General features: G+C 36.4%; 2 protein-coding genes and 1 non-coding gene across 3 annotated transcripts; all 3 read right to left on the bottom strand.

Moving 5' to 3' along the window:
- Nucleotides 1-5,280: 5,280 nt before the first annotated feature.
- TRNAD-GUC (transfer RNA aspartic acid (anticodon GUC)) lies at nt 5,281-5,354 on the bottom strand. Its single transcript has one exon. It is a non-coding gene; the product is annotated as a tRNA-Asp (tRNA).
- A 7,894-nt stretch (nt 5,355-13,248) lies between these two features.
- LOC145954726 (uncharacterized) lies at nt 13,249-13,674 on the bottom strand. The gene has a single exon (XM_083069417.1). The coding sequence runs from the start codon at nt 13,672-13,674 to the stop codon at nt 13,249-13,251; it is 426 nt and encodes a 141-aa protein (XP_082925543.1).
- A 5,959-nt stretch (nt 13,675-19,633) lies between these two features.
- On the bottom strand, nt 19,634-21,997 carry LOC109791002 (glucan endo-1,3-beta-D-glucosidase). Its single transcript, XM_020350251.3, has one exon. It carries the CDS (start codon nt 21,980-21,982, stop codon nt 19,853-19,855), a length of 2,130 nt encoding a protein of 709 aa, XP_020205840.2. The 5' UTR covers nt 21,983-21,997; the 3' UTR covers nt 19,634-19,852.
- Nucleotides 21,998-72,089: the final 50,092 nt, after the last annotated feature.

A 72,089-nucleotide genomic window follows, 5' to 3' on the forward strand; every position in this document is an offset into this window, starting at 1 on the left:
TTCAAAAGAGCTTAAGCCCTTGTGCTGTGCCGGTTCTTTTAGTTCCAAAGAAAGATGGGACTTGGAGAATGTGCACGGATTGTAGAGCTATAAATAATATAACCATTAAGTATAGGCATCCAATCCCTAGGTTAGATGACATGCTAGATGAGTTGCATGGAGCACTCATATTTTCTAAAATTGATCTTAAGAGTGGTTATCATCAAATAAGGATCAAGGAAGGAGATGAATGGAAAACCGCTTTTAAAACCAAGTTTGGATTATATGAATGGTTAGTCATGCCTTTTGGTTTGACCAATGCTCCTAGCACCTTTATGAGGTTAATGAACCATATCTTAAGGGATTGTATAGGTAGATTTGTAGTTGTTTATTTTGATGATATCCTAATCTATAGTAAAAGCCTTAAAGAACACCTAGGACACCTTAGAAATGTCTTGCTTCTTCTTAGGGAAAACCATCTCTATGCTAACTTAGAAAAATGCATATTTTGCCAAGAAAGTGTGAATTTCTTAGGGTTTATAGTTAGCAAGGAGGGGGTTAAGGTGGACCCCGAGAAGGTTAGAGCCATCCAAGAGTGGCCTACCCCTAAGAATATGGGAGACATTAGGAGCTTCCATGGTTTAGCAAGCTTCTATAGGAGGTTTGTTAAAGACTTCTCCACCATAGCATCTCCTCTTAATGAGTTGGTCAAGAAGGATGTGCCTTTTGTATGGGGGGAGAAGCAAGAGAAGGCTTTTCATAACTTAAAAGACCTACTTACACATGCACCTATTCTAGCTCTTCCAAACTTTTCTCAAACTTTTGAGCTAGAATGTGATGCAAGTGGTTTAGGGATAGGTGCGGTCCTACTTCAAGGTGGCCACCCCATTGCTTATTTTAGTGAAAAACTTAGAGGTCCCACCTTGAATTATCCCACCTATGATAAAGAGCTCTATGCTCTTATAAGAGCCCTCAAAACTTGGGAGCATTACTTAGTGACTAAAGACTTCATCATTCATACCGATCATGAGTCACTAAAGTATTTGAGAGGGCAAGGTAAGTTAAACAAGAGACATGCTAAGTGGGTAGAATATTTAGAGCAATTTCCATATGTGATCAAGTACAAGAAGGGAAAAAGTAATGTGGTGGCCGATGCCCTTTCTAGAAGATACACATTACTTACTACCTTGAGTTCCCAAATTCTTGGATTTGACAACATTAGGGAATTGTATGAAAATGATCTAGATTTTCAGTCCACTTACAAGCAATGTCTTAAAAGGGCCTTTGATGGATTCTACATTAATGATGGGTACTTGTATAAAATGGGAAAGATTTGCATACCCAAAGGATCCATTCGAAAGCTCTTAGTAAAGGAAAGTCATGAAGGAGGTCTCATGGGCCATTTTGGAGTTGATAAAACTCTAAGTTTTGTAAAAGAAAAATTTTATTGGCCACACATGAGAATAGACGTCCAAAGGCATTGCTCAAAATGCATAGCTTGTTTACAAGCTAAATCAAAAGTTATGCCTCATGGACTCTATACACCTCTACCTATAGCTAGCACCCCTTGGGAAGACATTAGCATGGATTTTGTACTTGGTCTCCCAAGAACCCAAAGGGGTCATGATTCTATCTTTGTGGTAGTGGACCGATTTTCAAAGATGGCTCACTTTATTCCATGCCACAAGGTAGATGATGCTAGCCATATCTCAAGACTATTCTTTAAAGAAGTTGTGAGATTACATGGAATCCCTAAAACAATAGTCTCGGATAGGGATGTTAAGTTCCTTAGTCACTTTTAGAAAACACTTTGGGAAAGACTAGGAACTCAACTTCTATTTTCTACTACTTGTCACCCACAAACCGATGGGAAAACTGAAGTAGTAAATAGATCCTTATCTACTCTATTGAGGGTCATTTTAAAGAACAACAAGAAGTCTTGGGATGAACATCTTCCTCATATAGAGTTTGCATATAATAGGGTAGTCCACAAGACTACCAATCTTTCTCCTTTTGAGGTTGTTTATGGCTTTAACCCTCTCACACCTTTGGATATACTTCCTTTGCCTAGTACTTCTTCTTATGTTCACAAAGAAGGAGTTTCTAAGGCTGATTTTATAAGAAAACTCCATGGGAAGGTTAAAGACCACATAGAAAAACAAACTCAAAAATATATGGAATACAACAACAAAGGGAGAAAGCAAATTATTTTTGAGGAAGGAGACTTAGTTTGGCTTCATTTGCGAAAGGAAAGATTTCCTACTCAAAGGAAGTCTAAACTAAGTCCGAGAGGAGATGGTCCATTCAAAGTACTCCAAAGAATAAATGAAAATGCCTACAAAATAGATTTACCTTCTGATTATGGTGTTAGTAATACATTTAATGTTTGTGATCTTATGCCTTTTTCAGGGGATGCTAACATGGATGATGAAGAGGTAGATCTGAGGACAGATCCTTCCCAAGAAGGAGGGTATGATGGAGGACCATCCAAGGAAGAGAAATACATAAAGGCCATTGGACCTTTGACAAGGTCCATGGTAAGGAAGCTAGAAGAGACATCTAAGGAGGAGGTGCTTCTTAGACCCTTGCTCACCATGAGCATTGTGTACTTTTCTCCTTAGTAGTATCTTGAGTAGTCCCATTGTATATATTGTATATAGTAGACTTTGTATAGGATTGTTTTGCCTTTGTATTTTGGAGGCACCTTTTTTTCTTTTTAGAAGTAGGCATAGGAGTGGCATTAGTAGACTAAAGTGTGCTCCTAGCATTTTAGCCAAATGTGGTCTTAGGATAAAGGTTTTACATATTGGACTCATTTAACTCCTAATTTTTCATAGATTTGATTTAGCTAGGTTCCATTCACATTGAATGAACCTAACTAAACCAAATGAACCATTTTCAAACCGGGTGGAGTTAAATGAAACCAATCAAAACCGTCCACACCTTTGTGTTCACACCTTGTGTTCACATTGGTGCACACTTGGCCAAATGCTTGGACCTCCTTTCTCTCCTACACAAGGGCGGTTTAGGAAGGCTCAACCATGGTTCCTAGAGAACCATGGTCTAGCCTTTTCTTGCTCCCTAAGTTGGACCGACCCAACCATGGTTCCTAGTGAACCATGGTCTAGTCTAGCTTAACCCCTAGGTGGCCACGCCTATATAGCCTCAAATTTTCACTTGTATGACACCTTTGGCATTAATGAGAATTGAGTATTCAGATTAGAGATCAGATTTCTCTCCTCCCCAAAGGTCCTAAACCTCTTTGTGCAAAACCATTCTCTTATCACTTTTCCAAAGACAAGTGTGGCGGGTTGAAGAATGCTTATCCCTTCACCAAGAGTGGCGCATTCTTGAGAGGCTTCTTCACCATCTTAAGGTGGCCGTGAGGTTCCTCCCTCCATTGGAGCCTTACACAAGCATTGGAAGGATTCTAGGAGCCAAAGATCTAGGGAGAGACTTGAAGGAAGCTACATCAATCCGGCCTCCTCCAAAGTTCTTCCATCAGATCATTATTGAAGGGTGGCCCCTACACTGTTTGATTGGGTGGTCCCATTCCATTACTCGTAGACTATTCTATATTCTCGATGATGAGGAGGAAATTGGTACCACATGTATAGAGTTAGGAGCATGTATTACATGAGTATAAAATCATGACTATTATATTTTGTGATTGAATGACAATGAATGATGGATGGAGAATATCAATTGTTATTAAAATTATTTTAAGATTGATTGAAGGCTTGTGAAATATAATTGACATTATATTGTGTATGTCTACCTTTATGTCTTATATATGTTATTTATGGATGATATATATTCTCACTCCCTGTGTTTGTTTGTTTGGGTTGAACGTCACTTGTAGGATTAGAATAGATGCATGAAGATGTGTTTGATGAGGGAGATGCATAGATATGGGTTTTTCTATGATAGTGTGACATCGAGATGAAGTTTTAATATTAGTAGATATGACAATTGTCAAGTTCTTTTTTCATTACATTATCTTGTTGAATCTTTTTTAAATTAGGTAGATGTGCCTTCATTTATCTCAAATAATATTTTATATGTTTCTTTGTTAACAAAGTGATTGGTAAAACTTTGTGAACCTTTTTATTATGTTTAGATGAGAAAAGTTTTATTATTAATTTATTTTATTTTCTAGGATTTTTAAGTATATATTTATTTAAACATTTGGGATAAAATGGTGTCACATATTTATTATATTTAAAATTAGTATACATAATATTTTAAAACATAAATTATATTTTAGATTTATGATAAATAATTTGTATTATAATTATAACACCCAAGTTTTTTAAAACTATTAAAAGGATATTTTAATTAAACAAATAGGTTTTATAATCATATTAAAGATTTTTTTTAAATGATTATATGATTATTTTTGTTAATTAAAGAAAGACGTGTGAAATCCTTTGTTATTATTTATCTTGTGAAATCATTTGTTATTATTAGATATAATTATATTTTATTTAACATATTTTGATAAGATATTATGATCGACTATTTTAGAGGTTTTATAGATAAGAATGTTTTAAGATAAGAAAAATAAAGATTTCAAAGTTATATTATTCGAAGAAATGAAATCTATTTCTACTATCTGGATTACACTGATTGTAGTCCGATCATTTTTTTTAGACTAAGACCCTAAAATGAAAATCTTTTTCATTTTTTTTATTAAATCATTGATTATATTGATAAAAATTAGGGATTCATATTAATATTAAGAAGTAATATTTAATCGAAATTAGTCACTTTTACTTACCATTTTTACGTAAATTATAAGTAAAAAAGCAGTAGGAACTAGAATAAACAGTGCAGTAGCAATAAATGCGAGAATATTTACTTCCATAATCTCTATATATGTTTTATTTCTCTTCGATTTCCAATAATAAAAATTAGGGATTTAATCCCATAGAATATAGATGATAAATCTTTCATCGATAAATTCAACAATGGTATAAATTTGATTTCGATGATATGATATTAAATCGCACCAATATCACGAATAACAATATCTGAGCTATCAAATCGACTCATCGTCGAGAATTAAATAGTATAACATAGGAAGATCTTTTATCCATACTAAATAAAACCAAAAAAAACATTTCTTTTTGACGCAATTAAAATTTTCCTTTTCTTTTTTTTTTGTTGAAACCTTTACCTTACCTGAAAAAAGAAAAAAAGCAGAAGATATCCCTATTAGGAATAAGATTTTGTTTATTCTTTTGATTCCCTTTCACACAAAAAATGAATGGATGTCTTTTTGATTGGATTTGTATCCATCAGGATTGACGGGGCTCGAACCCGCAGCTTTCGCCTTGACAGGGCGGTGCTCTGACCAATTGAACTACAATCCCAGGAAAAAGGCTGTATAGCATACACATTTTTTTATGGTATCTTTCAAACCTTTTTTTCTATTTAGGATTCAAACCATTTTTTTGTAAATGAAAGAGGAGGATTTTTGTACATCTATCTATCTATATATATATATATATATATTGTTATCCACTTTAGTGAGATCAACCCAGATTACGTTTGTTATTGACAAATCTATTTTAAAAATTTAATCAATAAAAAAGTTTTTATTTTCCTTATATTTTCGATTTACAGATCTTGATATGAATCTAGATTATTAGAAATATTCAAATTTGTGGAAATATGAAATAAAGAAAAAAAAGAATAGCATTTAGGGATGTTTCAGATTTTGATTCTTTCGTATCAGAGCGCATCAATCATTTCCGGAGAACAATAAATGGGTTATACAATTTCATTGTGGATCGGCAAATTCTTGGTCCGAGCTGGATTTGAACCAGCGTAGACATATTGCCAACGAATTTACAGTCCGTCCCCATTAACCACTCGGGCATCGACCCAGGAATAAGAAGAATACATTTTCGTTTTTATTGAAAATTCATGATCAACTTCCTTTCGTAACACCCTACCCCCAGGGGAAGTCGAATCCCTACTGCCTCCTTGAAAGAGAGATGTCCTGAACCACTAGACGATGGGGGCATACTTGCCCGACCGCCATTATACTACGTTCATAATATGAACAGTTTTTTGAAATTGTCAATATAATAATATGATTCGATCAAAATTTTTTTTCCATCTTTCAGAATTCCATAGAAATTTTGGATTCATCATTTAGATTTCAAATTTGTTTATTTTTATTTCAATCGTTAATAATAATAAAATGAAAAAAAAATATAAGTAATGCAAAAGAAAGTCAAATAAACAAAAAATCCTTTGCAAGAATGATTGCTTTGTTGGAAAGTCAAATATCTTATGTATTTAAAGGAAAAATAAAGATTTCAAAGTTATTTATTTGAAAAGGTATTTTTATTTGTCGATGGGTCACATGTGTGTTAGGGTTAGCATCTTTATAAATGCAATAGTAGAGCTTAAGTTGCCTCACTTCACATTATCATTAATACATGTGTCTCGTGCTCTAAAGAGGAGGGAGAACCAAAGGTGGCCAAAGACGACCTTGAAGATTCACATATGGAGATTGGGGATTATAGAGAGTTTGGTGATCATTAAGGTAAGGGGGGAGTGAGTACGTAGTCTCGCTTTAGGCATCAGATGTATGTTGGTAGTGAAATTGATCCTCAATCCTGTCTCTATTGTATGTCTATGTATGAGGGGCTTTCTAATATGTCTGTTTTGTCTCTTTTTATTCTTAAACGTTCCTAATGACATGAATTATTTGAACGTATGATCAATTGTATGTTTTTAATTTTATTTGTATGATATGAGGTTCCTTTGGTAAATTGAATGAATTGAAATGGCAATTGCATGTTATAGAACACTTTTACTTATTAGTTTGAGAGAAGAAAGTTTAAATGTGAGTTGTGTCAGATTCTGAAAATTCTGGTATGAATATACCTTAGTATTTATCTGATTTCTCTACATGTGATTAATGTAATTGAGTTTCTATTATTGGGTTAGAAAGTAGTCACTTAGAGATACAATTTAGACTCAAGAATTACATAAAAATATTATGGAATAACCGAGTTATTTGAGTTAAAAGATGAATCTCATATTTTGTACATGAAATGTAACATGCGTATGTTATAAACCTTTCGAGTAGACTTAAATGATAGAATTAGGTTTTGTAATCTTCATAAAAGTTATAGTCCTAGATGTTATCTTTCAAATTCCAGTGAAATCACTTAATTAAAAAGAAGTCTAAAACTCAAGTTATGATTAAATAAGGTTGTTAGACTAGTTAAACTTATTGATTTGAATAGTTAGTGACTATGATCAAAGTGTTAACACATAATTAGACAATCTTATGGTGATTCTGTCTTGAGATGTATCGAATGATGTGTAATTATTATGATTAAACTACAAACATGTGTAAACATTATACTAATAATATTGATAACTAGTTGTGATATGTGAGTATACTAGTGCTATGATTGCGAGTTACGTATGAGTTGTAGTGACACATGATTCTTTATGCCATAATTGATTGCTAATTTTTAATTGATATAGTTGAATTGTTATTTGTTATATTGAGACTAGTTGACAGTGAAATGATGTGATAATGTGATATGATAAGATACGTGATATGTGAATTAGTAAGATCATATGAGTTGCCATATATAAAGCCTGCTTGACATGCATCATATGCATAAAAGTGTTTGTAAATGTACGATCGATATGGAATACATTACTAGGGAAGATCCCTTGTGTAAAAACTTGGGAACTAACCTTGGTGATAGTCCAGTTTGGAAGTCCTAGTCTTTCCCTCGTGAGCATGAGATGTAACTTGCACAAATTAACTATCCTGACCAAACCCTAGTTGTATATCCTCCTAGTAAAATTGCATTGAAGGTGTGATCTAACATGTATCCCTAGGCTACTCTACATGTATTGTTAGAGATAATGCACAAGTGTGATCTGTGATATTTTTACTAGTGCCACATGCATGCATGATAACATATAATATGTGTCTATTGCATAATGCATCTTAATGCTATGTGATATTTAGTTGTTACATTGTGAATGAATGGAATAGGTTATATGATTGATGCTTATATTATGTTGATATATGTCTTATTTGTGTTTGACATCTTATGTTACGAGTCAAAGTGAAATATTTCTCACTCCTTTTATATGTTGTTGCAAGTAATCTTTAGCATGATGTGGAAGATGTTGGTGACGAGGTGCAGTCCTCATAGAAGGGTTATGCACTAATAGAATGTGACATTAGGACTTAGTTAAAGATTATCTTCTTTTGTCATGTTTTATTGATATAATTATTAGTTTTCTTGTAATAGATTTCATTGTGATTTTAGTTAATGTTGTTTTGTTAAAAATGTGATACCTTTTATGTTGAACATGTTAGATTTTAATTATGAAAGACTTTCTTGATCAATTTTATTTATTCATGTATTATGATATGTAGGATAGAGGGTGTCATAGTAACAAAAAACTTATTGATAGTTATTGATAATTTATTTTAAAATATTAATATTTAATTGATAAATAATTATGATAAACAAAAATTAAATTAGATAAAAAAAAGTTAAAAAAATTCTTACAAGTTCTCTCATTGAAAAAAAAAGTGCCTAAAAACATTTTCATGCAAAATAAAATTTTGTCTTTAATATAAAAGAGTTGATTTACAAGAGTCAGAATTTAATCTTTAACCACTTAATTAAGTGTTGTAGATCCCTAACCACTCATGTCAATCTAAGTTAATAAAAGACTATAAATGACTCTTAAGTGAAAAAATAATTTATGACCGAAAATGTATTATAAAAATAAAATAATGTAGTAATATATGTTTTTGTAAATAAATGGACAAATACGTTAGCAAATTATTTCCTAGTAAAAAAATCTTTAATATAATTTTTTTATAGAAAATAAAAAAAATGACGGAAAGTGTGTTGTGTATATTTTTTCAATTAAAGAAGAAAATGGTATATTTTAATATAACAATAAAGAAAAGCGTAATATTTAATTGTCGATATATTTTAGTAATCAAATTATTTTTAACAAAATATCTAAAAATTAGAATAAATTGTAATATTAAATATATTTACGTAAGTCAAAAGAAGAATAATGTAATACTTGCTCCACTTCGAGAATAATAGATGTACCTATCTGAAGGGCACACTAGTAATCTTCTCGTATTCTGAGAGTCGAATGAGAGCTCCAATCGAATATTCCGGTGAGGGGGAGGTACCTGCAAAAGGCACTCCGACGCTCAAGTCAGGACAAAGCACAGATATCGATAGTAATTAATGAACAGTAACGTTACCTCGTGACATGAGCTATTTATACTGATGTTTATGGGCCCTGACCTCCCTGGGCCCTGTGACAAGATTACCATATTAGGTAATACACCTCTAATCGGCTTGCTGGTGTGATTAACCCTTAACTCTTGATTAAGGGTAATCCTTAATCCCTAACTAGCGGTGATCCGTATTTATAGAGCATTCGGTGGCCGATCAGCTGTCGGCTACCTGGTTCGGCCTTCTAGGTGCCGATCGTGTGTCGGTCACCTGGTGGCCGAATGACCTTACCAGTACACTTGCCCCCTAGCCTTGGGGAAGGGGAACCTTCTTCAAGGGTATAGAGGTGAAAGTTATGGGTATAGACGTGAAGTTAGGTTGTGTGGGGAGTCGAAAGGTTTGGTTAATCTCAACCATTGGATTTTAACGATCAGGCGGTTATAATTTTCAAAATTTTGAATTTTCCCGCCTTTTTTCTTGACTATATATAGGCATGTGTGGTAGGGCCTCTCACGCGTATCGCTCTCAGTCGAAGTGTGTTGTCCGAAGAAGTTCAGATCTAGCACGCCAAGTGAACGTTGTAGGATCTCATTCTTGGTAAGTTTGACTTTATGGCTACTTCTTCCGAAAGCTCTTCGGCTAGTGGGGCTCGGTCATCATCACCATCATCCGAGGGGTGGTCATCCAGGGCTTCGGGGCAGTTAGACTTGGAGATACTTGGGTCGAATGAGGACGAAAGGCCGAGCGAGAGTGGGGGTACCTCCGAAGAGACATCCACTAGTGGGAGTGAAGAGGTGCCGACTAGAGATAAACGTGTCTCCACTTGGCAACGATATGGACCGTCCGAAGAACCTGGTTATGAGTGGGTGAACGAGGAGGTGACTTCGTATTACTCCTATTACTGAGACACCACAATGATTACGAATTTGTTAGAATATACAAAGTGTTTGGATTTTGATGCCAGGGAGGAGCCATATCCGATTGGGGTTCGGGCTTGCCGAAATAATGCTTTTCCGAACCCTGACGTAGTTTGTTTGGACAAGAGTGCCGAGAAGATGGAATCCTTCTATATGTATGACTTCCTTTTATGAGATCTGAAAGTGAAGCTGCCGTTTGATGAGTTTACCATGGGAGTACTGAGAGCTTTGAATGTGGCTCCAACCCAGCTTCACCCGAATAGTTGGGCTCAACTGCAAGGGTTTAAGCATTTGTGCCGATGCCTAAGCATTCGGCCCTTGCCATTGTTATTTCTTTATTTTTATTCTTCTCGGCCATCGGATTTGGCGAAGTGGGTGTCACTTAACCGAGTGGGGACTCGGCAGCTTCTAGATAGCTTCACTTCATCATACAAGAACTTTAAGGCTGGATTCTTTCGTGTAACTATTCATCCGAATGGACGTCATTTTTTCTTTGGAGGCGACGATAGAAGTTTATTTCCATTGTATTAGACACGTGCCCCTCGGCCATATGATGAAGTGCTGGACGAGCTCCTCACGGCCGAAGAGCAGAAGGACCTGCAGTTTTTGCTTCGCCTCCCTCGGCGCTTGCCGACGAGGTCACTAATAAATGTAGTTGAATCTCCCCAATGGGAGAATGATTTGATAGGTACGTGATTTGTCCCATTTCGGCCTTAAGCTAAATTCATATTGATGTTCACTTGATTTGTGCAGGAATCATGGTGGCGAGCGGGGCCGATGAGTTCAACATCCGCGACCTACTGGCCGGCCGGGTGCAACAGGCTAAAGCTTTTGGGGTTGTGGGCAATTCGACTATTGCCCAAACTCCTCGCCCAGGGTAGGACAACCGAAACCCTCCTTCCATGAACTGCAAGCACCAAAGAGGGAAGAAAGGGAAGGAGGTTGCTCAGGAGGGCCAGAAATGAAAAAGCAACGAGGAGAGGCCGGAGAAGACAAAGAAACAAAAACACACCGTGTCTTCACCAGGTGGGACAGTGATTTGCGTGCCCCCCGTGCTGATGTCTCGGGCCTTCTTGAGTGAGGAAGTTTCTGCCGACTCGTTGGTTCAGCCGGATGCCATATCTGAACAGGGGCGTGAGTTTTTAGGCCAGTTGGACACCGTGTCAAAGTGGAAGTATTTTTGCGAGGTGCAGTTTCGGTCGCTGGCACTTGCACACCACATAGCTATGGAACCAATCAATGAGTTGGTGCAATTGAGACAAAGGGTTGAGGAGGCCGATAAGGCGACGGTCGAGGCCATGGCTACGGCCGAAGAAGCTCTGGCTAAGAACCGACAGCTTGCAGCCGAGCTAGACGTGGAGAGGCGCAATAATGACACCCTCCGGCTGGACCTTCAAAAGGCGTCAAACGAAGAGCAACACCGAGCGGAAGAGGCAAAGGCCGAGCTGGAGCGGCTTAAAGAGCAGGCTAAGGATCGCATAGTCGCTCAACATGAAGTCGGATTTCGCCATGCTCTTCGAAAAGCTAGGCACTTCGGCCGTTTTAGAGAAGACTTTGAGTTTGACATGACCAAGGAATTTTTTACCAGGGGTCCTTCATGTCATTCAGGGATATGCCCGAGGGGGCTGTCCCGGATAATGATGAGCCGAATGAGGTCCCCGAAGAGGAGGAGACTCAGGGTGTTTCGGATGACAAGGCTAAAAATGAGCAGGAAGGGCCGAACCGCGACCAAGAGGACGAGCCAGAAACGCAAGAGGACGCTGCCGCCAACCCCGATGAATGATTGTGTTTGAATCATAATTTTGTACTAAAGGCCGATAGAGCCTTCCCTCTACCTTTTTTTTTTTTTTGTATTAAAGGCTGATAGAGCCTTATTCTTATCAATGAAAAGTGACTTTTGCTAACCGGATTATGCTTGTGTATCGAAACACTTTTTTTTATCTGAATGGTGTAATCTGTTGAGTGGAGGGTTTGCCTAAACCCTTGGTTGAATTAGGTTTATTAATAGCGCATACTGACTAAGTTAATAATCAAATGGAGATGTTTTGGTAAGGGCCGAGTGGGATCGTTTCGGGATAGCCATTTTTATCGAGCAAAATCGAATTGGGTCATTCAGAAATGATTGTGAGGCCGAGTTGGGTCATTCGGAAATGTTGGCCTTTTGAGCAAGGCCGTGTGGATCCACTCGGGAATGCTTTCCATTTTGAGTAATGTCGAATGGGTTTACTCGGATTGCTTGCTTTTTTGAGCAATGCCGAGTGGGTTCACTCCGATTGCTTGCCTTTTTGAGCAATTTCGAGTGGGTTTACTCGGATTGCTTGCCTTTTTGAGCAATGCCGAGTGGGTTCACTTGAATTGCTTACCTTTCTGAGTAATGCCGAGTGGGTTCACTCGGATTGCTTGCCTTTCTGAGCAATGCCGAGTGGGTTCACTCGGATTGCTTGCTTTTCTGAGCAATGCCGAGTGGGTTCACTCGGATTGCTTGTGTTTTTTTTTTGGATGAATTTCGAAGGCACGTCCTTGGCTGAGTGGGGTCATTCGGGAAGCCTCTTTGCGTGACTTCCGAAGGCACATCCTTGGCCGAGTGGGATTACTCGGGAGGGAAGCCTGCTTGTACAAATTCTGAAGGCATGTCCTTGGCCGAGTGGGTTTACACGGGAGGGAAGCCTCTGCGCGATTTTTGAAGGCACATCCTTGGTCGAGTGGGGTCACTCGGGAGGGAAGCCTGCTTGTACGAATTCCGAAGGCACGTCCTTGGCCGAGTGGGGTCACTCGGGAGGGAAGCCTCTTTCCGTGATTTTCGAAGGCACTTCCTTGGCCGAGTGGGGTCACTTGGGAGGGAAGCCTGCTTGTACGAATTCCAAAGGCACGTCCTTGGCCGAGTGGGGTCACTCGGGAGGGAAACCTTTATGTATAATAATTCAGGTAAGAGTAAGAGTGAGAGGGAGGAATTGAGCTGCATTTCATTAATGGGTGCCTCGTTAAAAACCCTGTCGGCCAAAACCCCTTTTCACTTTTTTACAGGGGGAAAAAAGACCGATCAAGGAAAAGAGTGCACCATGCATGTACATTTGTATTTACATAAACTTTTAGCTAAAATATGTCTTCAAGTGGGTCGAATTCCAAGTCCAAGGGATGATTTTTCCCGACAGCTCTTCTAGCTTGTAGGCTCCGTTTGGGAGGTTGTGCCGAATTTTGAACGGGCCATCCCAGTTGGCCGCTAACTTTCCTTCACGAGAGTTTCTCCTAGCCGATCCCTGAACATGCCAAACTAGGTCTCCTTCCTGAAAACTTCGTTTGGTGAGTGTGGCGTTGAATCGCCTCGTCATCCGTTGTTTGCATGCTTCGGCTACGATGCGTGTTTTGCTACGAATTTCGTCGACAACATCGATTTCTGCCCGAAGAGATTGGTCGTTGCATGATTCATCGAAATGCAATTGAAAAAAAGAAGGTTCGCCGACCTCCACCGGAATCATTGCATCCGTTCCATATGTCAATCGGAAAGGAGTTTCCATGGTTGTGGATTGAGGCGTACATCTGTAGGCCCACAACACTTCTAACAGTTCCTCGGCCCAAGCCCCCTTGGAATCTCCCAAGCGCTTCTTTAGTTCGGTAAGGATTACCTTATTCGCCGCTTCGGCCTATCCGTTTGATTGTGGGTGTTCAACAGATATGAATCTGTGTGGGATACCCAACTCTAATGGCGTCTGGAATACCGAAACGTGTGATGATGTTTTTCCATAGGAATTTCTGGACCATGTTTGTAGTGATTGTTGCTAGGGGTTCGGCCTCAATCCATTTCGTAATGTAATCAATGGCCACCAACAAGAATTTGCATTGGCCTTTTGCGAGAGGGAATGGGCCGAGGATATCCATTCCCCATAATGCGAATGGCCAGGGGGCGCTAATGTTGTGCAACTCTTCAGCTGAGGCGTGGATGATATTACCATGTCACTGACATTGAATACATCGTTTAACAAATTCCGCACAATCGGTCCTAAGAGTCGGCCAGTAATAACCTGCTCTCAAGACTTTAGCCGCCATGGTTCTTCCTCCCAAATGGGAACCACAAATCCCGTCATGGATTTCTCTCAACACATACTCTGCCTGCGCCGAGTCAATACATTTCAGCAATGGTGTTGAGAAGCCTCTTCGGTATAGTTCCCCTCCTACAACCGAATATCGAGCTGCTTGTGTTTGCAGTTTTCTAGCAGCGGAAGGGTCTGTTGGCTGTTTTCCATAATCGATGTAATCTTTTATTTCTGACATCCAAGTTTGAGCAGAATCGGAGATCGGCATGTTTTCAACCGAGTTCACACTTGGGGCTGACAGGTCGAGATGAAGTGTGGTTTGTAGTTGCCGCGGTTTTGGACTACTGCTAGCCAACTGAGCCAACTGATCGGCTCTCTCATTGTGTTCTCTGGGGGTGTGTTTCACCTGGACCTCATCAAAAGTGTTGCGCATTCTCTGAAATAGATGGTAATATTTCAGTAGGATGGAGTCCTTCACTTGGAAGTTATCGTTCACCTATTCCGAGACGATTTTCGAATCTGTCCAGCATATTACTCGTCGAGCACCCACCTCTTGAGCAAGCCTTAAACCTGCCAGCAATGCTTCGTACTCGGCCTGGTTATTTGAAGCCTTGAACGCGAATCACAAAGATTGCTCGAATGACAGCCCGTTCGGTCCTTCAAGGATGATTCCAGCTCCAATGCCTTGGTTGTTAGAGGACCCGTCCACATGTATTGTCAACAAGTCATTTACAAAGTGGCCCTTCGGCTGTAATTCATTAACAAAGTCAGCTAAGCATTGAGACTTGATCGGGCCTCGTGGTTCAAAAGTTACGTCGAACTCCGAGAGCTCAATTGACCAGGCCATCATTTGCCCAGCCAACTCAGGTTTGCGCAAGACCTTGGCGACCGGGCAGTCAGTTCAGACTATGACACGGTGACTTTGAAAATACTGTCGGAGGCGACGAGCTGTGTGAACAAGTCCGAGTGCCACCTTTTCTAGGAGCTGATACCTCGTCTCTACTTTCTACAGCATTCGACTAATGAAGTACACTGGCCGTTGCACTTCTTTTTCTTGTACCAAAACGGCATTGATTGCTTCGTTTGATACGCACAAGTATACCACCATATCCTCTTGAGGCTCGGGCTTCGAAAGAATTGGGGGAGAGCCGAGGCGTTGCTCCAACGCCTGGAAAGCCTCTTCGCAACCGACAGACCATTCAAACTTTTTTACCTTCTTCAACAAACCAACGATGGGTTTTGCTATTTCAGCCAAACATGGAAGGAATCTCGATAGAGCTATGAGTCGTCCAGCTAACTTTTGAACTTCTTTGAGATTCTGGGGACTCCTCATACTGATGACCGCCTGACATTTTTCGGGATTGGCTTCGATGCCTCTCGCCGATAGCATGAAGCCGAGGAATTTCCTCCCGATACACCAAATACACTTTTTTCTGGATTGAGTTGCATGTCACATTTGCGTAGCTGATGGAAGACTTCCAAAAGGTCGGCCATATGTTGAGCAAGGTCTTCGGACTTGACAACCATATCGTTAACATAAACCTCCATATTCTTGCCGAGTTGGTGTCGAAAAACTTTATCCATCAACCTCTGGTAAGTTGCGCCTGCATTCTTCAAGCCAAAAGGTATCACCTGATAGCAATAATTGGCTGAATCGGTGATGAAGGCCGTCTTCTCTTCATCACGAGGATGCATGCGTATTTGATTATATCCAGAGTAAGCGTCCAGAAAGGTGAGGACTCGGTGCCCTGATGCACCGTCGACCAATCGGTCAATGTTTGGGAGTGTGTATGCATCCTTTGGGCACACCCTGTTGAGGTTAGTATAGTCAGTACACATTCTCCATTTGCCGTTCGGTTTCTTCACCATGACCACATTTGTCAACCATGTGGTGTACTGAACTTCCCGAATAAACTTAGCGTCGAGCAGTTTTGCAACTTCCGTTTTGACCGCCAGTTTTAAATTGGTTCCCATTTTCCTTTTGCGCTGAGCAACTGGCCGTGCTTCAGCACATATTCATAATCTGTGACACATGAAGTTTGGGTCTATGCTGGGCATGTCGGACGGTGTCCATGCAAAAAGGTCCTTGTTCTGAATGATTACCTGGCTTAGGGAAGCACTATCCTCTTCGGCGACGTCGGCGCCGATGTATATAACTTGAGATTAAAGCGATCCGATTTGCATTTGGATTTTTTCTTCAATTGGTTCTACGCGCTCCTCATCATTCATTCTCGGATCAAGATCCCAAACCGGTGACTCATCCGATGCCGAAGGGTTGACAGCATGAACCCTTTTGGATTTTGACTACCTTTCTTCTATGGGGGATATTCGCAAACTGGCGAAATAACATTCTCGAGCAGCCTTCTGATCGGCATGGATTGTCAGGATCTTCCCCTTGTCGGACGAAAACTTCATTGCTAGGTGCGGTGTCGAGACAATTGCCCCTAGCATGTTCAGTGATGGCTGACCGATCGATGTTATAGGATGTGTTGGCATGCACCACAATATACTTCACCTAAATTTCTCTACTTTCTTGTTCGTCAAAACAAAAACGAGTGAAGAGCTTAATATAGCCCTTAGTGCTTACCCGTTCTCCTGAAAAAATGACCATGGGATCATCATATGGGATTAGCTCCTTCTCGGAGATACCTAATTGTTTGAAGGTATTCCAGTACAAAATATCCGCCGAATTGCCCTGATCGACCAAAGTTTTCTTGACTGTGCAATTGTGAATTTCCTCGCTAATCACCATTGGATCGTCCTGTACAAGGTCAATGCCTTGAAAGTCGGCATCGGTGAAAGTTATGGTTGGTAACCTTCGGGTACGTTGCCTATCAACGGCGTGAACCGACCAAATGGCTCGTAAGTGTCTCTTTTGGGTTGAGGAAGTTGAGCCTCCACCCGCAAATCCACCTGCAATTGTATTAATGACCCTCCTATGTGAAGCTGTGGGGTCATCCTTCCTGTCTCGTGACCTGCTTCGTTCACGCCGAGGCCTCTCAGGGCGGTTCTGCCTATGCCGATCATGGTGTCGAGGTTGATATGAGGAGCGAGGCCGAGATGAATCTGACCGATCAACAAAATTATGGAGCTGTCCTTGCTTGATCAAGTCTTCTATTTTATCCTTTAGAGCAGCACATTCTTCGGTAGAATGTCCACGATTACAGTGATACCTGCAAGATTTGCTGGTATCGACGCATGGTGGAGTAGAAGCTCTTTTTGGAACTGCTAGCACTTCGGACGCGAGGGCTTATTCTAGCACCGCTGCCCTACTGACATTCAAAGGTGTGTAATGAGAGTATTTCGGCCCACGCATGGGTCGGTCTCGTAGTGTAATTTCCTTGCCTCTCACTCTGAATGGTTGTTTCGTTTGCTTTTCAGCTTTGCCCACTGGTTCATCTCGGGGCTTGATTACGGTATTCAGCCAGCTCTCCTTCGTAGGTCGTTCATGTCCGAAGGAGGTTTCTTGCAAATGCTATTGACGAACGGCCCCGGCTTTAAGGCTGTTGTGAGATGATGGAGTGCTATAGCTAGGTTGAGATCTCGGATTTCCAAGGCTGCCTTGTTGAACCGATCCATGAAAGATCGAAGGGACTCTTTCCTGTCCTGCCGAAGGCTGACCAGCGATAGAGAAGTCAAGTTGTGGGGACGACTCGTTGCAAACTGGATGGTGAACTGAGACGACAAAGTATTGAACGAGTCGATAGAGTTAGGAGGTAGCCGAGTAAACCAACTCAAGGCCCTTCCTTTGAGGGATGTCGGGAAAATCCGACATAAGGCAGCGTCATCCGTGGTGCTCAAGGTTACCTGCGTGAGAAAAACATCAAGATGTTCGTCAGGGTCCATTGTACCATCATATTTATCGATGGGTAATGATTTCCAGTTGTCAAGGAGAGGTAGTTGCATAATGGAGGGTGTGAAAAGGTGGCGATGTGATCCAACAGTTGCCACATCAGTAGGACATCCGACCGTGGGCAAGGCCGAAGGAAACTTTTCTGGTGCAACGGCCGAGCCGTGTAGAGCCGATGTGTGGACCTCATGAGATTGATAAGACCCTTGTGTTTGAGTGTTGGTGGGCTGAGTAGGTTTCCACGAAGGGTCTTGATTTTTTAATGCCTCATTTTATGCTCTTAAGGCCGAAAGTTCCTTCGCATCTTTCTCCTGTTGTTGTTTCATAGCCGCTATCTCTTGCTTCAATAGACGAACGGTCTCGGAGAGATCGGTTTGTCTACCACCTCCACATGTTCTTCTTCGGTCTGGTGGTCTTCCGTGTTCGTTCTCCTTGTCCTCGTCATTTCCTCACTTAGTTAGTCTTCACAATTGTTCTCAATTCAGCCCCACGGTGGGCGCCAAAATGTACCTGTCTGAAGGGCACACTAGTAATCTTCTTGTATTCTGAGGGTCGAATGAGAGCTCTAATCGAATATTCTGGCGAGGGGGAGGTACCTGCAAAAGGCACTCCGACGCTCAAGTCAGGACAAAACACATATATCGATAGTAATTAATGAACAGTGACGTTATCTCGTGACATGAGCTATTTATACTGACATTTATGGGCCCTGACCTCCCTGGGCCCTGTGACAGGATTACCATATTAGGTAATACGTCTCTAATCGGCTTACTAGTGTGATTAACCATTAACTCTTGATTAAGGGTAATCCTTAATTCCTGACTAGCGGTGATCCGTATTTATGGAGCATTCGGTGGCCGATCAGTTGTCGGCTACCTGGTTCGGCCTTCCAGGTGCCGATCGTGTGTCAGTCACCTGGTGGCCGAATGGCCTTACCAGTACAATAGAAAAATATATATTTGATATTATATATGTACGTTTTTAATGAAAATTAACAGAATTTTAACACAATTTAAAAATAAAATAAGGTTTCATATATATAATTTAAAAATGAGATAAAATATTTTTTTAGAGATTCAAGTATTATAATGCATGTCAATCATTTTTGAAAAGAAAAATATATACAATTTATTTTATTTATCTAAGCACTTTTTTATTTATAGTTTATTGTATTATGCTCTTATACATCATATCTATCATCGAATCAATGAGTTAGGTGGTCACTCAAGCTTTATTTATTTATTTATTTATTCATTATTATTATTATTATTATTATTATTATTATTATTATTGATAACTTTGATATTATTTTTTAATTATTTTAGTCGTTCCCCATAATCTCAATGATGTTTCCAAAATCGCACATAATGTCTAATTCTTAAGTTGTCATCATAATGTAATTAACGCATTTCCAATTATTGCATATCCATTTATCATCAACAGCCAAAAACAACATTAAAAAAAATTTGAAGGACAGCTACTTTGTATGAGCTTTACATGTTATGTTGCCCATGATGTCCTAGCGTCACAGTTCTCGCTGGTATGGCAACCAGCAATGAATAAAAATAATAATACAAAAGTCTTGTACCAAAATGAAAGCAACGTCTACAAATATTATTCATATAATTAAGGAATATATTGTAAGAAACACACGTCATATACCTATAATATATGAACTTCATCATAATTTTCTTCTTTGTTACATATCGAAATCATTGACTTTATTGGCGTAGTACGTAATAGTAATAATAATAGTAACATGACAATAAACAAACCATAGCAATGTTATAATGTTCAATGACCAAATCCTTACTATTCATCATCATTTGTGTCACCTCTACTATGAATCCACCACAAGAGATTACTCAAAGAGTTTCCATCATCATAACCCTTCAAGCTTCTTATCTTCTTCAATGCACCTTCATTATCATAAACCCCTTGTAGGGCATACACAAACCCCTTCCACCCTTCACCAACACCATCCCTCTCCAAAGCAGGCAAAGTCCACTCCACAAGATCCTTCACATACTCAACATTGCTGAAAACAGCTTCAGAAACAGGCACCAATGGCAAGAGCTGAATCCCAAGCCTACACTCTCTCCTCTCAGCAGGAGCAAACCATAGGCCAGTGTCCCTCTTGTTAGACCACAAAACACCCATTACCCTATTCTCCTTTGTAAACTCTTCCTCATACAATGTTCCTCCCTCTTCCACATGCCAAAATGTTTTAGTTCCAAGAATCTCCAATGATGTCAACGTTGACCCAAGTGCAACAAGACGAGGGTCACCATATGCAAGACCAATCAAAGAAGCAGAATAGTATGCACTCACAGCCTCACTTGTGCTCTCTTGGTTCCTTCCATCTGTGAACTCGGTTAACCCTCCAGCCCAAGAGTGCAACACATACAAGTCAAAACACCTCAAACGTGTGTAGTTGTAGTTTGATCTTGAGTCCAAGTTCATGAAATCTTCCACAAGGGAATAGGCTTGTGCCTTGTACTTCCTACCCCAGGATGGATCAAGCTTAGTAAGCACTGCAATTGCATAGAGGAAGTACCCCAAATGGTAGTGGTGGTCATTGTAGATACCAAATCCAAAATCAGCACTTGAATCAGTGGACCCTTGTTGGGTGATAATGCCACCCCATTTGTTATCATGTAGAAATCCATTCCCATGAAAAGTACCCTCCAACCACGGCTCAATGGTTTCCTTCAAAAACTTTCTTACCTTTGGAATCACATCAAGGTGGGACAACTCCTCAGCAATCAATGCCAACCTTGCAGCCCTTGCAATCAACTTGCCATAAAAGTAAGACGAAGTTTCTTTTATTGATGATGAGTTTAGGCCCTCAACATCTTTAGAAAGAGCTGAAATAATCTCATCACGAGATTCTTCTTTGACTCCATTGGTTGAATCCCATGATACAAACACCGGATCTGTTTCCAAAACCCATGAATCCCCAACAACACCAACAAGATCCCCGTCAATGCTTCTATACTTAAAGTCATCAAGAACGGTGACATCATCATCTGTATTAGACAGAAGCTGAACATGGAGAGGGTGAGCCAATAATAACAAATCCCCTGATCCTTTCTTCTCCCACTTGTATTCCAAAACAAAAGGTTCTCTGAACACAGCTTCACCTGACACGGGGTAGCAAGAACTAAACTTGTCAAGAACACCCTCGTGTTTCGAATCAGAATCCGGCAACAAAGCTATCCGGATTATGCCAGAAAATGCATTGGAAGTGATCTCAGAAAGGGTGTGACTCAACTTGATGGGGGAGGAAGCATAAAGGAGCCATGTTTGGCCATTGTTGAACTGAAAGGTGAACTTGGTGTTGGACTTATTTGAAGAGAATGAGAGAATAGCGTGGATTGTGGTGATGGAAAGAGGGGTTGGTCGGGTCACAGACACAGTCAAATAGGGGCTTCCCCTAACAAGTAAGAAGCTAAGATTTTTAGAAGGGATATCCAAGGTGACACTGAGATCACTGTAGGAGGAGATAACATGTTTCTCATTGGAACCTTGCTTGGATGAGATGGTGAGATCAGAGTTGAAGACTTGGTATATGACAGCAGAACTGACTTGGCGAGAAGGGTATGAGAGAGAGAGGGAGGAGTTGGAGGATTTGATGAGGTAAGGGTGAATGTATTCAGGTTGGTCACCATTTTTGAGGACAAAGTTTTGGAAGAAAGAGTTTGTGGGGAGTGAATTTGAGAGAAGGTTTTGGGAGAAGAAGTTGGAGGGGTCAGGGAGGACAGTGGATTGTGTCTGAGGGAAGATATAAGGAGGGATGCTTTGGTTTTTAGCCATTGTTGATGAAGGTGGTGAAAGTTGTGTTGTGTTTATGGTGATGAATGCTTGAATGGTGATTGTAGAGGTGGTGATGTATATATGGGTTTTGGGGGCATGTGGTGAAAGCACTCGTAACTTAGACATTAGTGTTTTTCATTATTGGCGGCTACTCTATGTACAACTTGGCTTGTTTTTAAATTGTTATGAGTAGGATAGTGGGGTTTGAGATTTTGGATTTTGGGGATGCTTGTTGGATGCTTGAACATAATTTATTGAGTTGGTGAACTCAATTTTAGCACAAGTTGAGGAGAGAGGTTTGTTTTATATCCTTCATGATATCGATATTAAATATTTATAGGTAAAAGTAGTGATTAGTCTTTTTTTGAAAAAAATAAATATATAATATGTATTTTTTTCAATATGATTTATTTTGTATATTTAAAGGTTAGAATTTGAATTCTAAATAATTTATTAAGAAATATAAATCGCTATTATTAATATTGATATAATGTGTTTATGATAATATATATTTGAGAGTAATGATTCAAATGAATTATGAAAGGGTGGGAGTAAAGAGGATTGAATGATTGATTAAAAGGAAGGGAAACTTGGCCAGAAAGGTGCATGCGTGAATGTGACCATGTCAAGAAACAAAACCGAAGTTTCTCAATGGGAACATACCAAAATCAGTACCCCACATAAAAACAATGTTATGTGTACACAATTGGAGAATTTGAACAAGGAAGATAAAGTGATAATAAACACAAGTCAGTCAACTCATACGAATCAGATTGGATGTGGAAGTTTTGCCAAAAAAAGCAAAAGCCCATGATTCGCTAAAGAAGCCTTCGTGGAATGTTCTACCAATTTCCACTATGTAATTAATTAATTATCTTAACTGGTACTAGGTAGAAATCTTGTATACTTTCAGAGTACTACACTACTCGAAGAAATTAACGCAACAGATAACTAATATATAATACTACTAGATTAAATTAAAATATATCGCTCGTTCTAAGAACTTTAATATATATATATATATAAGATTTCGCATAGTATCTTTGAGTATCATTGCTACAGATATTCATGTGCTCATTTTTTTTGTATAATTAAACTCATTGTAAGTTTTAAGTTAAACTAATCGGTTAATATTTATAGTTTTTCCAAGTTTTTAAGTTAAAAATACTAAAAATTTCACGTAATTTAAAAATCTTGTAACTAAATCTTTTACTCACTAATATTATTATGTTTGGTTAATGGAAGTCATATCCCGCAAATACAAATTAATTTTTAATTATCATTTTTAAAACATTGTATAAATAGCATGTTCATGAAAACAAATTCATTAATATTATTAAAATTCCAATAACTCATGCTAGATGCATATGTTAATTATTTTTAATGTAACACTGTAAGTGGTGAGTTAAATGGTTTAGAGTTTAGTTAACTCTAGAAAGAAGGGTATATAAGGTTTCCTTTAAGAATAGAGCCTTATACATGCAGGAAACTTTAGAAATAAATTTTAGAGAGAAGGACTTTGGATCAGTAAGCTCTATTCTCTCCTAAATTTCTCTTCTTAATTCCTTTCTTCCTCTAGAATATTAATCTCTTTTGTTCCTTCTTTGAATTCAGGCTAGGAAGCTTGATTTTGGTGGATTGAAGCCATCGGATCGACCGTAGGGAATTCTCTTCCTTCTTCCTCTTCTTGGTTGTTTTGAGAAATCTTCAAGTGAGGGAAGTTAGGATGTTATTGATTGGTTGCAAGTGGGTTTAGAAACTCAATTGATGCATGGCTTTGGGGATTGGATTGTTGATTTGAGGGATTTTTCCCATTTTCGGGGTTTCGGGCAAAATGGGCTAGGTTTTTTGATGATTCTAATGCATCAAGTGGGTGCATCTTGAGTTTGAGGTTGTTTTTGGATTCTATGGAGTCTGGTTGTTGATTTATATGGTTTGCATGTTATTGATTTGTCTGGAAGTGTAGGTTTTGTTTGAAATTTTTGAACTTGATATGCTAGCTTTTGAATTCGCACCGAGTGCACCTTTATGGCGTCGGAAGGGTATTCATTAGCACTACAAGAAAAAGTCAAATTTCCCACGAATCATTTCCCACGGATCAAAATCCGTCGGAAATTTCCCACGGATTTTTACATGAAGGAATTTCCGATGGAATTTTCGACGGATTTAAATCCGTCTAAAATTTTTGACGAAGTTTCCCACGGATTAAAATCCGTCTGAAATTTCTGACGGAGTTTCCCACGTCTAAAATTATTAAATAAAATTTAAGCCAATTATTTTTCAAATGCAACCAATCCTAATCGCATCAATACACACAACAATGCACTATATAATGTTTTCATTATTATATGGGTGTTTTCAAAATATAAATAAGATAAATAAAAATCAAAGTGTGTGAGGTATGACTTATATTACCTATATATAATTATATGTTTAGGTTATTATAAATTATAAACTAATTAGCGTAAATGTGTTTTTTGTTACTTATCTTGAAAAATACCAACACATGACGTTCAAATTTAAGAATAACACATCTTTTCTTTAATTTTTAAAAATCACTCATCTCTTTGAAAATAACGTTATTAATTAAATAAGGGGGAAAAAAGTTAAATTATGTTCTGCAAATCACATATATGTATCTATCATTTATTTCTAAATTACATCCAATATGTCATTTTGATGAAAACTTTCATTGATCTTCAATTTTGAAAATAAGATTTTTTTCAATTCATTTTTAAAATTATTACTTAAATTTAATATATTTTTTTAAATCACAGTGTGCATGATATTTAAAATAAATTTCAAAAAAGTTGAAATAATGAAATAAGAGATCAAATCTCATTTAATTATTGATATTTGTATTAATAAATTATTTTCTCTTAATAGTATATAAACAATATTATCTTATATAAGTAGTTGTATGTGCCTCTTAAATAAATAAATAAGAAAATTAATACTCACTTAAAAATTTGAGAAGAGATATATGTATGACGTTATTGAGAAAAACTTCAAGTAGGGGTTAATGAAATTTTTTCTAGATTAAATCTTCTTTATTTAAAACTTAAAAGATTAAAGTTAAAATAATTACACTAAATAATTATTTTTGTTCCTAATAACTGATTGATTTAAAAATCTCTTTAAGTTGTAGTAATTTCTTAAATTTACATTTTATTGATTTCTGAATTTTATATTTAAGTAAATCAGTAAAATACAAAGTAACGAGTATAAATATGAGTATTTAAAACTTCAATGAATCTATATATAGAAAGTAGAGATAAAGACAGAGAAAATGAATGGAAGAAAAATAGTTAAATATATAGTTGTTTGATTATCTATAGTAATAGATAAAGGGAAATATACGTCATCTTGTAACTGATTTTGTCTAATTTTATTTGTAATAATATGATTATATATTTAAATAGTTTAATTTTAATAATTTTTTAAGTATATTTTTGTCTTTTCACTTAAAATATTTGAATTTCTATATTTTAATTTGAATTATTTTTTAAGTATATTTTTGTCTTTTTGTCTTAAATTTTTGAATTTCTATATTTTAATTTTAATAATTTTATTTCTATTATTTATTAATTCTTTTCATTTTAAATATTTTATAACATTAATAAAATTTTATAATTTTAATCTCTCTAATTTTATCTTACTTTTTATTTTATAAATATAATTTAGATTATTCATTTTATAATGAAATTAAATTTTTTAATTATAAAATGAATAATCTAAATTATATTTATAAAATAAAAAGTAAGATAAAATTAGAGAGATTAAAATTATAAAATTTTAATAATGTTATAAAACATTAAAAAAGAAAAGAATTAATAAATAATAGAAATAAAAAATTATTTAAATTACAATATAGAAATTCAAAAATTTAAGACAAAAAGACAAAAATATACTTAAAAAATAATTAAAATTCAAATATGGAAATTCAAATATTTTAAGTGAAAAGACAAAAATATACTTAAAAAATTATTAAAATTAAATTATTTAAATATATAATCATATTATTACAAATAAAATTAGAATATATAAAATAAAAATCATTTAAGGGTATGATTATCTATTATTTTTTAGACAAAATCAGTTACAAGATGACGTATAACTTTATATTAAATGTGAATTTTGTAAATTCAACCGTTAAATTAAAAATATTTTACTCTTAAATCATATATACAAAATGTTATATTAATCGAAGATGATTTCTTATAAAAAAAAATTAAATATGTTGAAAATTTTATATTTTCGATGAGAAAATTTTTTGTAGGAAAAGCTATATTATTGATGAAATATTTCACACAAATTTATATTTGTCGAAAATGTAAGAACTGGTTTTAAATTTGATATGAAAATATTATGATATTATTATATAAGATTTTAAGTTAGTATTTTATTAATAGTTGATAATTAAAAAATAAAACAAGGATAAATAAATTTTTTGAATTTTATATGTTTGATTTAAGATAACATAACTCTTTGGTAAAGTTATTCCGCTCAGTAACTCATGGCGTGTGTTGAATTTTATCGATCTAATTAATTGTTAAATTAAAAGTTACTAAATTTTACTAATAATTAATATAAAAAATTAATTAGTTTTGGAATAAATTATTTGTGAATTAACAATATAATTGAAACATTAATTATTTTAAATTATTTAACTAAAATCTTATTGACAATTTACTATATGATCTTAATATTTTTGTATAATTAATATCTGGTTTTACTATATGATCTTAATATTTTTGTATAACTAATATCTGATTTTAAATTTGATATGAGAATATTATATATAATTAGATAAGATTTTAAGTTAGTATTTTATTAATAGTTGATAATTAGAAAAAAAAAACAAGGATAAATACATTTTTTGAATTTTATATGTTTGATTTAAGGTAAATAAATATATTAAATTAATTAATAATTTATTTAAAATATTAAAATTTAATTTATAAGTATGTATTAAATAAATATTTATAATTTTTTAAATTATATTATCATTATAAATTATAAAATTAAATAATTTAAATTATAATTTTAAATAAAAATAAGTAGACGTTAATTATAAAAGTAAGTACATATAAATAAATAATAATTAAATATATTATTATTATTAATTATTATTATTTGTAATATAAAATTATTATATATTATTATTATAGTACAAATATGAGATTGTATATTTGAGAATGACTTAAATGAATTAATTTGTACAAGTTATACTGACAACATACATATACATTTCGGTAGCTTATTCATAAGAACTTCACAGTTAAGCGTGCTTGACCTGGAGTAGTACAGGGATGGGTGACTTTCTGGGAAGTTTCCCAGAAATTGCACAAGTAAGGATAAAACACACTAAACAATGAAATATCGTGAAATAGAACCCTTGAGAGGCCAAATATGAGGGTTGTTACATTAATAAATTTATTAAAATTAAAAAAAATTATAATTTTCGGGTAATTTCCCACGGATTTTTCAGACGACCAATTTACCGACGGATTAGTGTCCGTCGGTAATCCGTCAGAAATGCCTCATTACCCACGAATTTTGGGCATTTCCCACGGATTTTTGCCGTCTGAAATACTGAATTTTCTTGTAGTGTAGATGTCCAAAATTCTCATTCATGTCGAGCGCAAGGTTAGTTGCACTGAGCATGAAGTGAAACTAGGGTCTCTAGATGAGTGGTGCCATGTGCAAAGGGTGTGGCATCGGTTGTGATATCAAAAATTGGCATAGGTTAGCATCTATTGATAAGGTGTCGGGTGCAAAGCTGGTTATGCCAAGTGTGGATGCATTGGGAGTCTTTGACTCGATAGCATTGGGCACGAGATAAGTTGCATTAAGCGTGATTACTTTGATTTGTTTTCTATGGGTCTTAGTTGCTGAGCATGACTCACGACGTTGGGCGAGAAATAGAGTCGTGCTCTCTGGTGGGTTTAGCATTAGGCGTAAGGATGATTGCATTAGGCGTGGTTAATAATATGAGTCACAGTTGAGTTGTGATGGTTTTGCATGTGTTGATGTTTGATGTTGGTTCATATATGTATGATATATGATGAAAAATGTTGATTGATTCATATATGTATGCATAGGAATGGTATATACGAATGTTTAATCATGATTGGATATGTATGTATGTTTATATGAGGATGAATTTGATCATGATGGTGGGTTAACCATGTATGATGTATGATGCATTGTTTGCATGAGATGTCTTATGGCATGTGTCTAGCCTAGGACTTGAGGAGAGGAAAAAATGTTTTCAAACTAAAAGAGCTCACATAGAATCTCTTGAGAGTGGTGCTTGGATAGATCACTAGTATAAATGAGAGTGGTGCTTGGATAGGCCACTAGTTTTGGGTGAGAGTGGTACTTGGATAGGCCACTAGTTTGGGTGAGTATCCTTGAAATATTTAGCTAGTGTTGGAGCGAGGTATGAGGTTGAGGGAAATTCCCTTAACCAAGTACTGGGGAAGGTTGCGTAGTTCCTTGCAGATAGTCGATAGGCAAATTCCACAAGTGACTTGGTAATGCATGTCAAGGTCGTGGTAAGCCTGTACCTAGCTATGTTATACCTGACGGTGGAGCCAGAATTCCAAGTGTATAAGTAACACTATCCAAGCAAACACTTGGGGGGAATTTGATATCTAGGTTTGCTATTGACCCAACAAGGCGCTTCGGGCGTAGAAACGATCAGGATAATTTTGGTAGGATGATATGTCACTTATACTTCTTTGTTGTTAAGGAGATCTCCTAGGTGAATGCGTGATGACGTATTAGATGATTGATATGTATGGATATCAATCATGAGTTGCATTTATGCATGATTGTGGTATGATATAGCGTATGGCATGACTCTTTGAGTATGATTATTGATTTGAAGATTAAGTAGCATAGAAGTTTATTCTTATGCTTGTATGATTGTTTATTGAACTCTAGCTCACCCTTCTGTTTCCATGTGGATGAATTGTAATGGTCATACTATGTATAGGAGTAGGTCAGGATTAGGTTGGAGTTGGATGTGATGACCACTACGGGTAGAGGAATTTTGTCCTAGTGGTAGAGTTACTGCTTGGGATAACTGTTTAGATGTGCTTGACCAACACTAGGAGAGTATTATTATTTGGATGATTTTATATACATAGTATTCCATTATGTACATAGTGGTGCGGTTTTACTATTACTTTTATATACATGTTTATATTGTTATCCATTTTAATAGCTTCTCATAGTTAACTAATGTAGTTATTGCGATTCCACTAAGTGTAGGGAATATGATGGGTCGTTACATTTAATATAGTAATATCATTTTAATTTCATTTATTTTAAATATTTTTAATTAAACTCGTAATCCTTTTTTGGACATATTTAAACTCCTAATCTGAATAAACTAATTACACTAAAATTTAGGTTTATTTTACATTCAAATTTTAAAAATATTTCAAACATCAAAGTCTTTCATATTGTTTAATTTATATTCATTCATAAAATTGAGAAAAAAATTTCTCAACAAAATTTAAATTTAATATTTTAATTTGTGCAATACAAAAAATATTGTCTATTTTATAATAAATAGACTTAAATATATTTTTAGTTCATGTAAAATGAGCTAGATTTGATTTTAGTCCGTATAAAAAAATCTCTTTGTTTTTCATCCTTCTAAAATTTGTAAATGCTATTTTTTATCTTTATAAAATGAGTAAATTTTGAATTCGATCCCTTTAAAATATTTTTGTAAGACCCGCAATGCATAATGCATTCTTCTTCTTCCCCTTTCCCTCAACATTCTCATTTTCTCCTCACTTTCTATTATCTTGTTCCAAATTGCTGAGCTCCCTTGTTCTGTTGTTGTTGTTAAAGGTGCTGATGGAGGACCATCCTTGAGATATCATATAGGCCTATCACAAGGTCCATGGCTAGGAGGGTAGAGAAAGATGAAGAACACACCACACCAAAAGCCACTACAAAAAATGTTCCATATAGTGACATACAAAAAGTGCCACTATAGATATAATATATGTAGGTATATACCTATTTGACATACATACAATTTTAGTGTTGATTTTGAATGAGATTTAACAACATATTTGTGTGTCACTATAGTCTATACCTATAATTTTTAATAATATACCAACATATATTATATTTATTGTGTGGGTAAAAGTAGTTTTTAGTGACACATATTGTGTCACTATAGGGTGTGTGTCACTATATGACAATTTTCTTGTAGTAGCTACGATCATCATGTGTGTGGATTTTGGGCCCTCTCCTTAGCTTGTTGCTTTCCTTTCCTATTTTGCCATTGTATTTTGGCGTACATTAGATATTAGGATTTTATTTTGTATTTTTATTTAGCTTTTGTATTATGGGGCAAAATTAGTCTTAGGATTTATTAGGGACTTAACCTTGACTTGTGAGGTCAAAAGTCCATTTCTTTAATTTTCTAGGACTAAGGGTACTTTAGACTTTTTGGAGAGATGAGAGCCATTTCATTTGGGCTGCATTTAGGGTTCATTTAGGCTACATCTAAGGTTTTGTTCATAACTAACATTTTGAACACCTTAGTTTACAGAGATAAAACTACAATATTATATTTTACATATGACTATAAGTGCTCATCTCTAGTCTCTCTGTTTCTTAGGCTTGATATCACTATTTCTTGATCAGGGAAAGCCAACCATTTAAGGTTTGAGGTAGTGATATATATAGACTTTTGTAAAATCTGCCCGTTGCATATGTCCGTTGAAGCAGATATAGTTGTTTATGACTAGTTTAATCTTCTCATTTAATGCTCTGATCCTTGCATTAAATGTTACTTCCCGTTTATAGACAATGCGTAAGTTTTCTTGCTCAGTTGGTAGTTATATCTGTGTGCAACAGAGTCCTAGGAAACTTCTGTCTTTTTTCTGATCCTATAGATGTGGAGCTTTTGTCCTTACTTGAAAAAGTGATGTACTTTTTCTAACATATGTATGATTTATCGTTTGAGCATACTCTTCTTCTTTCTTCTTTTCTTCTAATAATTCAAATGTCTTCGTGTGTTCTTCTGTGAGTGCAGACGATGTTCAGGATTTCTTTTTGAACCATGATTACTCAGATGATTGTGTGTCGTTCTTCGTCTGCATCTGATAGTCGACATGTAGTATAATGCCTTGACCTTCGTCTGATCATTGTTTTGACTTTTCTTCTGTCTTGGTCAACCTTGTATATGATCAGGCTTTCCATTGTCTTCTGTCTGAGTTTTTATGTGCTTGTGTTGCCTTTCCGTCTTGTACCATCCGATGCTTACGACTTGCTGTCATTTTACCTGTACTCACATCTTTCTGAAACACTAGCTTACTTGTTAGAGATAACAACACATTATATTTGTCTCACTCAAAACCTCTTTGGGAATGTCTTCTTCTGACTTAACAAAATGCATATGATGCATGTCACACATTCACAAACTCATGGACTCATCATTTTACTTGTCATGGAATTTCATGTCTTATCTCATTTCACCACATTTCACATTCTCATAGTCATAGTGCTCATAATAGCACGTCATTCACATCATGTCTCATGTCATTTTATCTCATACTATCATATCACAGATCATATGTTCACTTTTCACATTTTCTCGTCATATTCACATAGTCTCATACAAGAAACTTCTCATAGACATATATAAAATAACACATACCCATAAATTATCCAAAGCATGAATCCATCATCAATTTTACATATAATGCCTCAAAATTCATCCAAAGATCACATCCCTAGTTTTACTTCATAGGGTTTCCCACAAGAACCCACAAAGCACTTTAATTCATGTATAAACTTATTTATTTTCAAAATTAATCACATATTCATACATCACATCCAACAAGAAACACAGCAGAACAATCAGAAAGCAAAACAAAAAACTTTCATAAGGTGTTTGTTCCTATAGGCATACCTCAGGCACATGATTGAGGGTCAATCCTACTATGCAACAATTATTCTCACACTCCCGAGTGAGGTTTATCACTCATCCTTACATGGATAAGTAGAAGACGAGGCTAGAGCAGAATCTGGTTGATCTCCTTCTCTTGGTTCTCCTTGGTCTTTAGAGAGTGTGTCCAGTAGCAGTGCTAGAGTCTGCTATTTATAGATTTTAGAAGTGGCCAGAATGACCCATTTTGGATCCGGAACGACCCGTTCTGGATCCCTTCATCATGTGTTAAATTCGCATCTAGAACTGCCCGTTCTTAAACCAAAACGGCCCGTTCTGGAGTTGAGATCTAACTCATAACGACCATATTTGGAATGACTCATTCTCAACTAGGGTTTAAAGGCCTTTTTAGTAGTTTGGAACGGCCCATTCTAGTTTGGGAACGAACCGTTCTAGGCTACTAAATCACCCTTATTTGGGCTTTGAGCATTCATATAATTTGTGAAAATCGGGGTGTTACAAGAAGTTTTTGAAGTTGCTCATCCCATTTTGCGGATTGAGATAGTTGTGGTGCTCTGAGAGCCTAGTTTGTTGAAAAACCCTCCTTGGCAAGTTGTCCATTGGAGTGGATGATGTTTTTTTCTCCTCTAAGACTTAGTTGATCCCGTTTGTTGGCAAAGTCGAGGTACATGTGTATAAATTGACCATGGTATAGGGGCCAGGTCGAGCTATATCGATTACAAGCGACCAATTCGAGTAAAGTACGAAGTCGGGAACTTAGTTCCTAACCGAGTATCGGAAGGTTGTAGTATTTGGAAGATAGTAGGCTAATCTCATAGGTAACTTAGTTAAGCTAGCTAATGTCGTGGTAGGCCTAAACCTAATTGTCCTATGCTGACATAGTATTACTATACTTCCTTGTTTAAGTGGCAAAGTTTGAGAAACCGTTATCATGTTGTGGATTTTTATCCAAATTTTCTATTTACCTTGTAACACCCCAGTGTTCATACTTTTTTATTAAGGTTGATTTAATAATTTTCATAAAATTTATTAAGGGTGATTTAATAGCCCATAACGAGTCGTTCCAAACTACTAAAAAAGACCTATTTTTGCTAGCCCAGAACGGCCCGTTCTCAATCTGAAATGGGCCGTTCCAAACCACCAAAATAGCCTATAACCCTAGTTGGGAATGGGTCGTTGCAAATATGGACGTTGTGAGTTAAAACTCATCCGGAACGGGCCGTTCTGGTTTGAGAATGGGCCGTTCCAGATGTGAATTTTCCACATGATGAAAGGATCCATAAAGGGTCATTCCGGATCTGAAACTGGCCATTCTGGCTACTCCTGAAATCTATAAATAGAGCACTCTGGCTCTGCTTCTGGACACACTCTCTAAAGACCAAGGAGAACCAAGAGAAGGAGATCAACTGGATTTCGCTCTAGCTTCGTCTTTTGCTTATCCAGGTAAGGGGGAGTGAGAAACCTCGCTCGAGGGTGTGGGAATAATTGTTAGGTAGTAGGATTGGCCCCCAATCCTTTGCCTGATGCATGCTTCTAGGAACAAGCAAAATATGAATGTTTTCTATTTTGCTTTCTGAATGTCTCGTTGTGTTTGTTGTGTGATGTTGAGTGTAAAGATGTGTTTAATTTCAAAAATAGATAAGTTTTGATATGAATTAGAGTGCTCTATGGGTTCCTAAGAGAACCCTATGAGAAACAGGTAAAATGTGAATGTTTTCTATTTCGCTTTCTGATTCTTCTATTGTGTTCCTTGTTGAATGAGATGTATGAATATGTGATTAATTTTGAAAATAGACAAGTTTTGATATGAATTAGAGTGCTCTGTGGGTTCTTGTGGGAAACCCTATGAAGTAAAATTAGGAATATGATCTTTGGATGATTTTGAGGAAATATATGTAAAATTGATGATGGCTTCATGTTTTGGATAATTACTTGGTATGATTTATGTATATGACTACAAGAAGTTTCTTGCATGAGACTACGTGAACATGATGTAAGAATGTGAAAGGTGAACGTATGATCTGTGATATGATATTGTGAAATAATGTGACATGAGATATGATGAGACGTGATAAGTGAAATGTTGAGTCAATGAAATAGTGGATGTGTGACATGCATCATGTGCATCTATGATCTATTCTAGGTGTGCTGCTTAGGTCGCATACCGGTGATGTAACAAGCTAACAAGGTGTACCTTAGGGTCATCGGTGATGTAACAAGCTAAAAAGGTGTACCTTAGGGTCACTGGTGATGTAACAAGCTAACAAGGTGTACCTTAGGGTCATCGGTGATGTAACAAGCTAACAAGGTGTACCTTAGGATCACTGGTGATGTAATAAGCTAACAAGGTGTACCTTAGGGTCACCGGAGATGAAATGATGAGAAATGTGATTATGAGACACGTGACTGGCGCCACATGCATTTATGAGTCGAGCCCATCATTGCATGATAAATGAATGTACATGTAATACTGATTATGTATGTGTATTGTTTATGTGTGATTGGTGCTTGTAACTTGTAACATGTTTGTTGTGTGTGTGTGCTATCTAACCTTTATTTATGAACCTAAACCTGAGTGAGATGTTTCTCACTCCCTTGTCCTTTGTATGTGTTTAATATGTGCTGCAGGTGATTATCAGCATGAGGATGTTGGTGATGAGGCTTAGGCTTCAGTTGGGCATGCTTTGATAGGATATGTGACATCGGGGCTTAGCTAGGTTTAGCATTGGAGTTTCATTACTGTTATTGTGTTTTGGAAAGAATGATGTTTTATTTTGTCATCATTTCTGCATTAGACTACGATTTGCGAAATATGAATGTGAACTCTCTATCTATGTATTTTGAAACCTTATTTTTAAGAAAGTTTTATTTACTCAGGAATGTACTTTATATTTATTGTGTATTATGTATGTGGGGTAGAGTGTGTCACATACCTAGTAAGTTTCGGTTCGGTAGGACCTAGCCACTTAGACTGCTTACCTATGTTGTAGGAGATCTTCGAGTTGTAATGTGTGACGACGCATAAGTTGTTTATGAGTTGATTTTGTGTTGATGTAAGTTGTACATATGTTGTTGTGTTATGAAGCTATGGTTGAGTTGTGTGTTGTTATGTGTTTTATGTTGAATCCGTGGAGGATGATGATAGTGTTGTTTTGCTGTAAGTTGCTTATATATATATGTTGATTCTTTTCACTAACTTACCCTTACATGTTTCCATGTAGTGTGGACTACGATGATTATACTATGTATGGGAGCAAGACATGGATAGGTAGTTGTGAGCTGTTTGGAGGCTACTTGATAGTAGGAGCTGGAGTAGATGATCCTTTTTGTGTAGGCTACCTTGGAGTAGCATTTTGTCAATATTGTATATATTTATTTGTCCTGTTGAGCCATTATGGTTGGATTGATGTATATATTTTCTTTTATATATATATATATATATATATATATACCAGATGTCCCGGAAGTGGATCTAGGGAATACGGGAAAGGAGGAATATGCAGATGAGCATGCAACAATTAAAACCAGATTTACGCGGCGGTAGTCCGCACAATACTGGGTATCAAGGGCACACCTGACGAGTCAGGCTTACGAATCCTAGGTTTTCACAAATTTTTATGATAAAAGAAGAAGAAAGAGTAATACAAAATTGTTGTATTGATTGAACAAGAAGATACAAAGGCAAGAGAGAAGGAGGAGGTTCTCACTCTAGACTCTCTTCCCGTTTTTCAGTCTGCCTCTATTGTGGGCAGGATACAAATTTATAGAAAACTTAAAGATACTATTACAACAGTGATTACAATTACAACAGTAAAATGAGTTTTCCGCTATAGTGAACAGTACACTTCCGCTTCCGCTACAGTGAACAGTACACTTCCGCAAAATGAGCAGTAATTGTTGACTCTAGGTTGTTGACTTTTTTCGTCAGGATGACGTCAGGATGTCGTCAATATTCAGAGCCGGAATAGTGCTTTAACAGCGATTGGAGGAACTCAGTCTTCTTCAGATGCTTCATCAAGGTTGATTCCGAAGCAATCATCTTCATTCTGGAAATATGACCCGGATGAAGAGGATGGAGAAGAGACTTCCTTCTTGGCTTTTCCTTTCGACGAACTGGACTCTGAGTCTGTCTGCAGGAGCTCAAGAATTTGATGAAGATTTGTCGCTAAAGCTTCATCGTTTGTGGATGCTGCAAGGGCTGCTGCGATCTTAGCCTTTCGATTAAGAAACTGGCAAGTTTCTGGATCAGCGGCCTTGAGGCTCTTTGGATTCTTTTGGAACCAAAGCGCTACTCCTTGTGTATTGGCTCGGGATGCATCAAACTGATCCCACCATTTGACAGAGGCTTGCTTGCCTAAGATTGGAAGAAGCTTGGAGGTCTTCTTGAACTGGTGTTGCCAGGCAAAGATCCAAGCTAAAGAGAACTTTGAGAAGAAATGAAGAGATGTATGGAACTGGCTGGTCCCCTCTTCAAACCTTGATTTGAACTGATTATATCCTTCTTTGATGTCTGGGGGAAGGATACTCAGGATAGGTCCAAAATACTCCCACCACTCGGCGAACCATTGTGGAAAGAAATACCGAATATTTTGTTTAAAATAAATAAGCCAGGAGTGCCTGTGGTGTTTGTTTTGAAACCAAAAAACATTTGTCCAGGCATTAAGATAATCCCAGTAATTGTACCCAATTGGGTCAAATGGCTGAGAAAATTTTCTGACTTGATTGGGTTTATTGTCAAAATCTTTGAAAGTCAAAATTTTGAGGATTTGAATTGTTGAGTGCGTGATAAGCTGGTTATCATTTTTGTCAAAATTGTGTTTAATTGAAACAGATTTAGAATCCACCAGTATGAATTCGTAAAATCTCCTTGTCTTGATAAGACTAGGGGGTTTGAAAAGAAAACCTGGTGGAAAGATTTTTTCGCAAATCTTGTTTGGATTTGGATCCCAAAATTCGGGTTCCATTTGGATTGTAGGATAAAACCTTCCTTCTTTTGGTAGATAGGAAGATGGTTGTTTTTGGGCAACTGGCTGAGGCTGCTCAACCAATTCTTCTGATTTGGAAATTTTTGAAATAATTGATTTCAGATATGGGTCAGGTTCTTCTGCAAGAATCTGTTTCCAGGCCTTGGGAGGTTGTTTTTGGGTAATTGGTTGAGGCTGCTCGACCAATTCTTTTGGATGTAAAGTTACCTTTGATTTGGAAATTTTTGAAATAATTGATTTCAGGTTTTGATCCCAGAAGAGGTCATTAGGTTCTTCTGAAAAAATTTGTTTCCAGGATTTGGAAGGGAGGTTGGTTAACCCACAATCCTGAAGGGCTAGAAGGGTTGGAAGTGCCATGGCATAGTCCGATGGCTTGGTTTGATGGGTAGATGACCCTGCTTTGGTTTGCTGAATAGATGACCCAGCGATTGGTTTGTTTTGCTGAGATGACCCAGCTTGGGTTAATGACCCTTTGTCTGAGGTTTCTGAGGAAACCTTGATTGATTTGTCATCCTCAATTGAGGATGCTGATTTTGATGGGCGATTTGGTTTTCCCAGAACGATTCCCTTTCCCCTTCCCCTAGAAGAGGATGATCGCGGCCTTAATTTAGGCGTCATTGCATTCTGTCTTTCCCTGTAGAAATTCATGGGTAAGATAGTCAGGTAAAGTGTTTGAGGTGCCTTTGATATATTCAATGTCAAAATCAAAAACACTTAAAATTGCTTGCCAGCGGGCAAAGATTTGTTTTGATGCTAAATTTTTAACATCTTTTTGCAAAATATCTTTGGCTGATTTACAATCAACACGGACAAAATTTTTGATTCAACAAATCAGATTGAAATTTTGAAATACAAAGTACAATGGCCAAAACTTCTTTTTTTACAGTAGAATAATTTTGTTGGGCCTTGTTCCAATGTTTTGATGTGAAAGCAATGCAATTTTCAGAATCATGCATGGCTTGTTTGAGAACACCTCCATAACCAATATCAGAGGCATCAGTTTCGACAATCCTTGGGAGATTGGGGTTGGGTAGGTATAGACAGGGTAAAACTTTAACCTGCTGTTTGATCTGTCTGACCACATTGGTATGGACAGTAGTCCATGGAGGGGGAGATTTCTTGAGCCTTTCATGAAGAGGTTTAATTATGTTACTGAGTTGAGGAAAGAAATCAGAAACATAGTTTAAACAACCAAGAAATCTTTGAAGTTGTGTCTTCTCAAGAATCTGATTGGGAAACTTATCAGCAAACTCTATGACTCTACATATTGGCCGGATAGTTCCCTGAAAGATTTCATGACCAAGAAACTTGATCTTTGTCTGAAAAAGACAGATTTTGGTTTTAGAAACAGCAAGGCCATTTCGTTTAATTACCTTGAAAAATATTTCAAGATATTTGAAGTGTTGATCAATGGATGTGGAGAAGATAAGAACATCATCAATATAGACAATGCAGAAATTTGAGTATGGATTGAAAATATCATTCATGATATTTTGGAACTCCGAAGGAGCATTCTTAAGACCAAAGGGCATCACGTTCCATTCGTATTGCCCAAACGGGACAGTGAAGGCTGTCTTGTAGCGATCACTAGGATTGATTTGGATTTTCCAAAATCCAGATTTCATGTCGAATTTAGAAAAGATCTTTGCCGAATGTAATCGGGAAAGAAGATCTTTCTTGTTGGGAATTGGATATCTAATCCATTGAAGGGCTTGATTAAGTGGTTTATAGTTGATGACCAACCTAGGAGCACCACGCTCGATTTCAGAAGCCTTATTGACATAAAAGGCTGCACAAGACCAGGGACTCTTGCTCTTCCGGATTAAACCTTTGGAAATAAGATCGTTGATCTCCTTTTGACAGTGGATGACAAGTTCATGACTCATCTGGATTGGCCTAGCTTTGGTTGGGACTTGCCTATCAGTAAAATCCTTTTCATAAGGAAGGCTGACCATATGTTTCTTTCTATCCCAAAAAGCATTAGGAAGATCGGAACAAACATGACATTGAAATCGATCATGAAGACTCATAATCTTTTGTTTGATATGGGATTGAGAAAGCTGACTTTCGATATGTTTGAAAGAGATTTCCTCCTTAAGGAAATTGATTTGATTAAGCTTTCTATCAACCTGATTGATGTTACGAAAGAGGGGTTTATTCAGAAATTTGAACATGATTGTTTTTCCTAGATATTGGGTAGATATACCTTCATCAGATATCTTAATAGGGAAAATGGATTTAATGAATGGTGTTCCAAGGATTACATCATTCTTAAGATTTTTTACCAGGAGAAATGGAGTTTCAACCTGGAGATTATCATTTTGAATGATTGCAGATGGGAGCTTATACTGGATTTCTAGTCGTGAACCACTAGCATTCCTAAGCTTCTCGGAGGTTTTGTGGAAGTATTTGGTTGGAATGAGTCCTTCCAGAATACAGTTAGAATCAGCTCCAGTGTCAAACAGAGCGATTGTTTTTAAGACAAAATCTTCGACTGAGATAGTAACATCAATATAGAATTTTTGAATGCTACAATGATTGATCAGAGCGTTGAAGAGGGTATCATCATCATCAGTGGAGACATGGTCAGATTCATGATCATCACTGGGATTGTCATGGTCATGCCGAACCATGTTATCGGAAAAAGCTTCAGTTATTTGAGATATGAAAGTCTCATGTAACTGTTGCTTCTTTTTGAGGTCACGAACCTCAGATTTAAGAGAACTGATTTCAATCTGCAGGTCTTGAATTGTAACTGGCTTAGCTGCAGATTTTTCAAGGCGTTTGAGGGTTTGAGTAAGATCAAACTTATTGTTAACAAACCTATTATCAAGCTGTGACTTGTTAGGTTTATGGAGGATTGTCTTGAGCTTTTCAAGATATTCATTTCTTTCATGAGGATCTTGAATAGACTTTAAGACATCAAGAAGAAGATTTTGCTCATCATTGTGGATAACATTGATGAGAGGAGAGTCAGAGCTTTCGTCACTAGAGGAGGAAAGATCATCATTAGCTTGAATATCCTCGGAGGAGGACATTGGTGTATCAGCATCTTCATTGCTACTATCAGAGGAGTTGATTAGAAGGTTGTTAAGCTGATCCTGGATGGTAGAATCAAGATTGAGTTCTCTAACTTTAGAGGAGATTCTGCAGAATTTTGCTAAGTGACCTTTACGGCCACATTTGAAACAAGTCCTAGTTTCCCTAGGGTTTGTGGTAGGATTGAAGCCCCGAGGGGTGGGTTTAACCGCAGGAGGCCTACTGGTTGTGTTAGTGATTTGTCTAGACTTAAATCTAGGGGTTCTTTTACCAGGCTTGTGAGAATTACTCAACTGGAGCCTAGAGGATTTTCTGTGTTTGGTGGGTTTACCAGAATCCTTAGAACAAGGAAGACCAAACTGCTGGCAAAAATTTCCCAAATCTTTGCGGTTCTGGGCCTTCTCTTTGGCCAATTGTTTTTGGATTTTGTCATCTTGACAGATTTTGAGGGCTACCTTTTGGACGTAAGCTATGAGGTTACCATAACTTAACTGGCCGTAAGGGATGTCACCATTAAACTGGGATCTGATCTTCTCCCTAACTTTATCTCCTAAAGATTTTGGGAGACCAGTTAAGAATTTTTCTTTCCAGAATGGTTGATTACTATCATCCCGGGTGTAGACTCTTGTGAGGAAGGTATCCTTATACCACCTAAAGTGTCCTAAGGTTCTACACTTAAGATTGGACAGGAGTTCACCAGATCGGTCCTTCCAAATACTGGGATCTCCGATAAAATGTTTGATAATGGCCATGATAAGGGTATTTACAGCATCGGGGATAGATTCACCCTTAACTGTGGTAATGATGTTACCCTCGGCATCAATTTTGACGGCAGTGAGAATTTCATGTTTTTCTTCTTCAGAAACATAGTTATCCCACCATCCTTTGAGTTGTCCAGAAAAACCAGACGTCAGGATTTCAACAATAGCATCATTAGTACTATCAAGAGCAGTTTGATATGCTGTAGAAACCATTGTCATATGTTGGAGAGTACTGAGGATATTATACTCGGTTAAACCATCTATATTCCATTCATAGATGTTTGTGGCACTGAACGATCGAAAACTTTGATCATTCTTTTCCTCAAGAAGGAGATCAGGGGCAGTGGCCCGATTATAGTAAAGTTTGGATGGCTGCTTCCAGTTTACAGCCTTGGTGATTACAGGATTAACCTGGAGAACAGACTTATTACTGGGTTCAGTAACTTCAGAATCAGAACCTATAGAAGAGGTTCCTAGCTTGTTAATCCTAAGGGATTGGTCTTTTTGGGAGGTACTCCTAGTGACGGGTCCTGTCTTGACAGATCCGACCTGAGACGAACTAGGGGTATCAGGGATAATAATAGAGCTATTTTTGGCTTCTTTAGATTCTTCTAAAGACTTAGTCCAGTTAAGATGGATGGCTCTAAATTTGTTTTTAGTCTGACTAGTAAGACTAAAAGGTTTGAACAAAGGTTTGATAACCGAATCATCATCCTTAGTCCTAGAGGATGAAGGTTTTCTTACAAGATTTTCTCCTAGGACTTGGAGGTACTTGTTGGTGTAGTTGTTTTGTTCCATAAGGGCTTTAATATCCTGAGCACCTATGGTTTCATCAGATTTATACTTAAAGGGCGAAGCTAGGTATTTGTCCTCTAAGTTTGGGATATAATAACTACTGTTAGGCGGAAGGTCAGATTTGACCAATTTATCGTCCTTACGGTGCCAAACAGTAAGTGTATTGACAGTAAGGTCTTCTGTGATGGTAATAACCCAAGGTGGATGGATATTATTCCTTCGAAGGTAAACATTTAGCCAATCGAAGAAACAAACATGGGTTTGGACATTATTGAGGAAGGTATAGAATAAATCTATGATATCTGACCTACGGTCACCCTTAAAATTACTAAGGAACCACTTCCTCTGAGTTGTCCAAACATCAGAGTAAAATTCCTTATGAAGGGATGGTTTATCTATGGTGTAACTATTCATAGATGACCATATTGCATTTCAGATTGAGTAGGAGAATGGATTTCAGTTGTGGTTTCTTCTTCAGCCCTACTATAGATTGATCTAGGGATAGACGAAGAATTGTCTAAACCCTGAAGGTTGGTTTCAGGAATGATGATCCTAGGATTCCTAAAAGATTGGGATGCTACCGAAAAAGATCTTCTAGCACTATTGTACTCAGATCTAGTAGCTTCAGATCTAGTGGAAAAAGAATTTCTCCGATCAAAAATGATCTCTACCTTACCAGCCTCAGATTGCCTAATCTCTTGGAATTCAGGGGCTTGTCTGGGCAAGGTTGGGGTTGCTCTATCGATTTGCCAGGATGTGGGTAATTCAACCTCATCCCATTTTATAAGTTTGGGAACAACCACGTTGGCCTTTGCCATGTCAGTGACAAACAAAGTGGTTTCCCGATCGGTTGTTTTAAGGAGAACCCTTGAGTTGCAAGTGTTCATAACCTTGTATTGGATCCTAAACAGGAGTGCTGCAGGGATAGAACCTTCTTTCATGTTTAACCCATGCAATCTGATATTTAAAAATAATGAATCTAAGACGTTTCTGTCTAAGAGACTCATAGTTTTGTTTGGAAAACAATTGAAGTAAACAGGACCATGTCCTAAACTTGTTTCTACGGTTCCTATAAGGGAATCATGGAAATCATTGTGCCTAATATCTCTAAGACACATGAGGATTGAAGCGTTAAGCCCTTCTCGGACGAGGGGTTTAACAACTACCTGGACACATCCTATATGGAGGTACTTGTACTTCCTAGAGTGTTCGGTAATAGATTGCTTTGAGAGAAGGTGAAATTCTTCACCAGCTTGAGGATCCAAAGGGATATTGTTTTCAGCAGTGTTGATAATATAATCAGAACTGCGGACATGTTTGTTTTCATCAGGGATGTAAAGCTCATCCTGAGGGATTTTGGGGATTTCCCAGTTGTCGATTGCTTGATTAATATCTTCAAAGCAAACTTCTTCTTCAAAGATATTGTTTTTAGGAGGAATTTCCTCCATTGATTGGTTTTGCTCAGTGAGTAGATTTTTGGAAGATGAAGAAGAGGAGGAGGATGCTTTGACAGTAAGACGGCGAGAGAGAGAACGAAGGAAGCTACTCATGATAAAATTAAATCCAGTATCATCACCCTCGTACGGTTCCATAAAAAGTTATAGTTAGACCTAAGTTGATTTTAATACAAAATCATCATATAAAGTTACTGATGAGTAAAGGATCATGAACTTGTTTTACCCAGAAAAACTCTTTTTTTTTTTTTTTTTTTTTTAGTTCGTGGCGTTGTTGGTGACCCAGTAACGAGTCTCTCTGGGGGTGTTCAAGAGACACTCTTCTGAACCAGAAGATCCAGAGTTTTCCAGCCAATAAACCATTTCAAAGAAATCTTTACAAAGGTTTTCAGATCTGATAATCATTCATGGTGATCTACGGTCAGCGCATAAACTCCTTGACTTACTGCCTTTCCATAGGCCTTACTGCATCGCGCCCCATTCCAGAAACACCATGGACCATCTTCAGATCCAAATAAAAGTTCACAAAAATTTACAAAACAGAAATTAAATAAAGCAATAAAAGGTAAACCATAATTCATAGTTCCAGAACGCAATAACCTTATAACATGATTTTAATATTAAAAGTAAACTTAGATTATATATATATATATATATATATATATATATATATATATATATATATATATATATATTCTCTTGACATACTATTTGGTATATATTCTAATAGTTTTAGTTGTTGTTCCGTAATGTGATGGCCAAGACAGGTCGTTACAATTTTACTTTATTTTTCATCCCACTAAAATATAAAATATCATTTTTGGTCAGTAATGATAATTTTAAAATAAATAAATAGCATTTATTTTATGAACTTACAAGAAAATTTAGTAATGTCACTTACTGACTAGCCTTTATGAGTAATATCTAAGTTGATCACTTAACCTTTTAATAAATGATCATAAATAGTTAAAAAAATAATTATATAATTATAGAAACTAAAAACAATATTTATAGATTTTATAGGGATGATAAACAAATAAAAAAATTTATAGAAACCAAAATTAAAACTTATTTATTTTATAGAGACTAAAAATATATTTAAGTCAAATAAATATTTTAAACATATTAATTGTAAATAACTATTAAAAATAATCTCATTTAGAATAATTATACTATTTGAAACTAAATTAGGTGGGGGAGCATCTTTAAAATTTATTTTAACCTTTTATCTCTTTCAATTTATCTTTTTTATTCTTACTTTTAAAATCAATTAAAAATTTTCAAAAATATATCAATAATTAAAAATAAAATATATATATTATGAATTTAAAATATAAATTATATGTTTAAAATTATTTATTTATTACAAAATTTGATTATTGTATATTTTAAATATTTAAAAATAATTATTTATTATAAATCATAATTATATTAATTAAACATTTATTATATGAATTGCACTAAAGTAGTAAATAATTTTGAATATTGTATCATCTCTACATGTAAATCAGTATAATTATTTTAAATGATATTAGTTTTTTTAATAGATTTTTACATATATTAAATATATTTAAAAAATTATATATTTATTAAATTTTAATTTTATAAAATAAACACTCATTATGTGTATTGTACAAATTAAAATTAAAATGTTGCTGATAAAAAATTTATGTTTTGATTTTTCTTAGTTTTTTTGAATAAATATAAATTAAAAAAAATATATCAAAGATTTTGAAGTCTGAAATATTGTTTAAATCTGAATGTGAAATAAATTCTACACTTTAGTATAATTAACCTATAAAAATTAAGATTTTAATTAAAATACTTAAAACAAATAAAATTTAGAGGGAAATTATTTTATTAATTGGTAATTAATAAATCCAGTCAGTTTGAGCTAACATACTTTTAGTGACGTGAATAAGTATTTTAAACTATTTGAATTTTTTTTTTTTGAATATTTATAACTATAGAAACTTAATTAAAAACTTACAAAAACTATAGAGAGTATTAGATTAATTTAACCTCAGTCTTATAAAATTTTGAATTGAAAGTGCAATAGAATTTTATGGATGTTTAAATTAAAGTAGTTAAATTTAAATATAGATACCTCATACTTCCCATATGCAGCCATGAATATATGTGACTGCAAAACATTTTCTTCATATTAAATGTTAGACCGATCGACCTACTTTTGAACCTTTATTAGGTCGAATAAATTGTCCAAAACATAATGTAAAATATAAAAAAGACAAAGTAACAATTGAGCCAATTTAATATTTGAGAATTGAAGAATACAAGCGACGTGTACACCGTAGTCTTGTTTAGATAATCCTATAAATCTGACAATTTCAACTAAATGAATATTAAATTGGTTCATTTTTTTTTAATCCGATTAAATCTGATCTAAATTAAAGAAATATAGTTTTCATTGGTTCAGATAGAGAATCCGATAGTCCAATCAATTAGCCAATTGTATTTTTATTATTTTATATGTTTTATTTTGTTACTGATTAGTAATTATAAATTGTAAAATTGTAAAAGAAAATAAATTTATTTGGTTTATTTTGGACAATTTAATTTAAGTTGCATAATTTGTTTTATGTTGAAGAATTTAGTTTATGTTAGATAACTTGGTTTTTGTTGTACACTCAGAGTCTTATACTAACATTTGTTCATGAATGTTGGTTTGTGTTATTTATAAATACTTATTTTAAATTTTTACATTATTTTTTTTATTTATACTTAAATATGTTATTTACTCTATTTTAATAAAATGTTTAAATTTAAGTTTTAGGAAAGAATCATGCTAGCTAATAGGAAAAAGAGAATGAAGAAGAGAGAGAGAATAAGTGACTCCGACCTCTGGTGTGGGTAGAGCGCTGAAAGCAAGGAAGTTGACACCGAGGTTTGTTGGTCCCTATCAGATCATACAGCGTGTGGGTCCAGTTGCTTATCGGTTGGCCTTGCCACCGTCTCTTTCAAACCTACACGATGTATTTCATGTATCCTAACTGAGGAAGTATGTTCATGACCCGAGTCATGTGGTGGAGCTGGATGATGTACCGGTGAAGGAGAACTTGACTTTTGAGAAGTTACCAGTAGTTGTGATTGATCATAAGCTGAAGGAGCTGAGGGGCAAGTCTATTGCTCTGGTGAAGGTGTTGTGGGATACAACTACTGGTGAGGCTACTTGGGAGGTGGAGCAGTAGTGCAGGGAGCGGTATCCGTTTCTTTTACCAAGTAAGTCTGTTTTCGGGGACGAAAACTCTTGTTGTTGGGGAGGTTGTGAGACCCCTTTTTCCTTTCCCGTTTGACCCTCACTCCTTTTCTCACTTTCATTCTCACTCACTCTAGACTCTCTACTCTCTTCTTTTCCCCTTATTCTCTGAAAACTTTGTTGATTTTCCCGTTGAACCTTGGTGGCTGTCGGTGTTGGTGATTCGTGAGCTGAGCCTCAGCTTGCTTTTCTTCTCCATTCTTCCTCCGTTTTCTTTCGTTCTAGCTTCACTACAAGAAAAATGATAAATTGCGACAGACAAATTGCGACGGTTATCTAGAAACCGTCGTCGCTTTGATATTACGACCCTTCATACGACAGTTTTTCAAAATCGTCGCAAAATTGTTCAATATTGCGACGGTTTATCGTAAACCGTCGCAAAATTTGTTTAACATTGCGACGGTTTATCATAAACTGTCGCAAAATTTGTTTAACATTGCGACGGTTTATGATAAACCGTCGCAAGTTTAACATTGCGACAGTTAATCATAAACCGTCGCAAATTTAACATTGCGACAGTTAGTCATAAACCGTCGCAAAATTTTTAGCATTTTTTTTATTAGAATTTAAAAGTTTTTTTTTGAAGTATTATGTATATTATCTTAATGAACTTATATTTTATTAACAATTTTATATATATTTTCTTTAACAAGAGGTACACGATTTTTTTTTCTTTATATAATTTCAAAATCGTGACTAGAATATAAATTTATCTTTCAACAAACTTATGAATTTATCTTGTATGTAAGATGTGTTAGAGTATATAAATAAGTATAATTATCATTTTATAACTTAATTTTTGAGTTATCACATCACATATTATTGAATAATTTACAATGTTAAATTTTATAAATTTTATTTTAAATGTCCATCTTTTTAACACTATGAAAAATATAAAAATAAATATGTTAAATTTTATAAAAATCTCCAGTTTAATTTATTTATGATATAAATATGTTTTTAATATCTAATATATATTTTTAGATGATAATTTATTTTAAAATATATCTTATAATAACAATTCTAAATGGAACATAAATCTTCTGATTTTTCTTATTTTGATTTTTTTAATCAATATATACAATTTTACTATTTTGATTTTTTCAATCAACGTATACAACAAATAAAAAACACAAAAGATAAACATGCATGGTAAAAATTTTATTTTATCAAAAAACTTTTTATTTTAATATATTACATTATATATGTGAATATTAAGACATATATATATATATACATATATATATTATAATTAAACTTTTTTAAAAATTTAATTCATTATTAAGAAATTTTTTTTTATTACATGAGAATTAATTTATTTCAAAAATTTGATAGATATAAAATAAATAAACATTTTTTCTGAATCTATATTTTTATTTTATTAGAATATAATTTTTATTTTTTAAAATATATTATTTTTTTAGATAAAAAATTATGTATATGTCAAATAGTAGTGGGGCAAGTGCCCACTATTCCAAACGTACATCCGTCCCTGTATATATATATATATAATATAGGGGGTTATAATTATACCAATGTAACTTTTATTAAGTATATTATGCTGCTCAATAACTTTATATTAAATGTGTATTTTGTAAATCCAACCGTTAAATTGAAAGTTCACATCACTTTATAAGTGTATATCAAATTTTGTTAAAATTGAACAACAACTGGAAGGTAATCAAATTGTTTATATTTTAGTGTATTTTGAAATGAATATATTACATCAATTTTGTTTTATAAAAATGAAGTATCAAATCATCTTGGGTTAGTATAAAGTTTTGTATATATAATCTATGATAGATATGAACTTTCAATCTAACAGTTGGATTTACCAAATTCACATTTAATATAAAGTTATTGAGCGGTGTAATACTTAGTAAAAGTCACATTTAATAAATATATATATATATATATATATATATATATATATATATATATATGAGGGGGTTTATAATTACATCAGTGTAAATTTTACTAAGTGTTACACCACTCAATAACTTTATATTAAATGTGAATTTTGTAAATTTAACCGTTAAATTGAAAATCTTTTACTGTTATATCATATATACAAAATGTTATATTAATCGAAGATGATTTCTTATAAAAACAAAATTAAATCTGTCGAAAAATTTATATTTTCGATGAGAAAATTTTTGTAGGAAAAGCTATATTATTGATTGAATATTTCAGAAAAATTTATATTTGTCGAAAATGTAAGAACTGGTTTTAAATTTGATTTGAAAATATTATGATATAATTAGATAAGATTTTAAGTTAGTATTTTATTAATGGTTGATAATTAAAAAATAAAACAAGGATAAATACATTTTTTTAATTTTATATGTTTGATTTAAGATAACTTACGAAATAACTTTTGGTAAAGTTATTCCGCTCAATAACTCGTCTTGTGTGTTGAATTTCATCGATCCAATTAACTTTTAATTTAAAAATTATTAAATTTTACTAATAATTAATATAAAAAAATTAATTAGTTTTGGAATAAATTATTTTCTAATTAACAATATAATTGAAACATTAATTATTTTAAATTATTTAACTAAAATCTTATTGACAATTTACTATATGATCTTAATATTTTTGTATAACTAATATCTGGTTTTAAATTTGATATGAGAATATTATATATAATTAGATAAGATTTTAAGTTAGCATTTTATTAATAGTTGATTATTAGAAAATAAAATAAGAATAAATACATTTTTTTTTAATTTTATATGTTTGATTTAAGGTAAATAAATATATTAAATTAATTAATAATTTATTTAAAATATTAAAATTTAATTTATAAGTATGTAATAAATAAACATTTATAATTTTATAAATTATATTGTCATTATAAATTAAAAAATTTAAATAATTTAAATTATAATTTTAAATCGAAATAAGTAGATGTTAATTATAAAGTAAGTACATATAAATAAAGAATAACTAAATATATTATTATTATTATTATTATTATTATTATTATTATTATTATTTGTAATATAAAATTATTATATATTATTATTATAGTACAAATATGAGATTGTATATTTGAGGATGACTTAAATGAATTAATTTGTACAAGTTATACTGACAACATACATATACATTTCGGTAGCTTACTCATCAGAACTTCATAGTTAAGCATGCTTGACCTGGAGTAGTACAGGGATGGGTGACCTTCTGGGAAGTCTCCCAGAAATTGCACAAGTAAGGATAAAACATGGTAAACAGTGAAATATCGTGAAATAAAATCCTTAAAAGGCCAAATATGAGGATTGTTACATTAATAAATTTATTAAAATAAAAAAAATTATAATTTCTGACGGGTAAAAAAAGGGTTGTAATATTAATTTAGAGGCAGTTGGTGCGACAGTTGATGAAAGGGTCGCAATGTTAATATAGAGGCATTTGGTGCGACAGTTGATGAAACGGTCGCAATTCTAATTTTGCGACGGTTTGTGCAGCGGTTCTGATAACCGTCGCAAAATTGCCTGGTGACGGACGATTCTGCGACGGTTCCCAAACCGTCGCAATGTTGTCTTTGTGGCAGTTCTAACCGTCGCAATGTAGGCCATATAACCGTCGCAAAATCGTCATTTTCTTGTAGTGCTTGTTCTCTTCCCGGAAGCTCAGATTTTCGCACCGAGGTAAGGGAAGTTAGATTTTTGTTGTGTTTTGGCTGAAGATGAGTCTAGAAACTCATTTGATTGCTGAGGATTGATGATTTTGGCTGAGAATTGCTGAAGATGGGAGTTTGGGGTTTTCGGGGTCTTTGAGGAAATTTTGGGAAATTCTTGATTTGTTGTTGCATGTGCAAAAAGATGGTATTTTTGAGCTGTTGGTTGAAAATGTGGTACTCTGAACCGTTTGCATGTGGATTTTCTGTTGATTTTTGCAGGATTTGGCGAAATTTTTGAACTTGGTGGGTTGCAGCTGAGCTGCGCGCTGGGCGCTGTTCTTCGCGCCGAGCGCGAGACCACCTAGAGGCTCCTTTTAGGCAAGCCCGTCGGGCGCAAGGATGTGTGTGTCGGGCGAGCTTGAGAAGGTGAGCCTTTGGATGGCTCACGCCGGGCGTGACTCGGACCGCGCCGAGCGCGCTATCAGTGGGTGATATGACTTTGGGCTTTCTGGTACTGCGCTGGGTGCGACCATTGTCGCGCTGGGCGCGAAGGCTCCTTGGGAGTCTCTACCTAGGGGGCGCCGGGCGCAATTAGAATTGCACTGGGCGTGAGACCTTGGTAGGTCTTTGCCTTCCCCACGCTGGGCGCGGGTTAGGCCACGCTGGGCGCGTGAGACTCCTTGGGGTCTCTGCTTGGGCATGCGCTGGGCGCAAAGCTGAATTGTGCCAGGCGCGTGAGAGCCTTGGGCTCTCTGGTTGGGTCACGCCGGGCGCGAGCACTCTTGCGCCAGGCGCGCTGGCCCCTGGTGCTCTCTGGTTGTGCCACGCCGGGCGCGACCATGAGTGCGCCGGGCGCATATGATGATGATGACTAATATGCTGATAGCTGCTAAATTTTTTTGAAATTGTAGATAGATGTTGTTTAATGGTGAACTAAGCTGTAATTGATGAATATGCTGTGCTGACTAGATGTTAATGCTGAAAAATGATGTTAAGCTGTAATGGATGTATATTGCCGTGCTGAGCTGAGTTGTTATTGATGATTTACAATACTGACTTATAATATTGTTGTACTATAGAATGATGAGCTCAGTTGTGAGTAGTAAGCTGTGTTGAATACTACTTAGTTGTGCTGTATGTTGATTTTCTGTGTTGTGCTGTGAGTTATTTGGTTGTGTTGTATATTGCTGAGTTGTATGCTGTGTATGGCCACTATTGTGGTGCTGTTCTAGCCGCTATGTCGGTGCTGTTATTAGCCACTATTGTGGTGCTGTTATAGCTGCTAAGGCGGTGCTGTTATTGCCGCTATGCGGTGCTGTTATAGCCACTAGAGTGCTGCTGTTATTGCTGCTATGCAGTGCTGAAATTACCATTTTACGGTACTGATATTGCTGAATTGCTGTGGTGTAGTATAAGTTGTGCTGATGTACTGATAGCTGTAGCTGTTTACCATTCATATTGTTATATATGTATGTTGATTTATTTTCACTAGCTTACCCTTTGTTGTTTCCATGGTGTTTGGACTGCAATGATCATACTATGTATGGGAGCAGAGCAGGGATAGGTTGGTGGCTAGTGGCAGGACTGTAGATGGTAGATAAGGCTGAAATTGTTGATATTTTGTTGTGTTAGCTACCTGATGTAGTAGCTCTTGATTTATTTTGTAGACTTTAACTCTATCCAGACTTGGACCTTGTATATGTATATATTCTGGACCCTATATGTATACACTTGTTCCTTTCTGTGTGGTGTTTCTAGTGTGTTGTGCAGTGTGTAGTGACCAGCTGGGTCGTTACACTTTAGTGGTATCAGAGCAGTTCGAGTCTAGTGGACACTCTTTGGGGGTGGTTCCTTTAGGCTTTTATTGTGCTGAGCTCTGTGTTGTGCAGTCTTGCTATGTTGTTTGCTGTGCTGATTGCTATGATGTTTTGTTGTGTTGTTGATTATTGTTTGGTTTAGTTATTGTATACTAAAGATGCTGTTACTTTTGTAGACAATGACTAGAACCAATGAGCAGATAGCCCGTGTCATGGAGATGATGGTTATGGCTATGCAGCAGCAAAATGCTTATTTTGCTAGGGCGGAGGCTGATAGAGCTGTAGCTGGTGCAGCAAGGCCCACGGGGTCACAGGAGAGCTGGGACCTAGCTGAGTTCCGGAAATGCCATCCTCCACAGTTCAAGGGAGAGGCAGATCCAGAGGTAGCTGACCACTAGATTTGTGAGTTGGAGAAAATCTTTACAGTGCTGGGATGTTCTCAAGAGAGGAGGCTGGCATATGCTGTGTACATGCTGGTTGGGGAGGCTGAGCATTGGTGGAGGGGTACTCACCATATGCTGACCACTAGAGGAGTGGTTGTGGATTGGGAGTGCTTCAAGAGGATGTTCTTGGAGAAGTATTTCCCTGAGAGCGTGAGGCACGCCAAGGAGGCTGAGTTTATGCGGTTACACCAGGGAGGGATGACAGTTTCTGAGTATGCGATGAGATTCGAGCACCTGGCTCGTTTCTATTTGCAAGGTATAGCTGAGGCCTGGAAATGCAGGAAATTTGCGAAGGGTCTGAAATATGAGCTGAAGAGGGTGGTGGTGCCTATGGCCATCACTGAGTTTCCGGCCTTGGTGGAGAAGGCGAAGGTTACTGAGCGGTTGGAAGGTGGTAACCGTGTGGTGAAAACTGCTGAGGGACCAGTTGGGTCCAAGAGAGGTGGAAGTCAGAGGAAGCCATATGATAGGCCCCAACCTCAACAAGGGGGTCCTGTCATTAGGCAACCTTCTGGTGCTACTGGTGGAGGTAGACAGGGTGGAGGTGCCACTCTGAGATGTTACAGGTGTGTTGGGCCCCATTTTGTCAGGGATTGTCCACACACAGAGAGCCGGTGCTTCAAGTGACATCAGATGGGTCATGAGTCGTCCAACTGTCCTACTAGAAGCAGACCTGAGAGGGGTGATGCTCAGAGGGGTGGTGCCTAGAGAGGTGATACTCAGAGGGGTGACAGACCCACTACAGCTGGTAGAGTATTTGCTTTAACTAGGGCTGAAGCTTCTACTTCCTTAGATCTTGTGAAGGGGAAGGGTAGAGCTGCTGGTAAGGATGTGATGATCCTTTTTGATTCTGGTGCTTCTCATTCTTTTATATCATATGCATGTGTTGCTATGCTGGGTGTGCCTGTGTGTGATTTGGGGTTGAGACTGCTAGTGTCGACGCCCGCTTCTGCTTCGGTAGTTGCTTCTGAGCTGTGTGATGGCTGTCCTATTGTTGTGAATGAGAAGAGGTATAGGGTGAACTTGATTTTTTTACATTTGGTGGATATTGACATAATCTTAGGGATGGATTGGTTGTCTGCCAATCGCATCCTTATAGATTGTGCCAATAGGAGGCTGATTTTTCCTCAAGTGGAGGATGAGCTGTTGATTTCAGCTGGCCGAGCTGAATCATTGCTGAGAGATGGAGCAGAGTGTTGTCTTCTGCTTGCTGCTATGAGTGTGGAGACCGAGAGGGTCTTAGCTGATATAGATGTGGTGAGAGACTTTGCTGAGGTGTTCCATGATGAGGTGCCTGGGTTGCCTCCTGTTAGGGAGATGGAGTTCAGCATTGACCTGGTTCCAGGTGCGGGACCAGTGTCGATGGCTCCCTATAGGATGGCTCCTGCTGAATTAGTTGAGCTAAAAGGTCAGTTGGAGGACCTGTTGGAGAAGCAGTTAGTGCGGCCGAGTGTATCGCCGTGGGGTGCTCCTGTGTTGTTGGTGAAAAAGAAGGATGGAGGTAGTCGACTGTGTGTTGATTACCGGCAGTTGAACAAGTTGACCATTAAGAACAAATATCCACTTCTTCGGATAGATGACTTGATGGATCAACTAAGGGGAGCATCCGTTTTCTCGAAGATCGACTTGAGGTCGGGATATCACCAGATCATGGTGAAGGAGGGTGACATACCGAAGACTGCTTTCAGGACTAGGTATGGTTACTATGAGTACGTTGTGATGCCGTTTGGTGTGACCAACGCCCCAGTTGTGTTCATGGATTACATGAACAGGATCTTCCGGCCGTTCTTGGATAAATTCGTGGTGGTGTTTATTGATGACATCTTGATTTATTCAAGGACCCTCGAAGAGCATGGTGAGCACTTGAGGTTGGTGCTGGAGATTTTGAAGGCGAAGCAGCTGTACGCCAAGCTTTCAAAATGTGAGTTCTAGTTGGGTGAGGTGAAGTTCTTGGGCCACGTGATCTCAGTTGAGGGGATTGTTGTTGATCCAGCTAAGGTGGAGTCGGTGTTGCAGTGGGAGCGTCCAAGAACTGTCACTGATATTCGGAGTTTTGTGGGTTTGGTGGGTTACTATAGGAGGTTCATTGAAGGATTCTCCAAGATAGTAGCGCCTCTAACCCAGTTGACAAGGAAGGAGCAGCCGTTCATTTGGACAGATGCCTATGAGCGGAGTTTTGATGAGCTGAAGAGGAGATTGACTACTTCTCCTGTGCTGGTGTTGTCGGATTCTGGTGAGCCCTTTGATGTGTATTGTGACGCTTCTCACGAGGGTCTGGGGTGTGTGCTGATGCAAAACAGGAAAGTAGTGGCATATGCTTCAAGGCAATTGAGGAATCATGAGATGAATTATCCCACTCATGACTTGGAGTTGGCAGCTGTGGTGTTTGCCTTGAAGATATGGAGGCATTATTTATATGGTGCTCAATTCAGTGTCTTCAATGATCACAAAAGTCTGAAATACTTGTTTGATCAAAAGGAGCTGAACATGAGGCAGAGACGGTGGATGGAGTTTCTGAAGAATTATGATTTCCAGTTGATGTATCATCCTGGCAAGGCCAATGTTGTGGCGGATGCGCTGAGTAGGAAATCCATCCACATGTCTAGTATGATGGTGAGGGAGCTGGAGCTGGTTGAGGAGTTCAGAGATTTGAATCTCCATGTGGAGTTAGCTCAAGATCACATTAGTTGTGGGATGATTACCATAACTAATGAGTTCTTGAGGTAGGTTGGACGTAAGCAGTTGTAAGATGTTGAGCTGGTGAAGCTTCTTGGGTTGCTGGGTACCGAGAAGGCTATTAGTTTTGAGCTGGGAGAAGATGGAATCTTGAGGTTCAAGGGCAGAATTTGCCTACCTAAGGATGCTAAGCTGAAAAGAGCTGTATTGGACGAAGGCCACAAGAGCAGACTTAGCATACATCCTGGTATGACTAAGATGTATCAAGACCTCAAGAAGACTTTCTGGTGGTCTAGTATGAAGAGGGAGATAGCTGAATATGTGGCAGCCTGTCTGACCTGTCAGAAGGCGAAGGTTGAGCATCAGAAGCCGAGTGGGTTGATGCAGCAGATGGAGATTCCAGAGTGGAAGTGGGATAGTATCACTATGGACTTCATCGTCGGGTTGCCTAGGTCGGCTAGGAATAGTGATGCTATCTGGGTGATTGTTGATCGGTTAACCAAGTGTGCACATTTCTTGCCTATCAACATCAAGTGGTCCTTGGAGAAGCTGACACAGTTGTATGTGAGGGAGATAGTACGGTTGCACGGGGTGCCTTCCAGTATTATTTCCGACCGAGATCCGAGGTTCACTTCCAGATTTTGGCAGAGTCTACATCAAGCCCTAGGCACGAAGCTGAAGCTGAGTTCTGCTTATCATCCGCAGACGGATGGTCAGTTAGAGAGGACAATCCAGTCCTTGGAGGATCTGCTGAGGGCTTGTGTGTTAGACCACTTGGGTAGCTGGGAGGAGGTCCTACCACTAGTGGAGTTAACTTACTATAATAGCTTTCATGCTAGCATTGGGATGGCGACGTTTGAAGCCTTGTATGGCAGGAGATGTAGGACTCCCCTGTGTTGGTATCAAGATGGAGAATCAGTGGTTGTGGGACTGGAGTTGATCCTACAGACTACTGAGAAGGTGAAGCTGATTCAAGAGAGGATGAAGACTGCTCAAAGTAGGCAGAAATCTTATGCTGACAAAAGGCGTAAGCCTTTGGAGTTTGCTGAGAGGGATCATGTGTTTCTGAAGGTGACTTCGACCTTTGGTGTAGGTAGAGCGCTGAAGGCAAGGAAGTTGACACCGAGGTTTGTTGGTCCCTATCAGATCATACAGCGTGTGGGTCCGGTTGCTTATCGGTTGGCCTTGCCACCGTCTCTTTCAAACCTACACGATGTATTTCATTTATCCTAGCTGAGGAAGTATGTTCATGACCCGAGTCATGCGGTGGAGCTGGATGATGTACCGGTGAAGGCGAACTTGACTTTTGAGAAGTTACCAGTAGTTGTGATTGATCATAAGCTGAAGGAGCTGAGGGGCAAGTCTATTGCTCTAGTGAAGGTGTTGTGGGATACAGCTACTGGTGAGGCTACATGGGAGGTGGAGCAGCAGTGCAAGGAGCGGTATCCGTTTCTTTTCCCAAGTAAGTCTGTTTTCGGGGACGAAAACTCTTGTTGTTGGGGAGGTTGTGAGACCCCTTTTTCCTTTCCCGTTTCATCCTCCCTCCTTTTCTCACTTTCATTCTCACTCACTCTAGACTCTCTACTCTCTTCTTTTCCCCTTATTCTCTGAAAACTTTGTTGATTTTCTCGTTGAACCTTGGTGGCTGTAGGTGTTGGTGATTCGTGAGCTGAGCCTCAACTTGCTTTTCTTCTCTGTTCTTCCTCTGTTTTCTTCTGTTCTAGCTTGTTCTCTTCCCGAAAGCTCAGATTTTCGCACCGAGGTAAGGGAAGTTAGATTTTTGCTGTGTTTTGGCTGAAGATGAGTCTAGAAACTCATTTGATTGCTGAGGATTGATGATTTTGGCTGAGAATTGCTGAAGATGGGAGTTTGGGTTTTCAAGGTCTTTGAGGAAATTTTGGGAAATTCTTTATTTGTTGTTACATGTGCAAAAAGATGGTATTTCTGAGCTGTTGGTTGAAAATGTGGTACTCTGAACCATTTGCATGTGGATTTTCTGTTGATTTTTGCAGGATTTGGTGAAATTTTTGAACTTGGTGGGTTGCAGCTGAGCTGCGCGCTGGGCGCTGTTCTTCGCGCCGGGTGCGAGACCACCTGGAGGCTCCTTTTAGGCAAGCTCGTCGGGCGCAAGGATGTGTGCGTCACGCGAGCTTGAGAAGGTGAGCCTCTGGATGGCTCATACTGGGCGTGACTCGGACCGCGCCGAGCGCGCTATCAGTGGGTGATATGACTTTGGGCTTTCTGATACTGCGCTGGGCGCGACCATTGTCGCGCTGGGCGCGGAGGCTTCTTGGGAGTCTCTACCTTGCGGGCGTCGGGCGCAATTAGAATTGCACTGGGCGCGAGACCTTGGTAGGTCTTTGCCTTCCCCACGCTGGGCGCGGGTTAGGCCACGTTGGGCGCGTGAGACTTCTTGGGGTCTTTGCCTGGGCATGCGCTGGGCGCAAAGCTGAATTGTGCCAGGCGCGTGAGAGCCTTGGGCTCTCTGGTTGGGTCACGTCGGGCGCGAGCACTCTTGCGCTAGGCGCGCTGGCCCCTGGTGCTCTCTGGTTGTGCCACGCCGGGCGCGACCATGAGTGCGCCGGGCGCGTATGATGATGATGACTAATATGCTGATAGCTGCTAAATTTTGTTGAAATTGTAGATAGATGTTGTTTAATGCTGAACTAAGTTGTAATTGATGAATATGTTGTGCTGACTAGATGTTAATGTTGAAAAATGATGTTAAGCTGTAATGGATGTATATTGTCGTGCTAAGCTGAGCTGTTATTGATGATTTACAATGCTGACTTATAATATTGTTGTACTATAGAATGATGAGCTGAGTTGTGAGTAGTAAGCTGTGTTGAATACTACTTAATTAGCTGTGCTGTATGCTGATTTGCTGTGTTGTGCTGTGAGCTGTTTGGATGTGTTGTATATTGTTGAGCTGTATGCTGTGTATGGCCACTATTGTGGTGCTGTTCTAGCCGCTATGTCGGTGCTGTTATTAGCCACTATTGTGGTGCTGTTATAGCCGTTAAGACGGTGCTGTTATTGCCGCTATGCAGTGCTGTTTTAGCCACTAGAGTGGTGTTGTTATTGCTGCTATGCAGTGCTGAAATTGCCATTTTACGGTGCTGATATTGCTAAATTGCTATGGTGTAGTATAAGCTGTGTTGATGTACTGATAGTTGTAGCTGTTTACCATTCATATTGTTATATATGTATGTTGATTTCTTTTCACTAGCTTACCCTTTTTCGTTTCCATGGTGTTTGGACTGCAATGATCATACTATGTATGGGAGCAGAGCAGGGATAGGTTGGTGGCTAGTGGCAGGACTGCAAATGGTAGATAGGGCTGAAATTGTTGATATTTTGTTGTGTTAGCTACCTGATGTAGTAGCTTTTGATGTATTTTGTACACTTTAACTCTATCCAGACTTGGACCTTGTATATGTATATATTCTAGACCCTATATGTATACACTTGTTCCTTTCTGTGTGGTGTTTCTAGTGTGCTGTGCAGTATGTAGTGACCAGCTGAGTCGTTACAATTAATATTTATTCTCATAATATAAGTTATTAGTTATAAAATAGTCTATTAAATAAATTTATTTCAAAAAACTCAAATAATGCATCTATATTTTTTATATATATAATTTCTCTTCATTATTTTATATGTTTTTGGTAACTAAAATGGGCTATAGCCCAAGTAAAAACCTATATAAGGTGAAAAATCTGTTCTCAACAAAAGTAAACAAGCCAGAGAACAATTCTCAAAACATTAACTCTCAAAGGTTTATCTAATTCATGCTTTGGCGAGATAGTCTGCAGGCCGATTTCCTTCCCGGACAATGTGACTCCAATCCGATGACACAATACCTCCAAAATTTTTATAACAATGACAATATCAAAAAGAATGTAACAAAAATGGACTTGGTAAAAGACCTAAATTATTTTTGAAATATATGTTAATTTTTTAGTTTATTTCTTCTTTATATATATATATATATATTCTTTTAAATATTTTCTTATTTTTGACTTTGTATTTTTGAGTTAATTAGTATAAGAATTTATTTTTAGTGGTGTAAAATAGTATTTTAGTAAAAGTGTAACTAGAAAATGAAATATGTGTTTATTAGGCTTGAATGACTCATGAGAGAGTGATTGGGCATGTGGTACATCATGGTGGATGTTCACTTCATGGACAAAGAGCAGTCATGGTCATTCAAACACAGCAAGCCACATATGTCACACTTACTCACACTTTTAGGATCTTCTCATGTGATAAACCCTCATTGACTCTTTTAGCTCTATGATGTTGACATGTAATCAAACTTTTTGCACCTTGCCATGTGACATACTTCTTTTAACTCTTCTAGATATAGGATAGTGACACTTTTAGGAGAAAAATTCAAATTTAAAATATAACTAAGTTAATAGTCTTAAGTACAAGTTAACCTAACATTGGTTACATGTTTAGCTTAACTTGTACAATAAGTTATCAAATTCTATAAATTGAATCTCCCTCTCCTTGGATGAAAAATTTTGGAGGTTAATAAGAATTTGATTGCTAAAATTCTCTTTCGGAAGCTCTTAACTTTTTTTTGGAGAATTTTTTCCTTATGAACTTTTATCAAGGAATTTCTCTTTATGACAATTTCTTCACCTCTTGCTTATTTTATTAGAGGAGTGGCACACCATATTGTCTTCCTTTCCACCATTTTTAATTCATTTGTGAAGTTTTGAGATCAATGGATGAAGATTGGAGCATCAATGGAGATAGATGAGAAGATTCACCATATTTCTCCTCACTAATTTCATCATTTTTTGTATTAACCTTGTACCTTACTTTTTGGTATTTTTAACTATAATATGAATCGACCACACCTCCATATTGTTGCCTATAAATTCTAGAGGGAACAACTTAAACAACATAACTCTCCTCTATAGTTCTTATGTATCTCAACTAAGACATGTATCTTCACCACATGCCTAACAATTTATTCATCTATATCATCATACAATTTTGCAATTTAATCTGTTATTAGCTTACTTCTTCGAAACATCAACATCTCTATACATTATATCAACACTACAAAAAAAATGTTGATTTCCAACGGAAATTTCTAACAAAAACAAGTAGATTTCCAATGGATTTTTTTTTCGACGGATTTCAATCCGTCGGAAAAAGTGGCGTCGAAAAAAAATTCATCAGAAATAATTTTTTCCGGCAAAATTTTTCATCAGAAATTATAATTTTTTTTTTAATAAATTTATTAATTTAACAACCCTCATATTTGGCCTCTCAAGGGTTCTATTTCACAATATTTCACTGTTTAGCGTGTTTTATCCTTACTTGTGCAATTTCTGGGAAACTTTCCAAAAGGTCACCCATCCTTGTACTACTCCAGGTCAAGCACGCTTAACTGTGAAGTTCTGATGAGTAAGCTACCGAAATGTATATGTATGTTGTCAGTATAACTTGTACAAATTAATTCATTTAAGTCATCCTCAAATATACAATCTCATATTTGTACTATAACAATAATATATAATAATTTTATATTACGAATAATAATAATATATTTAATTATTCTTTATTTATATGTACTTACTTTTATAATTAACATCTACTTATTTCTATTTAAAATTATAATTTAAATTATTTAATTTTATAATTTATAATGATAATATAATTTATAAAATTATAAATATTTATTTATTACATACTTATAAATTAAATTTTAATATTTTAAATAAATTATTAATTAATTTCATATATTTATTTACCATAAATCAAACATATAAAATTCAAAAAATGTATTTATCCTTGTTTTTTTCTTCTAATTATCAACTATTAATAAAATACTAACTTAAAATCTTATCTAATTATATATAATTAATATTCTCATATCAAATTTAAAACTAGATATTAGTTATACAAAAATATTAAGATCATATAGTAAATTGTCAATAAGATTTTAGTTAAATAATTTAAAATAATTAATGTTTCAATTATATTCTTAATTACCAAATAATTTATTCCAAAACTAATTAATTTTTTATATATTAATTATTAGTAAAGTTTAATAACTTTTAATTTAACAATTAATTGGATCAATGAAATTCAACACACACCATGAGTTATTGAGCGGAATAACTTTACCAAGAGTTATTTTGTAAGTTGTCTTAAATCAAACATATAAAATTCAAAAAATGTATTTATCCTTGTTTTTTTCTTCTAATTATCAACTATTAATAAAATACTAACTTAAACTCTTATCTAATTATATATAATATCCTCATATCAAATTTAAAACCAGATATTAGTTATACAAAAATATTAAGATCATATAGTAAATTGGCAATAAGATTTTAGTTAAATAATTTAAAATAATTAATGTTTCAATTATATTCTTAATTAGCAAATGATTTATTCCAAAACTAATTAATTTTTATATATTAATTATTAGTAAAATTTAATAACTTTTAATTTAACAATTAATTGGATCGATGAAATTCAACACACACCATGAGTTATTGAGCGGAATAACTTTACCAAGAGTTATTTTGTAAGTTATCTTAAATCAAACATATAAAATTCAAAAAATGTATTTATCCTTGTTTTATTTTTTAATTATCAACCATTAATAAAATACTAACTTAAAATATTATCTAATTATATCATATAATATTTTCATATCAAATTTAAAACCAGTTCTTACATTTTCGACAAATATAAATTTGTCTGAAATATTCCACCAATAATATAACTTTTCCTACAAAAATTTTTTCATCGAAAATATAAATTTTCCGACAGATTTAATTTTGTTTTATAAGAAATCATCTTCGATTAATATAACATTTTGTATGTATGATTTAAGAGTAAAAGATTTTCAATTCAACGGTTGAATTTACAAAATTCACATTTAATATAAAGTTATTGAGTGGCATAATACTTAGTAAAAGTTACACCGGTATAATCATCACCTCCTATATTATATATATATATATATATATATATATATATATATACACATATATATACAGGGACAGATACACGTTTGGAATAGTGGGGCACTTGCCCCCACTACTATTTGATATATACATAATTTTTTTATCTAAAAAAATAATATATTTTAAAAAATAAAAATTATATTCTAATAAAATAAATATATAGATTCAGAAAAAATGTTTATTTATTTGATATCTATCAAATTTTTGAAAGAAATTAATTCTCATGTGATAAAAAAAATCTTAATAATGAATTAATTTTTTAAAAAATTTTAATTATAATATATATATGTATGTATATATATATATATATGTCTTAATATTCACATATATAATGTAATGTATTAAAATAAATAATTTTTTGATAAAATAAAATTTGTAGCATGCATGTGTATCTTTTGTGTTTTTTATTTATTATATACGTTGATTGAAAAAATAAAAATAGTAAAATTGTATACATTAATTAAAAAAATCAAAATAAGTCATACTTAAGACATATATTTTTAAAGAAAGTTAGGTTCAAACCAACTAAATTTTAATAAAATATAGTGTGACCTAATTTATTTTCATCTTTAATACTAATCGTAGATATAAAATAACTTGTAATAAATAATTATAATATATATTTATACCTTTAAAATTTATATATAAAATTTTTAATACTACAAATATATATAAGAAATTAAAAATAAGAAATTAAAAATAAGAAATTAAAATAAGAATTTAAAATAATAATTAAAAATAAGAAATTTCCGACGGATTTATATTTTCGTCAGAAATTTCCGACGGATTTATTTTTCTGTCAGAAATTTTCGACGGAAATATCTATCGGAAAATTCCGTCAGAAATTTTTGACGGATCCATATCCGTCAAAAATTTTCCGTCGGAAATTTACATTTTTTTTGTAGTACAACTTAATGCATAATGAATTATTATTATTATACATTTATCATATAATTTAATCATCATTCTTCAAGTATTATTCAACTTAAAACATCATATATTTTCATCAAACAACTCATGCTCGTCACTATTCCCAACATGTCTGACGTTACTAAGACATGGGTATTGTGCCTCGCACACCCCTGACACCAATCCTGTGTCTAACATGGATGAGGTAGAGAGGCTCTATGTCTCTTACTCCTGGTGGGACAAAACTCCATGCCTGACCTCAATTAGGAAGAGAACCTTTGCTTAACTCATGCTCGATGTCACAACACTAGCGCTTAACACCAATTCAAGTAGATATGATTTTCTCTCCTCACGTCCAACATCACCAATCTTGTTCTTGACATCCTCAAAGTTGAGAACCCTTTATTTGAGCCACGTTTAATGTCACACTCGACGTAATGATGAGTTCTACACTTGGCAAAAGCTCATTTTGGCTTAACTTTGCTGAAATTCAGCAAATACCAACATGTAACAGGTAACTTAACATATATGCATCTCAAACAACTTAAAAATAGCTCCAAAAACAACATGCAACATAGGATTCACAAGGATTACCAATTCACTTACAAATACCTTTAAGTCCCAAAACTCTATCAAATCACATTCCAATGAAATTTAATTTAAAACAACTAACATTTGATGAGTATTGTAACACCCTATTATTTTAATATTATTATTGAGTCTTTTCGTAAATTTATTAAGTTTTAGGGGTATTTTTGTAAATATTAATGGCATTTTTGCAGTTTTATTAAAGTTTGAGGGGTAAATGGGTAACTTGGAACGGGCTGTTCCAAAGTTGGAACGGGCCGTTCCAAGCAATAAAAGGATACTGAAATTTTAAGTTGGGAACGGGCCCAGAACGGGCCGTTCCGGAAGGAGAACGGGCCGTTCCGGAGGGAGAACGGGCCGTTCTGCTGAGAGTGAGAACGGGCCGTTCTGGTTTTAGAACGGGCCGTTCTACTTTTTGGAAACGGGTCGTTCCAATTTTAGAACGGGCCGTTCCAGTTGAAAATTTTGCACAGATTCGAAGGTTCCAGAACGGGCCGTTCCGAAATCGGTACGGGCCATTCCGGGTAACCCAGATTGCCTATAAATAGGAGGCATGGGGGGGTGAAAAATTATAACTGTGAAGGGTGAAAAATTTTAGAGAGAGAGAGAGAGAGAGAAAGAGGAGGGAGAGAAAGAGGAATCTTGAGGAGGAGATTCTGTCCTAGTTCCGGTTATTGTTTAAGGAGAGAAGTGGAGGTTCTGCCCTAGTTCCGGTTATTGTTTAAGGAGAGAAGTGGAGGTTCTGCCCTAGTTCCAGTTACTGTTTAAGGAAAGAGAGGAGGAGGTTCTGCCCAAGTTCCTATCTATTCAGGTACGGGGGAAAAGGGGATTATTTATATGTATAGTACATGAGGGAATTGGGTAGAGGAAGAATTCTTTAGGATTATGATTGATTTTACAATTATTTGATTTGGAGAATTATTGGTTCTATTAAAATTATCTGTGTTGAGGTTTATAAATATGCCTAAGTGTAGGAATGATGATCTGTGAAGAAGAATGAATTGTAAGGAAAATGCGGTGAGCTAGATTTTGGAATAATGAGGGGTTTTACTGTTTATATTAATTATTCTATTGATTATTATATTAATGAAATTTATTGTTATATTACTTGTTAAGAATTAATGATATTGATGTGAATTGCTTGAGGGGTATGTAAACCCTATTTTATTGAGCTTATCTGTTATCTATGTGATATGGAATTGCGTACGTGATATGAATTTGAGTTATAAGATGAAAGGATGTATGAATGTGATTTTGATTGTGATTGTGGTGCCTCACATCGATGACTAGGGATGGCACGGCCCCTGGGTATGTGGTGCTACAGGGAGGGCGTGACCCTAGCATGGTGTGGGATGAGTAAGACAATTAACACACACCACTTATGTCGTTTATGGCAGCCCTGACATAGGGTTAATTGCAAGAGATTGTATTGATTGTAATGTGATTGTGTTTCCTCACACCAAATGACTAGGGATGGCATGGCCCCTGGGTAAGTGATGCTACAGGGAGGGCATGACCCTGGTCTGGTGTGGGTTGAGTGAGGCAATTAACCTGTATCACTTGTGTCAGATATGGCGTGGTCTTGGCATAGTGTTAATTGTGAAATTGGCATGAATTTTAGATGTTGAGATAATTGTTATATTGATGTGAATGAGGAAAGGTAAAAATGATAGTGTTAATTATAAAATCTAAATGGATTGTGATGGATTGATAAATTATGATACATGCTCGTAAATATTTTATTAAATAAAGAAAATATGATGAGATTTTAACATGGTGTGTTTGGATGTACTTTGCATATAGATATCTTCTTTTCTCACCGTATACATTGTGGATATTTTAGGTGGAGAGGATCCGACTGCAAGTGGCATATAGGATGCCAACAGTTTTATTTTGGGAAATGCTCTGATATTGTGACATCGGGGCAAAGGATTTTTAGGACGAAATATTCGTGTGAATTTGGTACTGTAATATTATTTTGAAAACAATTTGTAAAAACTCTTGTGTGTTATGTTTTATATTTCTGCTAATGTGGTTGTTCGAAGTTTCTCATGTGAACCCTTTTACTGTAATTGAAAGATTTATTACAATATATGTGTTGGGGTAGTAAGGGTGTCACATTTAGTGGTATCAGAGCAGGTCGATTCAATCGGCCTTAAGTTATGAGTCTGCTATGCTTGTTTGGTAGATGAATGGTGTAGTAAATTGATTGTTGAATTTATTGATATAACGACGATTGATTAAATTTGTTGTTTTAGAGTATGATTGTTAACTTTTCTGGGAGGACAGAAAAACAATGGCAGGAGGTAGAAACGATCGTGCAATCGCTGATGCTCTACAAGCGATGGCTCAGGCTATTGGTAATCTGAACCAACGACCAGAGATAGATTGGCTAGAGAGATTTCAGCGAAATAATCCGCCAAGCTTTCGTGGAGGTTATAATCCTGATGGAGCTGCTGATTGGATTTTTGAAATTGAAAAGATATTCCAAGCTATGGGATGTCCTTTGATACAGAAGGTAACTTTGGCCATTTTTATGCTTTCTGGAGAGGCTGGCATCTGGTGGCAAGATGCTTTGCAAAGAATGATGGCTGCGGGAACTCAAGTAAACTGGGATAACTTCAAGCGGCTGTTCTTGGAGAAATATTTTCCCCGAGATGTGAGACATAAGAAACAGGTGGAATTCCTTGAATTGAAACAAGGAGAGAATTATGTGGTTGAATACGTGACTAAATTTGAAGACTTGGTTAGATTCTGCCCTATGTATGATGGTGTAGACAATGAGGAGGACAAATGCGTGAAGTTTGTGAGCGGTCTTCGCCCTGAGATCAAACAAGTGTTCAATTATCAAGGGATTACTCACTACCATGAATTGGTAAACAAGTGCAGAGTATTTGATGAGGACAACCGAGCTAGGGTAACTCATTATAAGAGTGGAGGACCGATGAGAAATACTAAGTTTGGTTCAGCTAATAAGAATAAACCTTATACCAAGTTTGCAGGGGACTCAAGTTCTAAGGTGAATCATCAAGGTTCTACGCAACAAAGAAGCCAAGTTCCAATGGTTAGCCAAACTTCTGGAAGGGGAAGTGTGGGTTTTGTTCCACACAACAACTGTTTTAAATGTGGAAAGCCAGGTCATAGGGCAGTTGATTGTCGGATGCAAAGGATAATGATATGCTTCAAATGTAAAGCAGAGGGACATAAAGCTAGTGAATGCCCTCAGAGTAGGAAAGAAATAACAGAGGCTGGAGGGAGCGCTAGCAAACCTCGAACCACAGGAAGAGTATTTGCTTTGAGTGGTGCTGAAGCTACTCAATCCGAAGACTTAATTCAGGGTATGTGTTTCATTAATGGAACTCCTTTAACCGTTTTATATGATTCTGGTGCGACTCACTCTTTCATATCACATGCGTGTGTGTCTAAACTAAAATTACCTGTCTCTTCCTTGTCTTTTGAGTTAATTGTCGAAACACCCACTAGTGAATCGGTAATCACTTCTGATGTCTGTTCAAAGTGTCCTCTGACTATTGAAGGTAGAGATTTCATGGTTGACTTAATTTGTTTACCTCTAAGTCAACTAGATGTTATTTTGGGTATGGACTGGTTATCTTCCAATCATATCCTTTTGAATTGTGCTAGTAAATCTATTATTTTTGGGGAGTCTGTTGAAAAAGTGAGTAAGGATTATTTGACTGCCAACCAAGTTAAGGTATCTTTGCAAGAAGATGCCCAAGTGTACATGTTGTTAGCTTATCTGAATTCCGAGAAAAATGTTTTGGTAAATGAACTGCCTGTTGTGTGTGACTTTTCGGATGTCTTTTCTGATGTGTCTAGCTTACCACCCAGAAGAGAAGTAGAATTTTCCATAGATTTAGTTCCAGGAACAGGACCTATCTCTATTGCACCTTACAGGATGTCACCCATAGAGTTAGTGGAACTAAAGAAACAAATAGAAGACTTGTTGAAAAAGGGGTTTGTGAGGCCTAGTGTATCACCTTGGGGAGCACCCATACTTCTAGTCAAAAAGAAGGATGGTAGTATGCGGTTGTGTGTAGATTATCGCCAGTTGAACAAGGTGACCATTAAGAACAAATATCCGTTGCCTAGGATAGATGATCTTATGGATCAGTTGGTAGGTGCTTGTGTGTTTAGTAAAATCGATCTTAGATCAGGGTACCATCAGATTAGAGTTAAGAGTGAAGATGTACCTAAGACAGCATTTAGGACCCGTTATGGACACTATGAGTATCTAGTAATGCCTTTTGGTGTGACGAATGCTCCTGCAATTTTTATGGATTACATGAACCGGATTCTTCATCCGTACTTGGATAAATTTGTAGTTGTCTTCATAGATGACATACTAGTTTATTCTAAGACTAAAGAGGAGCATGAAGAACACTTAAGGGTAGTACTACAAACCCTCAGGGAGAAACAACTTTATGCTAAATTGTCTAAGTGTGACTTTTGGCTTGAGGAGGTGAGTTTCTTAGGACATGTAATTTCAAGTGGGGGAATAGCAGTGGATCCATCTAAGGTTGAGGTTGTGCTTAATTGGGAGACACCTAAGTCAGTTAGTGAGATTAGGAGTTTCCTTGGATTGGCTGGATACTATAGAAGATTCATAGAAGGATTCTCTAAGTTAGCATTACCCTTGACAAGTTTGACTAGGAAAGGAGTTATGTTTTTATGGGATAGTAAATGTGAGGATAGTTTCCGAGCCCTTAAGGAAAAATTGACTAGTGCACCTGTTTTAGTATTGCCTGATCTTAGTAAGACTTTTGTGATTTATTGTGACGCTTCTAAGATGGGTTTGGGTGGAGTGTTAATGCAAGAAGGAAAGGTCGTATCTTATGCATCTAGGCAATTAAAAATACATGAGAGGAATTACCCCACCCATGATCTTGAATTAGCAGCAGTGGTGTTCACACTTAAGATTTGGAGACATTATTTGTATGGTTCAAAATTTGAAGTGTTTAGTGATCATAAGAGTCTTAGGTATTTGTTTGATCAAAAGGAATTAAATATGAGGCAAAGGAGATGGTTGGAGTTCCTTAAGGACTATGATTTTGATCTTAGTTATCATCCAGGAAAAGCTAATGTGGTAGCTGATGCTTTGAGTAGGAAATCTTTGCAGTTGTCTTCTCTTATGATTAGGGAGATGGACCTTTTGGCACAATTTAGAGACTTAAGTCTGACTTGTGAAGTGACTCATAGTAGTGTGAGACTAGGTATGACTCGGGTGACTAGTGAGCTGTTGAAGGAAATTGGAGAAGCACAAATAGTGGATTCATTTCTAGTAGCTAGACGTGATGCTATAGGGCAAGGGATTGAAGGAGAATTTACCTTGGGTGTAGATGGAGTGGTAAGATTTAAAGACCGAGTATGTGTGCCTAGTGATCCTACGCTTAGACGATTGATCCTAGAGGAAGGTCATAGGAGCAAGCTTAGTTTTCACCTAGGAGCAACTAAGATGTATCATGACCTTAGGAAGATATTCTGGTGGCCTAGGATGAAGAAAGATATAGCTGAATTTGTGAGTGCCTGTTTAGTGTGTCAGAAGGCTAAAATAGAGCATCAAAAACCTTCAGGACTACTTCAGCCTTTGAGTATACCCGAGTGGAAATGGGATACCATTTCCATGGATTTTGTAGTTGCTTTGCCTAGGACTAGGAGAGGACATGATTCCATTTGGGTTATAGTTGATAGGTTGACTAAGAGTGCACATTTCTTACCTATTAACATTAAGTATTCTCTAGAAAAATTGGCTAGATTGTATATTGATGAGATTGTGAGATTACATGGGATACCATCTAGCATAGTTTCAGACAGGGACCCTAGATTCACCTCTAGGTTTTGGGAGAGCCTACAACAAGCTTTGGGAACCCAACTGAGACTTAGTTCAGCTTACCACCCTCAAACTGATGGTCAGACTGAGAGGACTATTCAATCTTTAGAGGATTTGCTTAGAGCCTGTGTGTTGGACCAAGGGGGAAGTTGGGATAGTCTTTTACCTTTGATAGAGTTTACCTATAATAATAGTTACCACTCTAGCATAGGTATGACACCCTATGAAGCCTTGTATGGTAGGAGGTGTAGGACTCCTTTGTGTTGGTGCGAGCCTGGTGATAATATCATCTTAGGACCTGAGATTGTGAAACAAACCACTGAAAAGGTTAGATTGATACAAGAAAGGATGAGGACAGCTCAGAATAGACAGAAAAATTATGCTGACAGGAGGAGAAAGGCTTTGGAATTTCAAGAAGGTGACCATGTGTTCTTAAAAGTCACTCCATGGACTGGGGTTGGGAGGGCATTAAAATCCAGAAAACTTACTCCTCGATTTATTGGTCCTTTTCAAATTCTAAAAAGAGTCGGTAATGTTGCCTACCAAATTGCTTTGCCTCCTAATCTATCAAATCTTCATGATGTTTTTCATATTTCTCAACTTCGAAAATACGTCCATGATCCTTCACATGTGATTGAATCGGATCATATTGAGGTTAAAGAGAATCTAACGGTGGAAGCAACCCCTGTGAGAGTCGAGGATCGAATGGTAAAGCAACTTAGGGGTAAAGAAATTCCTTTGGTGAAAGTTATTTGGGGAGGAGCTACACCAGAAAGTGCTACTTGGGAACTAGAGGAGAAGATGAGAGCGTCATATCCATTTTTATTTACTTCAGGTAATTTCGAGGACGAAATTTTTAAAAGGAGGGGAGAATTGTAACACCCTATTATTTTAATATTATTATTGAGTCTTTTCGTAAATTTATTAAGTTTTAGGGGTATTTTTGTAAATATTAATGGCATTTTTGCAGTTTTATTAAAGTTTGAGGGGTAAATGGGTAACTTGGAACGGGCTGTTCCAAAGTTGGAACGGGCCGTTCCAAGCAATAAAAGGATACTGAAATTTTAAGTTGGGAACGGGCCCAGAACGGGCCGTTCCGGAAGGAGAACGGGCCGTTCCGGAGGGAGAACGGGTCGTTCTGCTGAGAGTGAGAACGGGCCGTTCTGGTTTTAGAACGGGCCGTTCTGCTTTTTGGAAACGGGCCGTTCCAATTTTAGAACGGGTCGTTCCAGTTGAAAATTTTGCACAGATTCGAAGGTTCCAGAACGGGCCGTTCCGAAATCGGTACGGGCCGTTCCGGGTAACCCAGATTGCCTATAAATAGGAGGCATGGGGGGGTGAAAAATTATAACTGTGAAGGGTGAAAACTTTTAGAGAGAGAGAGAGAGAGAGAAAGAGGAGGGAGAGAAAGAGGAATCTTGAGGAGGAGATTCTGTCCTAGTTCCGGTTATTGTTTAAGGAGAGAAGTGGAGGTTCTGCCCTAGTTCCGGTTATTGTTTAAGGAGAGAAGTGGAGGTTCTGCCCTAGTTCCAGTTACTGTTTAAGGAAAGAGAGGAGGAGGTTCTGCCCAAGTTCCTATCTATTCAGGTACGGGGGAAAAGGGGATTATTTATATGTATAGTACATGAGGGAATTGGGTAGAGGAAGAATTCTTTAGGATTATGATTGATTTTACAATTATTTGATTTGGAGAATTATTGGTTCTATTAAAATTATCTGTGTTGAGGTTTATAAATATGCCTAAGTGTAGGAATGATGATCTGTGAAGAAGAATGAATTGTAAGGAAAATGCGGTGAGCTAGATTTTGGAATAATGAGGGGTTTTACTGTTTATATTAATTATTCTATTGATTATTATATTAATGAAAGTTATTGTTATATTACTTGTTAAGAATTAATGATATTGATGTGAATTGCTTGAGGGGTATGTAAACCCTATTTTATTGAGCTTATCTGTTATCTATGTGATATGGAATTGCGTACGTGATATGAATTTGAGTTATAAGATGAAAGGATGTATGAATGTGATTTTGATTGTGATTGTGGTGCCTCACATCGATGACTAGGGATGGCACGGCCCCTGAGTATGTGGTGCTACAGGGAGGGCGTGACCCTAGCATGGTGTGGGATGAGTAAGACAATTAACACACACCACTTATGTCGTTTATGACAGCCCTGACATAGGGTTAATTGCAAGAGATTGTATTGATTATAATGTGATTGTGTTTCCTCACACCAAATGACTAGGGATGGCATGGCCCCTGGGTAAGTGATGCTACAGGGAGGGCATGACCCTGGTCTGGTGTGGGTTGAGTGAGGCAATTAACCTGTATCACTTGTGTCAGATATGGCGTGGTCTTGGCATAGTGTTAATTGTGAAATTGGCATGAATTTTAGATGTTGAGATAATTGTTATATTGATGTGAATGAGGAAAGGTAAAAATGATAGTGTTAATTATAAAATCTAAATGGATTGTGATGGATTGATAAATTATGATACATGCTCGTAAATATTTTATTAAATAAAGAAAATATGATGAGATTTTAACATGGTGTGTTTGGATGTACTTTGCATATAGATATCTTCTTTTCTCACCGTATACATTGTGGATATTTTAGGTGGAGAGGATCCGGCTGCAAGTGGCATATAGGATGCCAACAGTTTTTATTTTGGGAAATGCTCTGATATTGTGACATCGGGGCAAAGGATTTTTAGGACGAAATATTCGTGTGAATTTGGTACTGTAATATTATTTTGAAAACAATTTGTAAAAACTCTTGTGTGTTATGTTTTATATTTCTGCTAATGTGGTTGTTCGAAGTTTCTCATGTGAACCCTTTTACTGTAATTGAAAGATTTATTACAATATATGTGTTGGGGTAGTAAGGGTGTCACAAGTATAAACAACAAACAACCAACACTTCCCAACAATTCATCAATCATAAACTTCCTTTACATCTAGTTGCTCAAAAGAGAAAAGAGGAGGAATAAGGAAGAAATCTCCGCATAGTCTTGACTTGGTATTCTTGGCCACACAAGCTTCGAATCACCAATTTACCAACTTC

This window comes from Cajanus cajan, chromosome 2 (assembly GCF_000230855.2).
Source record: "Cajanus cajan strain Asha chromosome 2, NIPB_CcT2T_4, whole genome shotgun sequence".
In the NCBI taxonomy this organism is placed as follows: domain Eukaryota; kingdom Viridiplantae; phylum Streptophyta; class Magnoliopsida; order Fabales; family Fabaceae; genus Cajanus; species Cajanus cajan.

Coding starts and splice junctions, on each gene's coding strand:
- LOC145954726 (XM_083069417.1), bottom strand. CDS start 13,674: ATGGAAACTCCTTTCCGATTGACATATGGAACGGATGCAATGATTCCG.
- LOC109791002 (XM_020350251.3), bottom strand. CDS start 21,982: ATGTCTAAGTTACGAGTGCTTTCACCACATGCCCCCAAAACCCATATA.